This window comes from Sus scrofa, chromosome 2 (genome assembly GCF_054392235.1).
Source record: "Sus scrofa isolate SSC_HxYL_T2T_F1_AM1 chromosome 2, Sscrofa_HxYL_maternal_Yorkshire_Landrace_v2.0, whole genome shotgun sequence".
Classification (NCBI taxonomy): Eukaryota; Metazoa; Chordata; class Mammalia; order Artiodactyla; family Suidae; genus Sus; species Sus scrofa.
In genome coordinates, this window is record NC_139384.1 from 13928585 (window position 1) to 14000673 (window position 72089).

General features: G+C 43.7%; 1 protein-coding gene and 1 long non-coding RNA gene across 2 annotated transcripts in view; both read right to left on the bottom strand.

The window, feature by feature from the left end:
* The window catches only part of LRRC55 (leucine rich repeat containing 55), an 11520-nt gene extending 9587 nt beyond the window's left edge, over positions 1–1933 (bottom strand). The window contains exons 1-2 of the mRNA XM_021082018.2: positions 1572–1933; positions 1–635 (exon numbers count right to left, since the gene is read on the bottom strand). The exon at positions 1–635 is cut by the window's left edge and continues 907 nt beyond it. The gene's annotated coding sequence lies outside the window, so the exon portion shown is untranslated. The remainder of the gene's footprint in view (positions 636–1571) is intronic.
* A 21044-nt stretch (positions 1934–22977) lies between these two features.
* Positions 22978–58474, bottom strand: LOC146405112 (uncharacterized). The gene is made up of 5 exons (XR_014836965.1): positions 58396–58474; positions 54477–54581; positions 30338–30521; positions 28353–28457; positions 22978–26638 (listed from the first exon to the last, which is right to left on the bottom strand). It is a non-coding gene; the product is annotated as an uncharacterized LOC146405112 (long non-coding RNA).
* Between the last annotated feature and the right edge of the window lie 13615 nt (positions 58475–72089).

A 72089-nucleotide genomic window follows, 5' to 3' on the forward strand; every position in this document is an offset into this window, starting at 1 on the left:
GGTCTCCCAGGGATGACCAGAGAAGATGATCAAAACTTGAGAAAGGAAGGGGGCGAGGATGGGGCAGGACCAGCTGCCAGCAGATTGGGGAAGGGTCCCTGCAGGTCTTCTGTGCCCCTCTCGCTCATGACTGCTGGCTCCTCTTCTCTGAACTATATCTGAGAGGTGGGAGGGGAAGTGGAAGGTGCCTTTTAAAGGTCCTGGCACATCTGAAAACCCCTAGTCCCTGTCCCAAGTCTGGGACTGATTAGCAGGCCAGGGCTGTGTCTGAGTCTCCTGCACTCAAGGTCTCAGAGGCCATTTCTCTGGTGGCTCAGTGGGCTCTGGTCCAAGAGGGTCCTTTGTAGGTGTTTGGGGAAGGGAGCCCGGTGGGGGAGGGGGTCTCCATGGGCCTCTGAAAACCTCAATCCTCAGCCTCAGTGTATACTGAAATCCCCAGGGAGGCTTCTTTCCCCAGGGAGGAGAGGACCCCAGGAGAGCCCTGCTGTTGGCTGATGCGGCTGGAAAAAGCCATGTGTCCCTGAAGTGCAGGATGCAGGATGAGGGTCAGCTAGGAGAGCTCAGGTGACTGGTTTCCGGAGCCCACATCTCTCCCGCGGCTGGACTCTGTGTTCAGCAGGCGGAAGCAGAATTCCCTGTGTCAACAAGGAGCGCACTCAGGCAGAGAAAGCCACTGCCCCCTCTTCCCTGCTGTCCTCTCTCCTCGGTTCCTTGACGCCTCTCCCCCTTCCGCTTTGACACCAACCACAAAGTTCTCTGCCTACTGCCTCTCCAGTGTGGGCAACAGACTCCATCCTCACGTTGCTGTCTCTCACTAACCTTCCCACCCCGACCCACAGCCATCCTCTGCCTGGGTGTCTGTCCTGGGCTGGATGCATTTGCTGCTTCTCCTAGCCCCACCCCCACGCCTCAGCACCAAACACCCCACCTTTGAATAACTCTCTAAGAAAAAATGCACACACGCTCTGGCCGTTTGCACACCCCTTTTCCTCACTCCTAGCAGTCCCATCTCCCTCTCTCACATACATGCACACACACACACACACACACACTCTCTCTCTCTTTCTCACACACCCGTACATTGTTCTTCTGCGACTCCCCCATATTTCGCCCTGCCCTGCTCTCACACATCCCCGGTTTTCTCTCCTGCTTCCTTCTACACATGCACTCCTGCAGAGCCCCCTTGCAGGACTGCCCCCACCATCTTTCACCCCTGGTGCACACCCGTAATCCCAGCATCCTTTTCCACAAACATTCCACTCTCCCCTCTGGCCCCGGCTGGAGCCCACACCCACACTTGGTCAGGCAGAGAGGCTGAGCGTCATGACACACCCAGTGTCTCAGCCCGCCATCCGCCCCACATCCTCTGTGGCCCCTCGCTCCTCTGGTGCCCACTTGCTGTCCTCTCTTGTCCTCCCCTCACCCCCTCGTCGGAACTGCCTCTCTTCTTACTGCTTCCAGCCTCAATCCCGCCCACTGGGAAATCACCCCAGCTTCTCTTAACCAGACTCATTTTTCTGAGCCCCAAGGTCTTCCCCTGCTCTCCCACAGACCCTCAGCAGCCCACTTACTCTGTTCCAAGGACACAGCCATCCATCGGCAGCAGACGCGGGTCTCCCTCCCTCATCCTGGAATTCCCCGCTTGCTGCTTCAGGAGAACAGATTGCCTCCCAGGCTCGTCCCCTCCCCCGGCCTCTCCTCCTCCATGGCTCCTGGATCCCGGGGCAGCATCCTCTGTGGTTCCCCGTCCTGTGGTCCCTGTGCCTTTTCCCTTCTTCTACTCAAAAGGGGAATCGGAGAGAGGATGCTTAGAAGAAAGTTCACAGAATCCCATTGCTTCTTCCTGAAACTCAGCTGGTGCTGAGGCTGCTGGGGTATGTGGCTTCCGCCAGGTCCTCTCCTCCCTCCCTCTTGCTTCCCTCTCTCCCCCTCCTCTCTCCCTTTTTCGCTCCCTTTTTTTCCTCGAGGGCCAGGTACTGACGTATCACTGTCTCTTAGCAACTGCCTCCACATCTCTGAGCAACAGGAGAGCTGGCTATGGACCCCACCAAGATGAGAGAGAAGAGAACGAAGCAGTCACAGAATCCATACCTGTGGGATCCTAGTGATGGGCAGAGGAGAAGGGGCGACGGGGGTAGACAGGGCAGGACAGGGGCAGGGGGAGATGAGTGGGCAGGGAAAGCGGGCAAAAGAGCCCAGTGGGAGAGACTGGAGTAGGGGCAAAGGCATGGATCTGGAATCTGAGAAAGAGGAAGGGGAGCTTAAGGGCATCACTCCCAGAAGGGAGGGCTGAGAATGGAGCAAGGGACAGAGTGGGGAGTTGGGGAGAAACTGGGGGAGACAGTAAAGATATGAATGAGGATGGAAAGAAAAAAAAAAGAAGTACATGAGACAAGTTTACTCACTCGATGGGATATATCTATATAGCATGTTTCCCTGGATCTCAGTGTATTTTGGTTACTAGGTGCCAGGTAACTGCACTGGCTCAGGGCTCGTCAGGGATAGTTACAGGAAGGTAGGACTTTTCTAGGTTCTTTAATGGTCCCTAAGTCCTGACCCTATGAACTCTGAGAGCCTTGAGAAGTAAAGGATCAACTGCCACTTCCAGGTGGGGTACCTGGAGCTGTGGACACAGATCTGTCTCTAGGGGAGTGAAAGTTGCCAGAAAAACTGTGGTCTGCATTTTATATTTTACTTATTTTCAGAGGGTGTATTATTTTTGTTATGCTTACCAGTTAAGTTATTCTTTTTACTATGCCATATAAAATATTTAATGGTTAAAAAAAAAAAAGAAAGAAAAACTGTGGTCTGTCCCCTTTCCCCAGACCCAGGGACTCTGCAGTTCTGTTTCTGTCTCTCCAAATCCTCTGCTCCCTCCCACCCCAGACTGACTTCAGCTGAATGAGGGTGAAGTCTTTGCACCATCTTTTTTCTTGTGGCCTGTGGAACAAGTCTCTTGCTGCCTTGCATTTAAAAAAACCAGCTTGTAACGAACCCAATTAGTATCCATCAGCATGCAGGTTCCATCCCTGGCCTTACTCCATGGATTAAGGATCTGGCATTTGCTGTGAGCTGTGGTGTAGGCTGCAGATGCAGCTCAGATCTGGCATTGCTGTGGTTGTGGCATAGGTTGGCAGCTATAGCTCCAATTAGACCCCTAGCCTGGGAACTTCCATAGGCCATCATTGCAGCCCCCAAACCAGCTTGAGGATAACCAAAGCACTTTTCTGTACACCTGAAACTCACACAACATTGTAAATCAACTACACTTCAATTAACAAAACAAAACTAAAAAAACTTAGAGCTTAAAAAAAAAACCCCAAACAAATAAAAAACAGCCTGACTGGTTGGTTTGGTCAAAGGGCCGGCTCATTTCTTCTCTTCGTAATTGGTTATTGTGCACTCACTGTATGTTGGGTGCTTGGTTACATGGTGGGCATATAGTCACTGGTAAGGTGGATGTAGACTCAGCCCTTATAAGGGCTAACTCATATATTAATAAATACATAGCTAATGTCAGTTCTGTGTGTTCACGTGGTGGATCTGGGTCTGTTTGAGTAATATTTGAGATCTTTGGGGGAAACGGAAATGGGGCAATAGAAAACAAGCGTCACGCTGTACAGATCCCGGGCCTTTACAGGGTTCTCAAAATCGCAATCTTCTCTAAACATGCTTCTTTTTCCTGTATGGCCGTTGATGGTCTGCTTCCTTTCCTGCTGTCCTCTCTCATAACAAGGTCATCTTGACTCTTTCATGTCATACGGTGTCTACGGCAGGGGAGCAAGGTAGCCACTTCATATTTATGGACTGAGTTGGCGGAGGTAACATCCAATTTGTATTGCCCTCCCTCCCTAAAGAAGGAAACGGTCATTCAACTCATTTTTTTTTTTTTCCTTTTTATGCCACTCCTGTGTCATAGGAAAGTTCCCTGGCCAGGGGTCACATTGGAGCTGCAGCTGCCGACCTACGCCACTGCCACAGCAACTCTGGATCCTAAACCCCTTGAGTGAGGCCAGGGATCGAACCTGCATCCTCACCAAGACAACATCAGGTCCTTAACCCACTGAGCCACCATGGGAACTCCTGTTCGACTCATTTATGAGCTTAGAAATAAAATCTTAATCCTAACATACAAAACACAGCAACACATTGAAACAAATGACCCATTATAAACAAGTAAAGCAAAGGTACTGTAATCCTTGATTAACACGGACTGAAAAATGGTAGAAAACAATTATCTTGATGAAGGCTAATAAGAAAGGTAAGCAGTACATTTTAATATTTAATGTTGATTAGAGGCACATTAAAACAAATAAAAAAGAATTGAGGGTTTCTTCCTTTACATAATATGTTTAGAATTAGAATGAATAATATGACTGAAGGAAAATATTTGTGACAGCTTCCTTAAAAAATAGGACCTAGGTAAGAATGCCTCATCACTTGAAACTACCATTTTCTGACCTATAAAATCAGAACAATACGAATGGCACCTAATTCATGGGGTTGTTTTAGGTTACCTGAGGTACCATTACTAGAGTACTTAGAACAGAATACAGCAAGCACTGCAGATGCGTCTGTTTAATGAACAAATGAAATGGAGTAAAATAAAACAAACGGCAGAGTACAAAATTGCTAAAGCAGTTATGCAGCAGGGAAAACACACGGTGCAAAAATGGGAAATGAAGAAAGGACAAGATCATATTTGCAGATGATTTCAATGTATTCTTGTGCAAGATAAATCCCAAAACCTTTGGGAAAATCCCAACTCAAAAACATCTTGCGTGTGTCTTCTGTAAAAGTAAAGTTAAATAGGGGTAGTTATCTTTTAAATGATTTTTTTTTAACATAATCATTCTCTAATTTAAGTATTTAACCTTGTTTCTCAAACTGGTGCCTCATGGTACACTGGGCGCTGTGAGAAAAATGTTTGTTCTCAAATGAGTTTGAGAAACATTGAATTAAACAAAATGAAACAGATTTATTTATTGCAAGATTTCACAGAGGCTTTAGTGTGCAAAATGTTCATGGCCACCCACCAAAGGAAAGGGCTGAGGAAGAGCGAAGGAGGTATATAATATCCGGCATTGCCCTTGTGCTGGGTGGCTGGCTACTCCCCCAGGCAAAAGGACTTTCTCCTACGTGGTGGCAGCCTTGCCGTGGGAGGGATTTGATTTTGAACCCCAGTGGAATGATAAATTATTATGTATTATGGCCTTCTGGGGTCTCCTGCAAGTTACTGAACCCATGACTGTTCAATCACGAATGTCAAGGATTTACCTCTACAGGGAAAACACACAGAAATTAATCTACAAGTTGTAGATATAAGGGAATGGAACAATCACTTTCATTATTATTATGACTTCTTGACACACATGGTAAATTCATTGTCATAATAACAGAAAACCTTTATCTACATGAGAATTAATTTAATCTGCCACATAAGAAATTTGTTCAGGGAAAATTGTGAAACCGTGGTAGAATGAAGATACAGGGAGAAATGGGAAGCTCATCTCTCCAGCTGCTGCAAAATCTTTCAACAATAAGAAAGATAACTCTGCTTTCTACGTGATAATACTTGAACGAAGTATTTAGCAGAATCTGGTGAACTGGTAGCAAAAGCCATCTGGCGGGGGTGGGGGGAAAGGGCAAGAAAACACAGATGATGTTAATAAAGAAGATAATGATAATGGGAAATGCTTACAAGTAATGACAACGCATTTACCTAACAAAAAATTTTAAATAGATTATCAACTGAAAGTAATTCAATGGCTTCACTCAATAGTTGTGCTTTGGAAAATGACCCTGGGATAGCCTACTTTGAGAAAGTGCTTCTCACTATTAGAAAACAGAAAATAGAAGATATAAAGCAAAATCACCATGTTGAAAGTAATCACAGACTAAAAACTCTTACTGAGATTTTAGCACCATATTTCATTCTTATACATTGAAAAAACTTCAAATGGTCCAAAGAATAAAAACAGAGAAACAAGAACAAAATACAAATTGAGAAGAGAACAGAGTAGCCCCTTTATCCTTGCTGCGGAGAGAAGCTAACTTTCTGTGTGTTGAAGAAATGGAGAATGTCATCAGAGACAGGATGGCTTTTACGCATACAACATTGACAGACAACAAGGTTTCACTGAGCAAACAATGCTAAAACAAAATCAGAGAGAAAGAAAGGAAAGAAACTCAATGGAGAAACAGACTTTCAACATAAGTGATTTGAAATAATCCATGCAATGTATATTTTTTCATGCAAAGTATGTTAAGAAATGCTACAAATATCATCCTTACAAATTGACATAATGCATAAATCTCTGATGCAAATTCAGAAAATAAAACATTATATATATTAATTATAGCTCAGTAAAAAACAAAACAAAAGAACCGCCAAACATTGTATGGGCAAGATTTTAGGATGGTTCCTGTGGTAGGCAGAAAAACAACCCCTCCCAAATATTTTTATTTTTATGAAGTTTGCGAACATTTTACCTTATATAGCAAAAGGAACTTTGGATGTGATTAAAGTAAGATTCTTGAGATGAGAAGATTAGCCTGGGTCACTCAGGAGTGTCCAATGTAGCATAAGGATCCTGAAAAGGGAGAGAGGGAACAGAGTCAGAGGAGGAGAAGTGAGGATGGAAGCAGATGTTGCAGATGGTACCTGCTGGCTTTGTGGTTGGAGGAAGGGGCCATGAGTCAAGGGATGTAGGCAGCCTCTAGAAGCTAGGAAAAAGCAAAGAAAGAGATTCTTTCCTAGAGCCTCCAGATGGAATGTAGCCCTGGTGACTGATTGTAGGCTTGTGACCTCCAGACTAGTAAGATAATAATCGTATGTGGTTTTAAGCCACTACGTTTGTGGTAATTTGTTACAGCAGAAATAGGTAATTAACACAGTCCTTGAGAGTCCCATCCCCCGGTGTAGATGCCTCATATAATCTCCTCGCCGTGAGTTCCAGCAACATTTGTGGATATGATGTGAAATTGCTCCTGTGATGATCCCAACAGTCAGCTGACTTTGTGTTAATCAAAAGGGAAACTGTCCAGTTTGGCAATACCTAATCAGGCAAGCCCTCAACATGGCATGGGACCTTCCTGAAAGGTATCTGAGGGAGATTGCTAGCTCTAAAAATGAGGAAGAGAGCATATGGAAAGAACCTAAGAGTCCTCTAGTTGCTGAGATTGATCCCTGACCAACAGCCAGCAAGAAAATGGGAACCTCAGTTCTACAACAGCAAGGACCTGAATTCCCCCAATGAGTCTGGAAGATGACTCACAGCTTCAGATGACAACACAGCTGGCCAACACCTTAACTTCCGCCTCGTAAAATAATACCTTGGGTAGCAAGCCCAGTTATGCTGTGCCAGAACTTCTGACCTATGGAGCTATGAGCTAATCATCATTTAAGTCACTAAGAGTGTGGTCATTTGTTATGCAGCATAGAAGACTAGTACAAAGCGTGGGAAAAGGCACAGTTTCGCTAGCAGTTAAATGCATGAAAATCCCCATTTTGCGACAGTAACAATAAATACGTCTGCAGAACTCCGTGAGCTGAATATGGGGGAGCATCTGTACACATCCTGCAGGCACTGGGCATTGGCTCAGGCCCACTCAGGAAATTGCTGATCTCTTTGACCTGGCAATTAGCAAGAAATTAGTTCATACAGAAATATTCATAGCAGGAATATTTATGGTAATGAAAAAAATGGAAATAATATGAATGCTTAGCAACGGAGGGTGCTAAGCAAACATTATATTAATACAAAAGAAATACCATGGAGAGCATCATTAATTGTAGTCTCCTGATGGGCAATACTGCTGCCTGGAAAGCGTGTAGAATCATGTTAACTGAATAAAGCAGAGGATTAGCTAACTCATAATTCCTCTGCCGCTTACTAGCTGTGTGTGTGCTTAGGCTAGTTAACTAGCCTTACAGTGCTCAATTTTCTCGTCTCTAAAATGGGTGTGATTTTAGTTTGTACCCAAAGATTTGAAAGAGGCAATACATGTAGAACCTAACACAGCTCCTTTCCTTTCTAAAAGCTCCCTGAATCAGCTGTTACCACCACTATCTGTATCATTATACAAAAGTGGATTGGATGCCTTCTGTGCTTCACTTTTTAAAATCTCTTGATTCGACCTGGGAGGCGATATTCCATGGTGGGAAGCTATGAGACATAGTGGTTACAGCAAGGGCTGTGGAATACTAATAACAATAAATCCAACTTAGAATTATTATGAGAATTAAATGACCTACGAAAAATGGATCAGAGTGCCTGGCACACAGTCAGCTCTCAACAAACTATAACTATTCTTCTTCTTCTTCTTATTATTATTATTTTAGGAGAGGGTTGATGGAGGTGAGCATGGAACCACATCTCAAATCACAGCACTTGTTCTTAGGCAATAACCCCAGCCCAGCCTTTTAACTTGTGACCTGTTCACCATTGCTTCCTGTTTCTTGGTTCCTGGATCCCTGGTCTGGTTTTTAAGCCCTTTCGATGTTTGCTTCCTGCCCCTGCCTCGGTGATCCTCCACATCATCCCTTTGGACTGGTTGTTAACATCCTGCATTGTTCCTGGCAACTTCAGAGGGGGTGTGTGTGTGTGTGTGCGTGCGCACGCGCGCACACGCATATTTCTGTGGATGTGTGTGTGGAGGGACAGGGAACAGAGAGGGTGGATGTGCATACTTTGGGGACATAAACAGCAAAATCTCAAATTGCATGCCTTAAGGTAAGGTGCATTCATCTACAATGTGATTGGCAATTGGCTCCTGCTCTCTGCCCCACTCCCCAGCCCACACCCCCACCTCGAGGGGAGGGAAGTGGGGAGAGAAGGCAAGTAGAGGTGGGGAATGAAGGGTGGGTGGAAAGTAGCTTCTTTTATCACCCAGTATCCTGTTGGCCAGATCTTAACTGGAGCCACTGCCGCTGTCCTGCAAGTCCCAGGCGGGTATGAGGCTCAGAATTGTTCCCGCTGATATACAACCTAAGTTGTCAAGTGTTTATCAAGTGTGTTTCTGCGAATAGTTAAATTTATTAAAATTAGGAATTGCAACTCTCTGCTTTGTCTTTATTATTTTAAAATTTTATTTTAAAGTATAGTTGATTTACAATGTTGTGTCATTTCTGCTGTACAGCAAAGTGACCCAGTCATGTATGCATGCACACACACACACACATTCTTTTTCTCATATTATCGTCCATCATGTTCTATCACAAGAGTTATAGTTCCCTGTGTTATACAGTAGGATATGTTCCCTTTCTTATCTTCCATCATGGTCTATCCCAAGAGACTGGATAGACTTCCCTGTGCTATACAGCAGGATCTCATTGCTTATTCATTCTAAATGCAATAGTTTGCATTGACTAACCCCAAACTCCTAGTCCATCCTCTCTGCTTTTTTTTTTACTCACTTCTCTCAGGAGCTCTCAATGTACTGATATCTTCACCTGTCTTGTCTCCATTGCTAAACTGTGGGAAATTTGTGGGCAAGGACAGAGCCATGTTTATATTTTTTCACGACCGTCTAGTACATAATAAGCATGGGAACTTTGTAAGACTTTGTGGCATGAATGAGTGAATGCACTCTTAAGCGTCAGATGAGCTGCACATGTTGCTGGGCACCCTTGGCTGGAAGCAGTTAAAGCTGGTTGAGGCAGGCTTGTGCTGAGTAAATGTCTATCTAGGAAGATGACCCTTCTGGCCGTAACTGCAAGAGAGGCTTCTGGAGGCTGATAGAGGACATAGAAGTGGTTGTAAAGGGGTAAAATAACAGATCGGACTTTACACTCAATTTCCAGCAGAGTAGGAGGTGGAGACAGCAAATGTTGTCACTTTGAGATCCCATTGAGAGAGGTCACATTTACTATGGTGGGAGAGGGGTTGGGGACCAGAGGAAAGGGACTGACCATTTCCTTGGTTGGCCAGAGTTGACCAGCACAGGGAGAAAAAGGAACATACATATATTGAATAGCTAGACTATCCTATTTCACAGACAGAGTGACTAAAATTCAGCCAGTTATTTAACATATATTTATTGAGCACCTACTCTATTCCAGACCCTGTTCTAGGAACTGGAGTGCAGCCAGGTTTGATGTGCGGGCGATGTGCACCTGTATAGAACAAGGGGCCAGCATCTTCTCTGGCTGGTCAGTGTCCATGATGGCTGGGGGTACATGCGTTGACTGTCCCTGGTTGAACAAAACAAAGCCCCTGGTCCTTTGGTGCCCACTTTAAGGTTGGAGCAGACAGACGACGAACACATACACAAACAAAATAGGGCAGGGGGTGATAAGTGTGGTGAAGGAAAACAAATTGGAGGACCAGGGGTAGAGGTTAGTAATCTGCCTTTTATTTCAGATCTAAAAGGGCAGAACCTGGGCTTGAAGGATTCTAATCCATCAAGGTCAAGGCTGACCGCTTGGCCTCTCTATCCACATGGCCTGTGAGGAAGGGGCTGTGGAAGCAGGCAGCTACACACACCTATAGTCCTTCCTAAAGGACTTAGAAAGAGAGAACTTCTGGGAATGTAAATTAGTACGACCACCATGGAAAACGGTATGGAGGTACCTCAGAAAACTAAATATAGAGCTACCACAGGACCTCGCAATACCACTCCTGGGCATATATCTGGACAAAACGTTCCTTGTAAAAGTTATGTTCATTGCAGCACTATTCACAATAGCCAAGACATGGAAACAACCTAAATGTCCGTTGACAGATGAATGGATTAAGAAGATGTGGTATATATACATATGGAATACTACTCAGCCATAAGAAAGAACAAAATACCATTTGCAGCAATATGATGGAACTAGAGACTCATACTAAGTGAAGTAAATCAGAAAGACAAACACCATATGATGTCACTTAAATCTGGAATCTAATATATGGCACAAATGAAACTTTCCACAGAAAAGAAACTCATGGACTTGGAGAACAGACTTGTGGTTACCAAGGGGGAGGGGGAAGGAGTGGGATGGATTGGGAGTCTGGGATTAATGCATTCTATTGCATCTGAAGTGGATAGGCAATGAGACACTGCTATGTAGCACAGGGAACTATACCCAGTCACTTGTGATGGAATATGATGGAGGATAATGTGAAAAAAAGAATATATGTGTGTGTGTGTGTGTGTGTGTGTGTGTGTGTGTGTATGATTGGGTCACTTTGCTGTACAGTGGAAACTGACAGAACACTGTAAATCAACTATAATAGAGAAAATAAAAATCATAAAAAAATTAAAAAAAGAGAGACTGTCTCCAAAGTTGGCCATCAAATATTTATGGAGCTCCTACTATGTACCAAGCACCATGCCAAGCACTGGAATACAGCAGCGAAGAAAACAGGTGAGGGAGTTCCCATTGTGGCTCAGCAGAAAGGAACCTGACTAGTATTCATGGATGCGGGTTTGATCCCTGGCCATGCTTAGTGGGTTAAGGATCTGGTGTTGCTGTGGTGTAGGCTGCAGACACGGCTCAGATCCCATGTTGCTGTGACTATGGCGTAGGCTGGCAGCTGTAGCTCCAATTTGACCCCTAGCCTGGGAACTTCCATGTGCTGCAGGTGCAACCCTACAAAAAGGATAAAAAAAAGGAAACAGGTAAGGTTTCCCCTGCTTGGGGAAGGGGGGAGGTGCAGGGGAAAAAACATGCAGCCGTAAAAAAGAATGAAATAGTGCCATTTGCAGCAATGTGGATGGACCTAAAGATGATCAAACCACGTGAAGTAAGTCAAAGACAAATCCATACCATGTCGCTTCTTTGTGGAATCTAATAAAATGATGCAAATGAACTTCTATACAAAAGAGAAACAGACCCACAGACATAGAAAACAAACTCATGGTTACCAAAGAGGATAGGGGGGGAAGGGATAAATTAGGAATTTGGGATTGACCTATAAACACACACACACACACACACACACACACACACACACACACACACAAATAGGTAACCCACAAGCACCTACTTATAGGACAGGGAACTACATTTAATATTTTGTAGCGACCTATAAGGGAAAAGAATCTGAAAAAATGTATGTATGTATAACTAAATCGCTTTGCTGTACACCCAAAATTAACACACTATAAATGAACTATGTACTTCAATAAAAATCTTAAATAATTGTAAAGATACCAAGTGCTTCAAAGGGAGGATACAGAATGGTCCAGGGAGGTAAAAGCAGAGCTTCCTCTTCTCATGGGGTTGCAGAATGGGGGTGGGAAGGGTGGGAAGACCTCCATGCATTAGCTAGCAGATTTACCCAGTCCCCTTCCTGTGCCCTGTGAATGGTATTATTCATAAGCTCATTAACTTTGGCTATTTTTCCGAGTTACAGATATTAACTTTATTAGAGAATCTTTTTGTGCTTCTACAAACTATTTATTGCTAACATCATGTGGTGTCGTTTTACGCATTAGATGCTTTTGCATCTCTCAGGTGAGATAACTAACTTCGTTCTATGAAATATAGATTTTAATGAACTGAAAGGCAATAAGGAGGAAGACATTACTTCTCCCAAGTTCTCTGAATATAATCAAGAGGGCAGTAAGGTGTATGCAGTGGGCTTATAAAAACAAATTTGCAGTAATGACTGATCAACATATCCAGTTCTTTACAGCTTATTTGATATAGCCTTTGATGGCACTGCTGTAGTCACTGCCTATAGGAAATGCTCTACTTAGAAATTTCCTTGGATTCTTGCTTGAAATTCAACCCCTCTTTCTTCTCTAGCTCTGTAGAGAAATGTAAAAATATGGTTAAGAGTAGTTCCTGTAGTGGCTCAGCGGGTTAAGGACTTGACAAGTATCCATGAGGATGCGAGTTCTATCCCTGGCCTTGCTCAGTAAGTTAAGGATCCAGCATTGCCATGAGCTGTGGTGTAGGTCTCAGATGTGGCTTGGATCTGGCGTTGCTGTGGCTGTGGCATAGGCTGGCAGCTACGGCTCCAGTTGGACCCCTAGCCTGGGAACTTCCATATGCCATGGGTGTGGCCCTGAAAAGACAAAAAAAAAATATGGTTAATATAAACTCATTGACTTTGAAGAGCCTCACCTCTGCCTGTCTGGTTCCCTACATATTCCTTCCTTTGTCAGTGCCTGTTGGGGCTGGGTGTCTCCAAGATCTTTTCCATTTGTGATTCTGATACTGTCCAGATGCTCTGAGAGGGTGGGGACTCCACAGCCAGGCCATGGAGCAGCTCCTATTAACCAGCAGCCAAATCTGAGTCATCCCTCTGACCCGTTCATTCAGGGCAGATGACTTCTTCCAGGCACCCTTTAGAAATCGGGGAAGAGGATGGTGGGACGGAGGCCAGATCCGGCCCTGGGATTCTCTGGAAAAGGGGAGCTGCAGTGCTGAAGGAAGAAGAGGTGAGAGGCAAGCATGATGAAAAGATGCCTGTTTATAGGATGATTATGGGTAAGTCTTGCTAAGCAAAGTCTCACCTGGAGTTACAAGGAGGTCATGGCCAACTTTGTGACCTACGACCTCGCTCCATCTTACCTGTCCACCTGGATAAAAGTGCACCATCTACCTCTTGTTTCAGGCATAGAAAAAAAAGTGCTGTATTCAGAAGTATTTATTCTTGCCTGTGTTAGTGAGGACACAAGGGCTGATTTCTTTCTTTTTTTTTCCTCACCATTTTTGCTCTCACCCAGGGGATGCTGGATTAAAGCAGAAGACCTCAGTCAGAGCTGCAGCTCTGTTACTCCCCACTTCTCTGGCCCTGGGGACAGCAATGCATCACTGAAATTTACTGGCCACTTACATTGTACCAGGAGCTTAGTTAAGAGCTTTGCATGGATGGGCTTATCCTGTTCTTACGGCAGCCTTATGAGGGAGGTGTTTCCTTTCCTTTCCTTTTTTTTTTCTTTTTCCAAATCACAATTTTACAGATTAAAAACCCTTGATGTCCAGATAAATTAGGGAATTTGCCGAAGGTAACAGAGTTAGTGGGTAGAACAGCTCATGCCCATCACTCATGAAACACTCAGTTCATGTTCAATGCTTTCCAAATGCCATCTTTTAAAATCCCTGAAATATACTTTTTTGAGTGAAAGTTTTGTCTGGATACATGCCCAGGAGTGGGGTTGCTGGATAATATAGTAGTTCTCTATTTAGTTTTCTGAGGAACCTCCATACTGTTTTCCATAGTGGTTGCACCAATTTCCATTCCCACCAACAGTGAAAGAGAGGGTTCCCTTTTCTCCGCACCCCCTCCAGCATTTGTTATTTGTTGACTTGTTAATGATGGCCAGTTTGACCAGTGTGAGGTGGTATCTCACTGTAGTTTTGATTTGCGTCTCTCTAACAATTAGTGACGTTGAGCATTTTTTCTGTACAGAAGAAATTGACACAACGCTGCAAATTGACTATACCTTAATACAAATTAAAAAAATAAAGAGAACCAAAACATTAGAAATGGAAAGTATGTTCAGCATGGTAATGACCATGGCAAACAGGAACACCCAAACTAAAAAAACAACATTTAATGGATTGACTTTTCTGAAATGTTGACTGGATTTCGTTAATGAACACTTGAGGCACACATACACAAACCCCTAAAACAACCTGAAACAGAAGTATGATAGCTCCATCTTCTCTACATAGGGAAACTGAGGAGTAAAGAAGGAAATGAAAGAAACGGCCCAAAGTCCCACAGCGCGTAAGTGGCGGAGAAAGAACTTCAGCCTGGTCATTCTCCTTCCCAAGTCCAAGTCTCCACTGTCCTTCCGAGCCCCCTTCTCTGGGAAGTGGGGATGTTAATTCTCTTGGTTCCCACACAGGATTCAAAACAGAACATCCCTGTAGAGTGGAGCAGAGGCTCAATTTTTTGGTGAATGGCTCTGAGGGGAACTGCCTTCCAGGCCCCCCTCCCCCCTCTTGGGTCTGCCCCCAGGGGCGGTTCCTGGAGGAGACAAGAGGCCCAAGGATGCAGGGACCAGGAAAGGTCGGGCAGCCACAGTGTCCCTGTGCCTGTCATGATGTTCTTCTCAAAACATGTTGGGTTTTCTTAACTATTCCAGTGGAGTTGGCCTTAGGGAAACACGCACTGAACAAAGAAGCCACTGGTGGCTCCTGCTTGGTTAAGGGGAAGGGATCGTGGAGTCTACTTGGGACAGAGAAGGAATGATGCTGGTGTGGCTTCCTCATGTGGAAGCTGGTAGAGTGGGTGAAGTTCAAGGTCCAGGGCCAGCAACCCTGGGCCAAGATCCCAGGACTGTTGCCTCACCAGCTGCATGAGGGCGGGTTGGTCTCCTGAGCTCTAGGAGCCTCAGTATGCCTCTGTAGAAATGCAAAAATGTGCTTCCTCACTCAGTGAATTGCTAAGAGCATTTCATAAGTAACTGAGTGCTTTATACACATGACGCTCATTTTCCCTCCTTTGGGTGCTAGATGAGACCCGCTGGGTCTCCCACTTGACAGATTCCTAGATCTGGCCCCAGGATCTTAGGAATGTGCCCTGGGGTGTTAAGCCCTTACAGATTGCAGGAGCAGAGAGAGGAAATCCATACAATTGGCCTTACTCCATCCCCATGAAAGCAACCCAGTAGCTGTTTACTTATCAAATCACTAACCTCTCCAGCATCCCTATGGGCCTGGCCCTGGGCTTTGCACTACCAGTGGGAGAGAAAAACCACTGGTCTTGCCTGATGGGAGTGAAGGGTTTCAGATGAAGAGACAAGATGAACACCAACCCAGAATAATGAGACATGACATTTAATTTATCACTAAGCTGGATGGTTCTGAAAAGAGAAATTGATGGAGAGATGAGAGTCATCAGAGAAGGCCTCCTGGCAGAAGCAGGGCTTGGGATGGGCTGAGAGGCACAGGGAAAGTAGTAGTGGCTACAGTGACTGTCTTCCTTCACCCCAGGTTGTGCAGACAGGATGCATCCCATTGCTACAAAGAACAGAGGACTGACTGTCCCAGGCACAGAGCCAAAACCTCTATGTCATTAAGACCTCCCAACACTTAAAGGTTGATGCCAACAAAACCCCATTTTTCAGATGAGAAAACAGGCTGGTGAAGTCAATGGCCCAGGTCACACAGCTAGTCAGTGGCAGAGCTGGATTCTAACACTGGTCTGTGCAGTACATCCAGAGCCTGTGACCTTGACCACAAAGATGTACATGGAGGGCATTCATGCACTCTTGGCTGTCCACCCAGTCGGAGAAGGTGGGGCCCATGGAAAGAGGAGCATGGATCTGTTAGGAGCAGGAAAGAAGGAATTTCTTTCCTACCTAACTTTTCTCTCTCTCTCTCTCCAGGAAAGACACTTGGGGCCCAGGTGTTTCTGTCCAGGGCGGAGGGGTGGGGTGCCTAATCAGTCCAGAGAGTGAAAAGGGACCACATCACAGTGAAGATGTGAGGATGGAGGCTGCGGGCTGGCTCAGACTCTCAGTCCAGAGCATTGTGTGATCCTCAATACAGCACTTGAGGATGTGGAAGAGGGGCTGTAGCAGGAATTTACACCTGTGGCCATAGCACGGTCCTTTCTGGAGGAATGGGGCGGGGGGCATTAAGGTCAAGCTCAGCTGGCCCCATGAAGTGGAAGGAGGCTGACCCCAAGAATGAGAATCAGAAGACCTCCCAATCTTGGGCAACACAGGTGAAGCAGTCCTAAATTAAGGAATCAGGCAATGCCCAATCCTCCCTCAAATTTGCTGTGGGACTTTGGGAAAACTCATATTCTCTTCCTGGGCTTCAGTTCCTTCATCTAATAATATGGGGCATTTGGACCAAATGAGTTCTGAGTAGACTGGGTGAACTTAGAGTTCTAATAAGGACAATGACTAAGCATTTACTACCATCTGAGGTTTACTGAGTCATGGTTGTTCTGCAAGGGGTTGATTCCCTTTTGGCCTGGCTTCTTGGTTCTCAAGTCTCAGGTCTCAGACCCTATATCAATAAGGAGCTGGAGAGAAGGTGGGGGTCTCCTTACTACCCTGACATGGGGTAGGGCCCGGGTGAGGGAGCAGCCATGGCTTGCATCCCAGAATAGCTGCAGCCCTGCTGGCATCTGCCATCCTGGCTGCAAACTCCCATTCCATTGGCTGCACCCCATCCTTGCTGTCTGGCAGGTGCTGCTTTCCAGGTTTTTGTGGCACCCACTAAGCCACCCTCCCAGTGTGCTGCAGCCTGCTGGCTTCTTCCTCCAAGTGGTTGGGATCACAACAGCAACTCTCTCTGGTTTCCCCATCCTGCCTCACTTCATCTCCTGAAGGTTGAGGACAGAGGGGTAGTTAGGACAGTGGAAAGAGGCCTAGAGTTGGTTTGAGGGTCTTGAGTTCTTGCCGCTGATTTGCCATGTGTCTGGGCACAAAAACATCTCTTTTGCTTTCAGTATAAGGGGAAAATAAGGATAATCACGCTATATTTTCCCCCTGCACTTCGCCGCGGTGGCCATACCAGTGCTTCATCGCTGGGGTCCTGTTACAAGCAGCATGCCTGTGTCCCCACCCTCCAATTTACCTGTTAAAATCCTCACACCCGCCCCCCTCCATGTGATGGCATTTTGAGGTGGGACTTTGGGAAGTAACTAGGTCCTGAGGGTGGAGTCCTCATGAATGGGATTAGAGCTCTTATTAGAAGAGCCCAGAGAGCAGGCTAGTCCTCTTTCTGCTCTGTGGGGATACAGTGAGAAGTTGGCAGTCTGTAAGATAGAAGGAGGCTCTTACTGGAACCCGACCCTGCAGGCATCTTGATCTTGGGCCTCCAGCCTCCAGAACGATGAGAAATAATTTCTGCTCTTTATAAGTCACCCAGTCTATGCTATCAGTCGCCACTTCCCCAGGGTACTGAGGGGAGCCCCACCCTCTCTCAAAATGACCGAGACAGGTCCCTTCTGCTTGGCCAGTGCCCACATCATGCTGGTTGTTCAGTATTTTGAATATCACTCTGGGGGTAATGATACCTGGGTGATTGTACAGAACTGGTGTGAAGGTTCAATGGAGTAAATAAGATGACGGCAAGTGCTTTGGGCACTGTGAAGCCATCACCACAGGTTTGATCCACCTGTCTGCCCAGTGGGTGTCTGTCTCCCCTTCCAGGGGAGCAATTACGCCTTGATATTTACTCGCTCATCTTTTTTTTTTTTTTTTTTTTGTCTTTTTGTCATTTCTTGGGCCGCTCCCACAGCATATGGAGGTTCCCAGGCTAGGGGTCGAATCGGAGCTGTAGCCACTGGCCTACGCCAGAGCCACAGGAAGGAGGGATCCGAGCCGCGTCTGCAACCTACACCACAGCTCACGGCAACGCCGGATCGTTAACCCACTGAGCAAGGGCAGGGACCGAACCCGCAACCTCATGGTTCCTAGTCGGATTCGTTAACCACTGCGCCACCATGGGAACTCCACTCGCTCATCTTTAACCACGTGGTCTGCCAGTGACTCAGGACTGGCCAGGTGAGCTTTTCTTCCTCTCGTTACAGTGACAGGTTGGGGGAGGAAGCAAACCAAAGAGACCTTGTTATAGCCAACCCTGGGGCCAGACCCAGACTGACCACCAGGAACACACATGATGTCTCAGAGGTAAAGGCTTAGGGATAGGCATATGACCTAAACTGGGCCAATCCGACTATTTCTCTGAGATGATTTTCATTGGGATGAGTGAAAGATCTCTTCTCCTTTCAGTTATGAGCTCAAAGAATGTGACTCATGATGGTCCCCACATAGAGAAAGAAAAGAATAGAGCTGGGTAGAACAAACACATATAAGGGATGGAGAGGAGAGAGTCTTGGTGGCATCAAGTTCTGGCTCTCTCTGGTCCTGGTACCCTGGTTCCTACAGTTCCCCCTTAAATCAGAGTAAGATAAGGAGTGGCAAACCCTGGGGGACACTTTCATGGTTGATCAGGGAAGGCTTTTCTAATGAGATTAAATGTGCTCTCCTGAGTAAAGTAAGGAAGTAGGTCTTGTAAATACACAAGAAGAAAAGACTTCCAGGCAGAGCAGTAGCAAGTGCAAAGGTCCTGAGGCAGGAAAATGCTTGGTATATTCAAGGAAGAGTAAGTAAGCCAAGCATGGCTGGAGCTGAGTGGGAAAGTAATAACTTATCCTAGGCTTATCTCTGGGGTATCTCAGCTGTGGAGTTACTCTCTGCCTGGATGAAGGTTGGTGTTGGGACCTGAGCCACAACTTCAAGAGCTTTGGTGTAAGTAGCTGCTGGGAGCTAGTCAAGAGGCCAGTGCCGAGGGAGGCCTTCTCTGGCTCTGTAATTCTATATCGGTCAACATCCAAGGGATAGGACCTTCCTCCCAGCTTCCTCTAATAACTCGCCCAAGACCTGTCATAAACCTTTCTTTCTACAAGGATCCAGAGAAGGGAGTTCCCTGTGGTAGCAGAGACAGAAAAGCTTCAATGGGAAGGATTTCTTTCATTAGAATTGCTGAGGTGCGACATTCCATGAACACATGCCAATTTGTCCCGGTGTGTTTGTTCCCTTCTTCATTCATTTAACAAGAATTTATTGAGTGTCTGATATCTGGCAAGGTATACAGAAAGGCACTGAATCTACAAAGATGAATCAGACATGGTTTCTGCTTTCAAGGATCTCGGTCTTCGTTTTCGTGGGTGTGGAGGAGGCAGCCTTGTAAACAGATAATTAGAGAGAAACATGGCAGGTGCTGAATCTGAGGTAGGAGTGTGGTGCTGCTGAGGAATCCCTGAGGAGGGAGGGATGGTTTTATTTAGAAAGTCAGCGTGGCCTGTATGGAGGAGGTAACCTCTCAGCTGGACATTTCGGATGGAGGGAAGTTGGGCCAGTGGAGAGCTCTCCCAGAAAAGCCTTTGAGAGGGACAGCATGTGTGAAGAGTATGCGGTCATGGGAGAGGGGGGGTTAGGAAATGGCAAAAATTCCGAGCAGTGGGTTTGGGGCTTGGAAATTGGTGGACAAGGAAGAGGGGGTGGTTGAGGTCAGTTCAGTCGGCACTGGGTATTTAGACTTTGTTCTGTTGATTTGGAGAACTAGTGCAGACTTTTAAGTAAGGGAGTAATGTAAATAGATTAGATCATTGAATATGATATGATATGATATGATACAATGTAATGATAATAATGAGTGACCGTCTGAAGAGTAAAGGGTTAGGTGCTTGGGTTGAGACAGGGTCACACACTCAAATGCCAATAAGGCCCGGGCAATGACATCGGAGGAACAAGGAGGTGAGCAGGTCATGTGGCTCCTAGTCTGTCTCAAGAGACCAGGAGCCGCTCAACTCGGTCAGTCACCGCCCCAGTGGGGACTCAGGTCCAGGGCTGCCAGAACGCCTGAGTTTTCTAGAGAAGCTGGAAATCCAGATCCTTATGTAAAGTCTCACCATTTTAAAATGTTGGCAACAAATTTAAACTCTACAAAATGCTGTGTGGGCCAAATCGAACACATCTGTCAGCCTGATCTATCTGTGGGCCACTGGTTTGCAACTTCTGGGTTGAGAAAAGAGTTTTCTTTTTTGGTAAAGGGAGATCAAAATAGCTTTGGATCCAAAGATTCATGCCTGGAATGATCTTCTCTCCTCTTATTCTAGAAAGTTCTTAATCATTGCTTAACACTCAGTTCAATGCTCCCCTGTGACGCTTTCCCCATGACCTGCCCTCCCCCACCAAACACCCCCCAACCACCCTCCTGGAACCCCCAGGCAGTTATCATGTGTTTGTGCTCCATTATATCCTTTATATGCCCAGATACCTGCCCAAAAATGTTGTGGAGCAGGAGAGAAGCCAGAGCTAAAAAGACATTAAGTGTTGGTTAATGGATGGAATCCATACTAGTCGTAGAAGGGGATGAAATTTACCACACATTGCAGGTATCAGCAACTACCTGGATCCAAGAGGAGAGATGAGATACTCAAGAGAACACTGGATTTGGGGGACTGGAGAGAAGGCACTGCACTCTGAGTGTCTGTAGAACTTAATTCTTTTTTTAAAAAATTTTTCATTAGAGTACAATTGATTTACAGTGTTGTATCAATTTCTGCTGTACTTCTTAGTGACCCAGTCATACACACATACCTACCTATGTATCTATATATATACACACATTCTTTTTCTCATACTATTTTCCATCGTGGTCTAGCCCAAGAGACTGGATATAGTTCCCTGTATTAAACAGTAAGACCTCATTGCTTATCCATTCTTTTTTTTTTTTTTTTTTTTTTGCGCTTTTTAGGGTTGTATGTGCGGCATATGGAAGTTTCCAGGCTAGGGGTCAAATCGGAGCTACAGCTTCTGCCTGTGTCACAGCCACAGCCACAGCAATGTGGGATCTGAGCCAGGTCTTCATCTTATGGCACAGCTAACAGCAATGTTGGATCTTTAACCTACTGAGCGGGACCAGGGATCAAATCTGCACCCTCATGGATACTTGTCGGATTTTTTTCTGCTGAGCCACAATGGGGACTCCTCCTTATCTATTCTAAATGCATCTACTAACAGACTCACATAGAGGACAGACTTGTAGTTGCCAAGGGGGAGGGGAGAGGAAGTAGGACTTGATTCTTAAGCAGGTTGAGTTCTACTCTCAAGTTTGTAGTCACTTTAGTCTTTAGGTATCGCTGGTCCTGAGACACTAGGAGACTGACATAGGAGTTTCTCATGAAGGGATGTAGGGTCTTCAAGGCAGCGTGAACATCTGCTGATTTGCTGTCCAATTCCTTTCATTCTTTTCTTGGTTTCTCTAGGCATTTATCCTTCTCCCACTTTTCGTCCACAAGCTTCTTGTTTGAGAATTGAGCATGTGGACTTAGACATGGCTCATGGAAGCTCTCATTCCCTGGACAGAGTGGTCACTGCCAGGATGGTCCTATAACTCCATTAGGTTAGTGAAGTTTATAACTCTCCCTGAATTGTCGAGGGAGAGACATTCTCTCTTTCCTGCTGGATTTGACCTTGGCGGGGGGTGGGTATAAGTTTAAAGCAATTGTCAGCCACTGTGAAGAGCCTAAAATGATAACTAGCACAGAGAAGAGATGAGCTGAGAGATGGAGAGAGATCTGGGTACAGATGGTATCATTCGAGCCCCTGGATCCAACTGTAGCTAAAGCTAGTTCATTCTAGATTTTTTTCATTATTGTGGCCAGTAAATTTTTTCTTCCTGCAATGAGGTCAAGCTAGATTTCCTTTGTTAGATGAAACCAAAAGGGGTCTTTCCACCTCAATAATGGGCATGAAGTATGATCCCTCCCATGAACAGTGGCTTTACAATTTGCAAAGCATTTATTTCTACATCCTTTTTTTTTTTTTTTTGGATTCTTCCAACTCTTCCTGGAGGTTGGTAAAATAGGAATTATTATCCCCATGTCACAAAGAAGACAATCAAGTCTTAACAGGGTTAGGATCTACAGTCACTCAATTAGGAATGTCAGGATGAAACTCCCGTTCTGTGAGTCTGTTCCAGAGCATCTCTGCGCTGATAAGTCATGCTAAATTGAACTCCGATAATGCTGAAGTAAATTACACCAAAGCACCCCCAGGAAATAGCCTCTCAGAGTCATAATTCATGCTGGGTAATTACAAAATAACTTTCTTCTCATTATTTTCCTACTTACATACCTCTAAGGGAAGGGCTGTTGATAAATGTCAGGATTGGGACAATTTAGGTAGTTATTTGGATGACTGGCTGATGCAATATATATATTTTTTTATTATATTGTCTGTCTGCTTTTAACTTCTGCTTGGTAGTCAGCAAATTGGAGACCCTCCCTTTCATGTCCCACAAGAGCCAAATTATTTTGTAAAGAAATTGCTGAGAGCCTTTCTCACGCTGTTCCATCATTCTGGAACCATCTCTCCCCACTCTTTGCACATCCAGCCCTTGCTCATCATAAGGTGTCAGATTCAACACTATAGGCTCAGAGTGGTCTCACTTTATAAAAAGTAAATCCCACCCCCCAACCTTCAATTTTGTCCGTATTTGGCCATGTTGCATTCTTTATAATATTTTCACAATTTCTAACCGTTAAAAATTTCTTTAAATTTTTCTTTCTTTATGTCCAAGGGATACAGGATGTAAGTTTCACTTCTCTATCCCTAGCACCTAATTCAGTGCCTGGCATGCAGCAGGTACTCACTAATTATTTTTTTGATAGATTAAACCAGTGAATGAGTGGCTTCTTCAGTAATATCCAAGTGAAGGTGGCCTGTGAGCCATGGGAAGCTTGGGGCATGGAGGGAGGGCTCTGGGCTGGAGAGTCTACCTTGGTGGTACACTGCAGTGAGCTTGGGGTGGGGTGAAGATGAGTGCCCCCAAAAGATGAACCTTCCAGGGAATACACCATTAGAGGGGAGAAGCGAGATGCCAAGGACCAAGCCCGAAGGCACGGGAAAGGAGTGCAAAGCCACGGCAGCAGGGATGGCCAGCAATCAGAAGAGCAACTGGGCAGAAACCATGTTCCAGTAGCCAGTGCAGGAGGGGGCTCAGGGAGAAGCGGGGGTTAGCGTTCTGTACCTCCACTTGGTACCGCAGCATCTGATTCACACCTGACTTGCTTCTCCAATTATTTTTGCCCTGATTGTTGCAGCTGGCAGGTTTCCAAGTGGCAGTGTGATTTTGTTGGCTGCTTGCAATTCCCACCTCTCCGGGTTAGCAGGCATGAGTCTTTTGACCTTGCTGGAAAAGGTGACACCTCTCAATTTAGCTCTGTTTGCAAATGTCAGCTGAGATGCTGCGTGCTCTCTCCACTGGGACTTTAAAAACATTCACAGGAGCCTGGTGTGTGTGTGTGTGTGTCTGTCTGTCTGTCTGTCTGTCTGTCTCTCTCATACACACACCTCACGATGCTTTATTCCCTACACCCTCTGCTCTCTCAGGAAGCAAGGGCACCTGCCAGACCACCACTTTGCAGTTCACTTATTGGGGGGGGGGCTCTTTACTAGCCATTGATACTGTTGTGATAAAAGAAAAAGGAAGTAATCTGAGGCAGGAGACTTAAATCCAAGGAAATAATTACACGGAGGGAGAAAAAGATCAATCTGTCATTTTCCCAAGGGGTGGTCTCCAGAATTCTAGGAGCTGGGTCATCATAGCCCAGAGAGTGATACACATTCCAGGCCCCTTGTTTTTTCTTGAAGGGACAAGCTTTCTGCAGCCAGCTTTGTGTTCATGCCAGATAGAGATTTTAAAAGCTGCTGGTCTGGAGTGCTTATGATGGGCTCAGCATTGTGTTAAGCTTTTTATCTATGTTCATCTTATTTAATCTTCCCTGGAATCCTATCAGGTCATATTATCATTGGCTCCACTTTGCAGATGACAAAGTTGAAGCTCAGGAAGGTGGTGTGACTCGCTGAAGTTCACACAGAATATGCATGATGGAGTCAGGAAGCAAACTCAGGTGATGGGTTCTCCTATGACCCTACTCTGTTGGTGGAGCCACAGAGCCATGCTGGTGGCCTGATGGGGACTGTCGGTGTCTGTCATTGTGACTGGCTAACTGGGGCCTGGCCTTGTGCCTGGATGTTGGAGACAGCTGACAGCTGGAAAGTAGTGGTCCAAGGGGTCCAAGACTTTCTCCATCACACCCCGCCCTGCTTCTACTTTTCTCCTAACCCACTGGGGGCCTTGCAGGGGGCAGGGAGCTTCCACTGAACAATTTGGCAATTTAGCTCTTGCAGGGGAAAAAGACTCATTCCCCCCAATCATTAAAACAAAATCCCAAACAGAAAAAAAAAAAAAAAATCCCTTTTTTAAGCAGAATTCAGCAATTCTTCCCTGTCTCCCAGGGAGAGCTGGTGCTTTCTGTCTTACTGGCAATTAAGTGGGGGTGGGGGACATCCTCTGTGACTCAGACGAGAAGCTGCCTCCACCCACTGCAGGGTTGCCTGCCTTCCCAGGTCGCATCCCAGCTGCAGCCAGGAAGGGCCATCAATGAACCAGCCAGCAAGCAGCACACACACAGAGAGGAGAGAAAGCCTTCCTCCAGGGCTCTCAGAGAGAAGGAGCAATGAGACCCTATAGAACAGCAGCAACAACAGCAGCAACAAAAAGCTGGGCTCTGGAGGGGCCCCCTGGCGGGGAGTAGGACGAGAGCCTCCCACCTCCACCCCCCACCCCGTGTACTCCATTAAGCTGGTCTGACATCATCGCAAGGATGGGCCAGGGCAGCGAGGCGGGAGTGGGGGTGGTTTCATGGCTCCTGTACCCACACCCCCAACCCTGTGCTTTCTCCTCTGTTAGCATGCTGGGAAGCAGTGGTCCAGAAGGAGGAACCCAGCCTCCAAATGGCACCTAGAAACTGGGTTTCTACTTCTTGCATTGTCCTGCATCCCTCAGCTGTGCTTATTTCCTTGTCAGGGAGCGCGAAGGTGATGCAAGGTCATTGCTAAGGTTATTCCTGGCTCATCTATTTTCTGTCCATGGTGCTTGTCCTGCCCAGTTCCTTCAGGCTGCTAGGACTGCTTGGAGCCACATAAAGGCAGGTCTCAGCCTTCTCCTGGGTCACCCTTTGTACTGGATCCTGAGTGTCTCCTGGTTCTGGTGCCACCTTTCACTCTGCTACTACCCCCATGAACAGCTTTCCCATCATGTATGTTTGGGGTCTTTCCAGGGGGACCTTCAAAGTTTTCTGTTGCGGCTTTTGCAGCTTTCCCCCCCAGACCTTTCTGAGAGTCTGCTGATAACCAACTGCATTTCTCTTCATGTGGAATAATCAAACCCTATTCAAATCCACAGTGTTTCTGTAGTACTCTGTCCTTCTCAGATTTGTAAATATGGACTCAACTTCTACTTTTCCTAATACTTTGCAACCACAACAGTGACAGTTAAGACTAATAGTTACTGAGCACTACCTATGTGCCAGGCTCTGTACATCTTGCCTTATTTAATCCTCATAACTCAAAAAAACTAGGGGCTGTTTTTGTTTGTTTTGTTTTTTTGGATGTAGGGTACGGCAGCTTGATGTGGGATCACAATTTCCAGACCAGGGATTGAACCTGGGCTGCAGTGGTGAAAATGCTGAGCCCAAACCACTAGACCATAGGGGAACTCCCAAATGAGGGGCTATTACACTCTGATTTTATAGATGAGGCACTGGAAACTCAGAGAGGGTGACTAACTTGCCTGAGGTCTCAGTAAGCAGTGGGGCCAGGCGCAAGGTAGGAAATCAATGATTGTTTGCTGAGTGAATAATGCGAATGGCCCTCGGGCCATTCGATGGGCTGGCCAGGTTTTCTGGCCTGGGCATGGGCTCCTGGAGATAGAGTCAGGCAAGCGGAGGAAGGACTTTGCTGCAGCAGGAGTTCTTTGGGTGTTCAGTTAAGGCCAAAGGAATCTTGAGGAGGAACGTTGGAGAGGGTGGAGAGCCCCAGGTGAGGAGAGAAAGGATGACCTTTAAGAGGCTTTCCAACTCTGAGAGTCTGAGGCCACTGGATAATTCTTAGTGAAACCAATAAAACCCTTGGCAAATATGAAGCGCTTCCAGCCCCAGCTCTATGCTGTTATGAACAGGAGCTCCGTGAATGTTTCTTCAGGGGCCAAAAAAAAAAAAAAAAGCCAGCATCAGTAAAAACTCAGGTTCTCTGCAGATGGATAATCAGTATTCCATCATCCAAGAACGATGTTAACCCTTGCAGGTAGTGCTGACCAAACTTCTGGTGAGACTATACATCCTCCACAGGCATAAACTCAATTCTCACAACAAACCTATGACGTCACGAGAAGGGTATTAAGTCAGGCAAAGCTGCAATAATAAATTAATCCTAAGTCCTCAGTAGCTTAACACAATAAAAGTTTGCTTTTTTTTTTTTAAATGAAAGAAGTGGGAAATTGTATTCAAGCCAAATGTGAGGATTATAACCCAGGAAAAGCATTTCAGAAAGCTCTGAGAACTGTTCCTACTTGTTACTTTAAAAAAAAAAAATTATATAATGATTTTAATTTTTTTTCCATTATAGCTGGTTTACTGTGTTCTGTCAATTTTCCATTGTACAGCATGGTGACCCGGTTACACATACATGTATACATTCTTTTTTCTCACATTATCACGCTCCATCATAAGTGATTACACACAGTTCCCAGTGCTACATAGCAGGATCTCATCACTAATCCATTCCAAAGGCAATAGTCTGCATCTATTAACCCCAAGCTCCCAATCCATCTTTTTCAAAGGTTGAAGGAAGTTGGGTCACTTTTTACTTTCCCTTTCTAAAACTGGTGGCCTCTGAGGACTTTGTGATGAGGAGAGAGACAGACAGATGGTAGAACAAGGCAACAGGGTTACAGGCACCCTGAGAATCTAAAGTGACATACTACTCTGTATGCCTGTTGTGATCGTTTAATGAAGAGGCAGCTGTGAAGCACTGTGAACCTTGTGCAAAGGAAATGCTCAGGAAATGTGTGATGACAGCAATGCTGATCTGTAAGACCCCAGAGTTGATAGGAGCCCCACACTGAGCATAGAAGTGGGAGGGGGAACGAAGGTGGAATCTCATGCTGTCTAAGCCCTCCTTGGCTGGGGTCACCCATGTCCCTGTCAGAAGGCTCAGCCTTGTCCAACTTTCAGGGTTAAGCTTGACCAGGGCAGGTATATTGGCAGCCTTAGCCCATCCTCTGCAATGGGTCTGGTATCTGGCAATGCTGTACCAGCCCATGCCATCCCTGTATCCACTTCTTCATAGCTGGCTCAGTCACTGTGGCTAAGCATCTGACACAGCATGTCTGTCTGTCTGTCTGTCTATCTATCTATCATATATCTCCATGTTTATCTACTTACGTATCTATCATCTACCACTTATCCATGTATTTATCATCTATCTACCAATTATCCATCATTATCAATTTCTGTATTTATCATCTATCTATATGTCAATTATCTTCTACCTACTTATGTATCTATCATCTATCAATTATCTATTTATCACTCTATCATACATCTCTCAATTTATCTACTTACATATTTGTTATTTATTATCTATGTATTTACCATGTATCTATCAATTTCTATATTTATCATCTATCTATATATAATTTTCTGTCTACTTACATATTTATCATCTGTCTGTCTGTCTGTCTGTCTATCTATCTTCATCATCATCATCTATGCTGGCTACAACTTTTCTTGAATCCCTGAGAACTTGCCTCCTGCCTAGCCCAGGGGCATGATGTTGGGAGCTGTGTACTTTGGAGAAGTGTCTGTTGCCTCGTAGGCTTTCCGTGAGTACCAGGGACTGCCCATACTGCCTCTGTTCACGTGCTTCCTGTCATCTGACTGTCCTCAAGACAACCAGGCTATGGGTTTCCCCTGCCTTTGTCTTCTCAGGTGTGTCTTCCTTCCCTTCCTCACCTGCCTCATGTCTTAAGCCCAAGTCTTTCTGAACTGAGGATTTGAGAGATGGGAGAAGCGCTAATATTTACTCACAGGGTATTTTGCAGAAGAGTTGCAAGCTCAGTTCTGGAGTCAGATCCATGGCTGTTTTCTTGCTGAGTGACACTGGTTAAATTACTTCTGTGTCGGTTTTCTTATCTGTAAGATAATAATGTTACCTAACTCACAGAATTGTTGAGAAGATGAAGTGAGATAGTCCATCCAAAGTGAATAGAAGAGCAGCCTGCACATAGTAATAATCCATCTTAGGCATAATAATAAAAATACTTCTCATTACTATTCTAACCCAAATCTGTCTGTCTCTAATGCATCTGCTTCCCCAGTCTATGGCACATTACAAAAGTATCCCTTGATGGAAAGCCAATCTGAGCAGATTAGCTTTAATTTTTCTCTTTATTCTGCTAAATTCACAGGGGATACTGAAAAAGGGTATTTTTAGGAGGCATTACTGAGAAGCGTAGCAGGTGGCCAGATGGTAATGACAGGAAACATGGTCCCTTCTATCCGCAAGAACAACAGAGTGGCACTCAGGTGTGTAATGAGATAAACGACATTTCTAGAGATATCACACTAGGTCCAGGTGGAAGAGAGGGCACGGTGGAAGCTTGCCAGAGAGCATCAAGTCTGGGAAACAGCACAACAGAGCATTGTATCCAGGGCCATTCCCTCGGTGGTCCTTTCCCTGTCTTGGTGCTGACACCTGGGAATTTACCACCGTCCCCCTCTTTCCAGGCTCTCCTCCAAAGGGTGCCAGCTAGGTTCTATCCTGATGGTGTTTTCCTGTGAACTGTCCTCCTAACAAGGTCAACTCCTTGTTTACTGAATCACAGGCATTGCCAGAAAATCAAATTATGCCACTGGTGATACTATCTCTGGGGGAGAGAAATGCCCTTGGTTCCAGAGCTTTTCTCTGGGATTTCAGTCTTCTGTTCTTATTTGATTTGATTTGACTTTTAGTTCTTGAGAGGGTGAGGTGGGGCTAGTGGGTGTGTCTCCATGTCTCGGCCACTTGGAATCCATAGCTTCCTGCTAGCTGGTTTTCCCGGTCTTTGTGGTACTGCAGCCTGCCATCATGAGATGTGTGGGGTCTGACTCGAAAATGATTCTCAGTGCTCCCCTTCTTTTCCTAATGAAGCTCAAGGAAAACCACTTACTTCTTTCTCCACTTGTAGGAAAAGGCAAGGATGGGCTTGTGTCTGACCCCAGCCAAACTCCTTCCCCGGGACTTTATATATTTAGTCTTTGACTGTGGGCGTGGAGATGGTTGGGGAACCTGTCACTGGAGACTGATCCAGATAACTCATGGGCAACTCGAAGCTGGGGTTCCTGCGGTCCACCCTCTTCCTTGGGGCCACTCTCTGCTTTGAATCATTTATGCTAGAGGTTGTAAGCTTGATGCCTTCATGATAAGTACCTGGAATATGTGAGGTGGTGGGTGAAAGACCCAAGAGAAGGGTTGGGTCTGGGGGTACAGGCCTTTCCTAACAATGCATTGTATATCCTGGTACATCCTGAGTGTAGCTCCCCATCTAAGATTCCTAGTGTTCTTGTACCTGTTTGAAAAACCTGGTAAATACCAACATTCTGTCATCTAGCCTATCTCCCCTAGAATGCTTCTTGTTCCCCAAAGAGGTTTCTCAAACCTTTGTCAGACTACAGGTCTTAACCATTGGGGATTAGAAAACTAAGTCTCCCCAGCAGAGGAAGCAGAGGCCTTTGAGGGTGGTGCTCTGAGCTGAGGTCAGAGCCGTGCTCGGGTACCCGGCCCTGGTCCTCCCTGGCCAGCTCTGTGAGGGACACCAAGCTGCGCTCAGCAGATAGCCTGGGAATTGGTACAAGGGCCACCTTTAACTGAGGCCAGGAAGACACTGAGTGACATGTGAGGAGACAAACAATGCTGGCTGTTAAGAAGGACGTCTATGTCTCACCCATGTAACAACATGAGCACCAGTCTTCTGCGGCTGACACAGGGGCCCTATGGCGCTGCACACGTGACATTTTCTATCTTGTAGCCATACCCTTCTCAGAAATGCATGTTCCATCTTGTGGCCAAGAGGGCTGATTCAGTTCCCAGCACCAAGTGGATTGTTCCAGGAAGCAGGAATGGAGAGAGGGCAAAGCCTGCTTCTTCCCTTTAAGGGCCTGACCATGGCTTCTGCTCACATCACATTGGCCTCAATCCAGGCAGTTGGCCACAGTTAGCTGCAAGGAAGATTGGGAAAGATGGATTTTAGCTGGGTGGCCCTGTGCCACTGCTTATAGAGGGAGAGGAGAGTGGATGCTGGGGAGATAACCAGCAGGTCCACTCCAACACTCATAGGCACAGATACAGTCAATGCCACCCTCTCCTAGCCTCTCATTGGGGTAAGGTGTCTAGGGTCGCCATGCAGAGGGAGGTTAAATGACTTGTCCAAGTTTCCACAGGAAGCTCTCATGGGAGATCTTCAGGCACTAGGCAGGCAGGCAGAAAAGATATTTTTTTGGGGGCAAGGACTCTAGAGTGTTCTTCCTGTATTCCCATGTGCCTACTTTTTCCGTCAAACTTCTTCTGTGTCCTCTGATTCTTCTTCTCTTCAACCAAACTTGAACTCAGACACTGTAATCTCCTTTTAACAAAGGTTGCCTTAAGCAGAGGTTGATATTTTTAAGCGTGAACCCCAGAAGAAGCCAACCATTGCTCCTCTCTACCCCTCCTGAGGAAGGCGTGGCATCTAATCTTCCTATTCAGACTTCCTGTCCTTGTTTTTCCAGGCTACACCTAGGTGGACCAAGGGTGGACATCCCAGATCCCTCCCAAGAGGAGGAGAAACACTGAAACTAAATTAGTTGATGATGGGACTTGAAACAAGAAGTCGCGTAGAACTGGGGTCAGAGTTCCTGCCATGACAAATCAAAATTGTATGTGAGCCAAAGGTTTGGGGGCACAGAGGAGCCATAAGTAACTCCCCAAACTGGTCTGCTCCAGGCTGATGGGGAAGAGGTTCAGGGAAAAGGGAGAGAGAGGGAGGGAGACACAAGGTGGGTGATGACTGATCTCTCATGTTCCTGTACCATCTCATGTGTCCAAACTCTCCTTTATTGCCTGTTGTGTGTTTTTTTTGGGGGGTCACTTTTGTGTAATAGTTGGGGGTATACACTATGGACTCAGAGAGCTCTGAGTTCCACAGCTGTGCCTCCAAGACTGTGACTATGGGCCAGGAACTGAGCCAAGTCACACCTCATCTACAAATAGGGATTCCTTGAGTATCTATCTCATAGGGCAACTCGAGGATAATGCAAGTGACAAGAGCATAAGTCAGCTTGTAAACCAACCAAACTTCCTTTTCTCCTTCCTCCCTCCCTTCCTCCCCCCCTTCCTTCCTTCTTCCCTCCCTCCCTTCCTTTCTTCCCTCTTTTCCTTTCTTCTTTCCTTCTTTGCACCCAAAGATTCAGGATAAAGGGTAAGGCATGAGATACCTGGCCAGTCACGTTCCTACAGCTCCCTTTGGCTCTGTCCTCCTTTGAGGGAGGAGCTCTTTTCATGAATGAATTTGGGGGTGGTTGGCCTAAGTAGATCCTTCCAGAGCCCAGAGCCCACTTCCCTTCCTTTTATGGTTGAGGAAACTGAGGCCCTAGAGGCTCAGCCTCCAGTCCAGGCAGATGCTGTGAGCAGGGGCAGTGCTCCTCCTCTAGCACAGGCCCTGGCCCTGCCGGAGGATGGATTGGCCCCTCCCTCTTCTTCCTTCTCCTCCATTGGGGAAGAGCTGGGCACAGTGGGCCTGAAGAGCCTTCCAGAAGCCTGTACCAATGAATTCGTATTCCTCCTCACATGATGAGTTGGGACCTTCTGACCTCAATATGTAAAGAGATGCTAAACAGGCAAATCAGCAGCACTCTGGTTCTTAAAAATAGCTCAGCAATGCTGCTCCTGCCTCCTGCTCTCATCCCAGCAACTGAGCTTCTGCTCCTGGGCTTCCTTCCTCTAATCGTCTCCTTCCTGCGCTCTGGGCCTGCCTTAGCTGTCTTCCCCACCCTGCCTTCCCTGGTTTGTTCTCCTTCTTTTCCCTCCCGTCTGCTCAGCCTCCCTTTCCAGGTTTCCTTCCCCACATCTTGCCTTTCCTGCCTTCCTGACCCTGGTGTGGACAGACAGACAGGGCAAGGCCCCTTACCACCCACGGGCTACCTGAAGCCACAAGAGGCTGACGTTATTATGATTTGTTTCTTCTTTTAGAAATCTGTGTAGTACATACTTAGGGGGAAATGCACTCTGCCTCGTATCTCCATTTGTACATTTACACTTGAAAAATTTCTGAAAATCTACATCCCAAATACCAATAGTGCATAATTCTACACAGGGAGCTAGATTAAAGTTGTTCTTAAAAAATGTACCCTCCCCCCACCTTTAACAACATCAATACAAAATACACTGTTGTGCAGTTCCTGTTGTGGCTCAGTGGGTTTATGACCCGATCAGTATCCATGAAGTTATGGGTTCAATCCCTGGCCTCGCACAGTGGGTTAAGGATCTGGCACTGCCACAAGCTGCGGTGTAGGTCACAGATGTGGCTTAGATCCTGCTTTGCTGTGGCTGTGGTGTAGGCCAGCAGCTGCAGCTCTGATTTGACCCATAGCCTGGGAACTTGCGGCCCTAAAAAGCAAGCAAACAAACAAACAAAACACTGTTGTGTGTCATCCGGCCTTCCATGATTCTGAGGAATTCCAAAGTTCTCTGGGTCCTTGGTGCCTGCACAGAAGGTATGGAGGCGCCGAGGAGGTTCCAGGCGTGGCTCCCTGGGTTCATACTTCCAGGATTCAAGTCGCAGTTCTGCCTGTCAGTGGTATGACCTTGGACAAGTAACCCAGCCTCTCCATAACAGAATCTAGGATTCTGCTGGGAGGAATCTCGAGTTAATACAGGTGTCTGGTTCAGAGAAATCAGTTATGACGATCAGCCAATACTATCTTTCCAAAGTCCTGAAAAGGTGGTCCCAAGGCCTGACTGACCGTTAGTGAGCTAGTGGGTGTGGGACCATGGGGAAAGGCCCCAGACCGAGGGCAGCAGGTGATAGGTGGGGTGGCTCAGTGGGTAAGCACGGGCTCTTTGGGTCTGGACAGACCTGCCCTTGAGTCCCGGCTCTGTCTTCTTGTAGCTGCGTGACCCAGATCCTGTCAGAGGACACTGAGAGGCCTTAGAACTTTTGCCTGTAAACTTCAGATGCAAAAGCACTGACTTTGTAGTTCAGGGTGTGTCTCCCTTGGGATAATAAACACAGAGGGCTTAGCACACGGCTTAGTTGGCAGATATTATTATTATTAATAGGCATTTAGCAACATATGGTTTGCTTCAGTTGGATGACTTTCTACAAAAGATGAATTGCATAGATTGGTGTTTCTCAATCTTTTTTTCCTTATTGCTCTTTCAGGAATATTTTTGGACATTTTTCACCCTAATTGCCTCCTTCCACGAATTTTATGACCACAAATATACTGCACAGCTGTTTGCGTACGGTGTATGTGTATCTGTGTGTTGTACATAAAAAAGATAAGCTGGTTCTTGTTCATTTTATTTTCCAAGAACCAATTTTCGCTCCTTTGGGGGTAAGAATGTATGGCCTAGAGTGGTGGTTCTCAAAGGGGGAGGGGAGTTTTGCCCCGTGGGAAACATCTGACAACATTTGGAGACATTTTTCATTGTCCCAGTGGAGAGGAGGGCTTGATGCTAATGGCATCTAGTGAGCAGAGGCCAAGGGTCCAGCTAAACGTCCTGCATCACCCAGGAAGCCTCCGCATCCCCCCACATAGAATTCTCCAGGGTAAAATGTCAATAGTGAAGAGGTTAAGAGAACTTGCTTCAGGGTGTTTCCTCCTTATCTAAGATGGCTCAGACAGTGTTTGTGTCCCAGTGATCAGACAAGGTGGGGTGGGAAGCCTCCCCATCCCCCCACATAGAATTATCTCGCATAAAATGTCAATATCGAAGAGGTTAAGAGAACTTGCTGTAGGGTGTTTCTTCCTTATCTAAGACCGCTCAGATAGGGTTTGTGTCCCAGTGATCAGACAAGGTGGGAGATGTGTGTGTGTGTGCATATACGCACACGCACACATGGGGGGGGGGTGTCAAGGCAGCCTCTTTGAGGCCCTGAGCAAGGCCAGATGTGAGGCAGATCCTGTGTCATGGGTGTGATCACCATCTAGGAGTCTTAAGTGTCATTGCTCTGGTCATTCTTTTAAAAAATACTGTAATTCATGAATATTATAAATCAACTATACTCCAATATAAAGCAAAACATTAAATTAAAAAGGAAAAAATTACTGTAATTTACAGAGTCTTGTGTTAGGCAAAGTGGCAGTGGAGTGGGGCTACAGTCCTTTCTTGTTAAAATCCGTATGCCTTTTCCCCTTTATTTTTTATTTCTTTTTAAAATTGAAATATAGTTGATATACAATATTGTGTTAGTTTCAGGTGTACAGCAAAGTGATTCAGTTGTACATATATATTTATATGTCCATATTCTTAAAAAAATTCTTTTCCATTATAGTTTATTACAAGGTATTGAATATAGTTCCCTGATCTATACAGTAGGAACTGGATGTTTATGGAGTCTTTTTTTTTTTTTTTTTTTTTTTTAATGGCCATACCTGTGGTATATAGAAGTTACCAGGCCAGGGATTGAATCCAAGCATAACTATGGCAACACCAGATCCTTTAACCCACTGCACTGGGCCAAGGATCCTACTCCTACCTCTGCAGTGCCCTGGGCCACTGCAGCTGGGTGCTTAACCCACTGTACCCCAGCGGGAACTCCTATGGAGTCTTTTCTTGATGGAGACCATGGTCCTGTTAAGGGCATGATGAATTATTACTATTATTATTATTTTGTCTTTTATCTTTTTAGGTCCACACCCCTGGCATATGGAGGTTCTCAGGCTAGGGGTCTCATCTGAGCTACAGCTGCTGGCCTACACCACAGCTACAGCAATGCCAGATCTGAGCCGCATCTGCGACCTACACCACAGCTCAGGGCAACGCTGGATCCTTAACCCACTTAGGGAGGCCAGGGGTCGAACCCGCAACCTCATGGTTCCTAGTGAGATTCGTTTCCGCTGTGCCACAACAGGAACTCCAAGGGCAAGATGAATTCTTATGTAATAATTATGACCAATAACTTTCACTGCCCATGAACCATGTGTTAGGGATTGTGTTAAGTGCTTTACATGGAGTAAGAAATGATACATTCACAACATTCCCAGGAGACAGGCACTCTGACCACTTTCATCCCCACTTTACAGATAAGGAAACTGAGGCTTAAAGTATTTAGGTAAACTGTTCGAAGTTGCATGACTAGGAAGTAGGGCATCCAGGACTCCAGTGCCCACAAGCTAGACATTGAATTAACACTGCTTCACAACTCTGATGAAAGGTGGGTTCTTCTACGTGTCAGAAGAGGTGGTGTCATAGTGCTGTTGGAGTTCAGTGATGACTCCCAGCAGGAGAAATCATGGATGCCTTCCTGGAGATGGTGGCACCCAACTGGCCTGCAAAGATTAGCGGGATTTGGCCTATGGAGATAGGGCTGGGGGACAGACACTCAGGCAGATGGGACAGCTTGAACAAAGGCATAGAAGTAGGGAAATGCCAGAATGATCTTTCTGAGGAGCCACTGGGCCCCATGGGAAATAATGTTGCCAATACACTTTGCTCAGTTCCCAATTCTGCAGTCAAAATCCATCCATCGCCAAAGAGGGCCTGCTGGCATTTGTAAAAGAGCTTTTGATGTGACTGGTAGTCACAGGTTCCTGTGGAGTGCTTCTAAATAGGAGTTTCTTTCTTTCTTCCTTCCTTCCTTTCTTTCTCTTTCTTTCTTTTTTTCTTTCTTTCTTTCTCTTTCTTTCTTTCTTTCTTTCTTTCTCATTCTTTCTTTCTTTCTATCTTTCTTTCTTTCTTTCTTTCTTTCTTTCTTTCTTTCTTTCTTTCTTTCTCTTTCTTTCTTTCTCTCCCTCTCTCTTTCTCTCTTTCTCTCTTTCTTTCTTTCTTTTTCTTTCTTTCCTTCCTTCCTTCTTTCTCTCTTTCTTTTTCTTTCTTTCTTTCTCTTTCTTTCTTTCTTTCTCATTCTTTCTTTCTTTCTATCTTTCTTTCTTTCTATCTATCTTTCTTTCTATCTTTCTATCTTTCTTTCTTTCTTTCTTTCTCTCCCTCTCTCTTTCTCTCTCTCTTTCTCTCTTTCTTTCTTTCTTTTTCTTTCTTTCCTTCCTTCCTTCTTTCTCTCTTTCTTTTTCTTTCTTTCTTTCTTTCTCTTTAAGTTTTATTGAAGTACAGTTGATTTACAAGTTAAACAGGGGTTTCTTAACTTTAACCTCTTTAACATCTCGAGTCAGGTGAGTTCTGCAGTAGAGGGCCATCGCGTGACTTAGAAGAGGTTTGGCTGCACCCTTGCCTTCTAACCACCCCTCCTTGAGTTGAGAAACCAAAAATGTCTCCTGATATCGCCAAGTGTTCCTTGGGAGGTCAGTCACCCAGGTTAAGAACTACTCTCCTATATGTAGGTGGCAGGGGGTTAGTGGGGCACACAGGCTGAGAAAACCTGTATTCGCATACCAGCCACATAGGGCTGTGTGATTCTGGGCAAGGCCTGCACCTCTCTGGACTTTCATTTCCTTGTCTGAAAGGTGAGGCGGCTGGTGGCAACAGGTGGTCCCTCAGGGCCCTTCTCTCCAGCAGCCCGAGATTGGCCTCAGAAGTACAATCATTTGTAAATCAACTATAATAAATTTTTTAAAAAAATTAAAAAATAAAAATATTAACAAGTGAAGAATAAGACTTATGCATTGTAACTACCAACATTATTGAAAGAAATAAAAGAACATTAAAAAAAAAAAAAAAAAGAAGCAGCAGGATCAGCTGCTCCAGCTGCCTGTTACTGCTTCATTATGCGGTGCAAGGACACTCACACCCCCTGTGAGCCTGCTGTCCCGCCCAGGGAATGGTGGCAGCAGTTGGCTCTCTGCTGGGCTCAGGGCCAGGCTGCCACTGCCTCCCAGACCAGGCCTGTGAAGGGCCCTGGGTGTTGCTTTCCACAGCAACACCCGGGTGACATCCTTAATTACAGTCAGGAAGAGTCAGGCTCAGGAGGTGGAGACGAGGTGTTCCTGGGTGTGAGAAAGTGATTAACACCAGAACACTGGCCAAGTGGGGCAGCTGAAGTCATTTCCTGAGGTCCTGGTGAAGTTGGATCCTCCCATTTCCAGAGAAGAAACTCAGTTCTCGCCTATTCCTTTTGTCCTGGGAGCTGAGCAGATGTCCCAGGGGAGGGCAAGGCTTCCTCTGGCTTCGGAATTTGGAGTCACGTAGAAGACGGCAGTGGCGGTGCTGAGAGGTCCCTCCCACGTTACTGGGAGCTGTTTGCTGTGTGGGAGGGTGGTGGTAGGATCCCCTGCAGGCCAACTGGTGGTAGACTTTGTGACCTTGGGTGTGTTGGTCAACCACTCTGGGTCTCAGTTCCCTCATCTATAGCACATCAACAATCACAGCGGGCTGCTAGGAGTCCTGGGGGCGTACAGGAGTTATACAGTTACCGGCGTTAATACAGATACCTCCAGATGGTGCAGAGGTGAAGAACAGAATTCCCGAAACGTGTCCATCATGTGTCATGAACTGTCCTTGGCCCCCAGTGATCCCTGGAGGGATGATGACGATGATGATGATGATGATTTAGCTGCATCTGAGGCATGTGGAAGTTCCCAGGTCAGGGATCAAACCCGCGCCACAGCAATGACTCAAGCCACAACAGTGACAAGGCCAGATCCTTAACCCATGGAGCCACCCAGGGAACTCCTGGAGGGAGTATCTTAAAGCTCTGTTTTACAGATGAGGCTCAGGGAGGTTGACGCAATTCGCATAAGGTCTCTGGGTTAGCCTTCGGTGGAAAAAATGGTTCAAACTGCAAAGCCCACGTCCTAGTCTGTGTATGAATTCAGGGGTTGTGCTCCCTTTGAGGCGCTCTCCCCCGGCTCTGAGCGCCTGTCACTCACTCCCTCAGCCCGTCTGTCAGAGCCTGAGATGCAAGTCTATGAGCTTCTGCTGTTTACTGTGGGTCTCTATCAAGAAGACAGAAAATAACAGTGCGTGTGGGCGAGGGGATGAGCAGATAAGGGGCAGTGGTGGAGAGAGAGGTATCTGATAAGGGGCTACAGAGCTGAAAGGAAGCAGATATGGATGGGCTGAGGGCAAGATAAGGGGGTGGGGGAGATGAAAGAGGGAAGCCCCCTGGGAGCAGGGTGATGGGGGAGAGGCAAGGGGGCAGATACAGGGCTGGGTGAGGGTGGCCCAGGGGAAATGGGGACGTGGGCATTAAAGGGAGAAGGAGAAGGAGATAAGAAGATGAGAAGGCGATAAGACGATCTCTCGTGGCACGGAGGCAGACACACATAGAGCCCTGTGGCACTGGGGCTCTGGTCCCTGGTGGCCAGGCCTGTCTGCAGTGTCTGCCAGGACCTTTTCCTCTTCATCTGGAAAATAAGCCCATGGCTTTCCCCGGCCATGACCCTCAGTTAGTCTCTGGGGTGCAAGTGTTGTGATGGAGGAGGTAAGGCTCAAAGGAAGCCTGGCCTGGTCCTTCATTCATAAGAGCACTGGACAAACTCCCTCCTGCCTGCTCTGCCCAAAGGAGGGCTCCCTCTCCCCACCCCCAACCCCTCTTTCTCTCTTTTCTAGCTTCATCCATTCAGCACTCACCCTGCTAAATAAGGTGCTTTGAGATGGCCGTACCTACTGTGAAAAAAATCTAATTGTGTACAGTGGCAGGGAATGGACAGGCGGTGGTCACGTTAGATGGGCTGGTCAGAGCCCAGTGTCTGTGAGGAGGTGGCCCTGGAGCTGGGATCCCCTGATAAGAAGGAAGGGGCCGTGAGAAGTGAGGGAGAGCATGCTAGGCAGAGGGAACAGCAGATGCAAAGGCCCTGAGGTATGAGTGTGCTTGGCTTATGTGGGAGAGTGAAATGACACGGTTGGAGAGGCCAGAGTGTGCAGACAGCCAGCTGGAACTTCATGGTGACCTTGGGTGAATGAGTCCCCCTCTCTGGGTTTCAGTCACTGTTATCTGTAACCTGGGAGAATGAGATCTCTAAGGTCTACTGGTCCTACAGTTCCATGGATGTTTGAGCAGTGTCAACAAGGGGCCCCTGGGAGCCCCCAGACCCCCTTTCACCCCTGGTTTTAGCTTGCAGGGCAGCACCAAAGCACATGAGTTTAAATCTCGATGTCGCCATTTAATTTCTGTGCAACTTTGAGAAAGTGGCTTAACTTCCCTGAACTTTCAACTTCCTCATTTGTAAAGTGAATAATCACGGTAGTCACCTCACGGGGTTGTTAAGGTAGAGGAAATGAGATAAATATGTAAAGAATTTAACCCAGCTCCTGATACACAACAAGTTATTATTTTTGGTGCCCAGGACTCAACAAAACTACTCTTGAGGTCAGAACCATCTCTGGAGCAAGAACCCAAATATCCACCCACCGATCAATCTTTCCTACCTGGAAACTGATGTCACAGTGGCACATCCAAGGACATGGGATCTAAATCAGGCCCATCATCTCCCTTGCTCCACGTCCTCAGTCCCATCCTGTTTCTCTTCCCTGTCCCTTATCTTGGTTCATGGCACCACGATGCTCCCTGATGCTCATGCTCAATTTCAGAGTTATCTCCGACTTCTTTTCCCACATCTAATCAATTGCCAAACCCTATCTGGAAGTCTCCCAGTGCCTCATCCATCCTCTCATTTTCATTCCTACTCTTTCCCTTCAGATTCTCCTTATCCCTCACCTAGACTATAGGATAATCTTTGAACGGGCTTCCTGCTTTGTTTCTTCCTCCCAGTCTCCCTGTCTGCCATCCATCACCACCTTTCAAACACGGTGGCCAGAGTGACCCTTGTGCATAATTCCAGTGCTTACAAGCCCTCTGTGTCACCCTATCTGATCCAGGACACAGGATAAAGTCTGTGGCCCCAGCCTGCCTTCCATCTCTCAGAATTTGATCCTACCCTACTTTTCCAGGGTCTTCTATCATGCTCCCCTAACACACGCTAAACCTTCATAACACTTGTCTGCTCAACCTTCCATGAGCGTGGCTGACTTCAGGAAAACCTCACTTTAAATTTTTCCTCTCTGCCTAGAATCTACCCACACTCCAGTGATGCTTGTTCAGGTCTGTCCACACCTAGAACTTGGATTCACAGCCCTGTACTCCATGTTGCCTTCCTAGATGTCTATTCAAACGGTTGGATCCTCTCTCTTTTTTTTCCCCACATATTTTTATATTATTGTTTTAAAAAAGTAGTTACCTTTTTTCACGAAAAAAGTTTTTTTTTTTTTTTTTGGTATGCAGAAGTTCCAAGGCTAGGGGTCAAACCCTTGCCACAGCAGTGGCCCAAGCCACAGCATTTGATAATGCTGGATCCTTAACCCACTGAGCTAGGGAATTCCTCTTGAGATCTTATGTATCCATTCTTTTCCTCTACTAGACTTGTGAATTCCTGGAATATGGGAACTCTTGTCTCAGTCGTCTTCATATTGTTGACTAGCCTTAGTAAATACTTGAAGAAGTCTGGTAAGTTTCTCGACTCTAACATAGCCAAGACAGGAGATCCTGGATTCCATGACCCCCACCTCTATCTCACTGCCCTGAGAAATTCTATCCTGTCCCTAGTCATCTTCTTTTTTTGGAGACAACACCATCACCTACCCCTCTGTCCTAGATCCAAATCCAGGAGTCTTGTCCTTGCTTCCTCTCTGTCTCTTCCCCATCCTACACCCAGGCCATCACCAAATTAGCTCTACCTGTACCTCCAAAATCTTTCTCATATGTGTCCACTTTTCTCCATCTCACCTGCCATCACTCTGTTTCAAGCACTGCCACTCTTCTTTCCTGAACTGTGACCGTGACTCCCAGGTCCTCTCCCTGCCACTCTTCTTGCTGCCCTGTGTTCCAATATTCTCTTTGAAGCAAGAGTGTTCTTTGAAAATGTACATCACATTATATCACTAACTGACTTGAAACCCTCCAATCATCTCCTATCACCCAGAATGGCATGTAGATGTCTTACTCTGGTTAAGAGACCCGTACATCCTTTCTCTCTAATCACACATCGTACTACTCTCCCTGGTGTCAAGATCATATCATCAGCCATAGTGACCTTTTCTCTAACATACCAAGCTGTTCCTGCCCCAGGGCCTTTGCACTGTTACCTCTACCTGCCCTGCCATTCTCCTTGACCTTCATGTGGCTGTCGCTTCTTGTAATTTAGATTTTACCTTAAATATCTCTTCCTTAATCTGAGTTATACATCCACTCATTCTCCTTATTGCTCTACTTTAAATCTCTGCATTGTGCTTATCACTATCTGATTACTAGTATTACTATTTTTACTCTGGTTGTGTCTAATTTCAACCAGTTCATAGAAATAACTCTACAAGATTAGGGACTTTGTCTTGTTTTTACTGTATTCCTAGTACCTAGGATAGGTTCTTTCCGTTTCTTCATAGTTTATTGGTCAGCACATGTTTGGTCACCAGTTGTGCCAAATTCGTTTTCTATTGTGGCTAAAGTCATGGTATTGGCAAGCCTTCATTCCTTTCAGTAGATGCTAGGGAAAAGAAGTCCATTTCCTGTCTTTTTCAATTTCTGGATGGCAATGGCATTTTTTTGGCTCATGGCTTACTTCCTTCAACTTCATAGTCAGCATGGAGGGTCAAGTCCTCAACACATGTCATCTCTCTGACCCAGTTGGAAAATATTCTTTACTTTTACGGAGTCATGTAATTAGATTGAACCCACCCAGATAATCCAAGATAATGGCTCCATCTCAGGAGCCTTTATCATTGGAAAAATCCCTTTTGTTAGGTAAGGGACTTTCGCAGGTCCCGGGATTAGGATATAGACATCTTTGTGGGACTGGGGGCATTATTTGGTCTGTTGAACCCCTCACGTCAGTAAGGCTTCCACACTCTGTGCCTGTGCGGGTTGGGGAACTTATCAAAGTTCAAGTGGTTTTCAAGTCTATCCTGGCTTTGACCCTCAGCTGTATCATCCTGCATCTTCTCTGCATGTGTGCCCAGTCTCCTGATCAGCCAGGGATATGCAGAGGGTTTGTCAAGCCTCTTTAGGGTTGTCTTATTTCCTAAATCACCTTGTTAAGTTTCTGATTAGTCCTCTGGTCTGTTCCTTGACTCGACCAGGACTACCATCTCAGGGTCGTGGAACCATTGGTCTTCCCCACTAATCTGTCACCACAATTGCTAGTTTTATTGACCAGGCTGGTGGGTATGGGTTTTTGGCCTTCTACTCTACACCAAGTGGGCTGGCTCTGGCAGCCAAGCTGCTGGGATGTGGGGGAGGGTGAAAACAGCCTCAAGCAGGAACACCACAAACTCCTACCATTTTAACACAAAGTTTAGAAGTTTTTCATGAATTCTGTATGGCTTTGGTTGATTTCCAGTTTCCAGAAATAGTTGTTTAGACAATTCTGTTTTTAGTATTATAGTTGCTTTTTGAAGGGGAGAGAAATTGCTGACCTCATTATCTGCCACACCAGAAGCCCCATCTTCTGCCTAATTAGAGGGTTTAGTCCTTTTACATTTAGAGTAATGAGCCATATATATATATATATATAATATATATATAGGCCGCCCCCGGGGCATGCAGAAGGTCACAGGCCAGGGATCAAACCTACACCAGAGCAGCGATCTGAGCCTCTGCAGTGACAATGCTAGATCCTTAACACAAGCCACAAGAGAACCCTGATATGGTTGGTTTTAAGTCTGCCTTCTTGATATTTGTTTTCTATTTGTCCTATCAGTGTATTTTCCCTCTCTTCCTCCTTTCCTAACCTTTATGGGTTAACCATCTATTTTTTAGCATTCTATTTTAACTTTTGGTTTTATATTTTAAATATAAAACCAAAAATTATATTGGCTTTAAAAATATAACTACGTATTTTTTGGGCATTGCTCTAGGCAATACGAGTAGTCTAAATTTATCAAATGTACCTTGAATTAATATTGCATTGACTCATGTAGAAGGTAAAAACCTTATAGCAGTATAACACCACTTACCTCAACCGATCTTCTGTGCTAGAACTGACATATACATTTAATACACATATGCAATTTACTACACAGTAAAATGTTATTATTTTTTCCTTCTAGGCCCAAATTTCCATCTGGTGTCATTTTTCTTAAGCCTAAAATACAAGAACCTTCTTTAGCATTTCTTATAGTCAAGTCGACTGTCAATGAATTCTCCCACATTATGTTCACCTAAAAATATCTTTTTTTTTCACTCTACTTTTTGAAGGGTATTTGTACTTGGATATGCAGTTTGGGCTCATTTATTTTTCTTTAGTATTTTAAAGTCATGTTCCCTTGTCTTTTTGCTTCTTTTGTTTACTATGAGCAGTCAATTGATATTTGCATTGTTGTTCCTTATTTTTCCTTTGGTTTTGTTCAAGATTTTCCTTTTGAAAATCTTGATTTTTGGTAGTTGACTATAATGTGTCTAAGTATGGTCTTCTTTGTACAGATCCTATCTGTGGATTGCTGAATTACTTGGATCTCTAAGTTAATTAAAAAAAATCGAATTTGGGAAAATACTGGTCATTATGTTTTCAAACTTTTTTTCCTGTCCGTTTTCTCTCTCTTTCTCCTCATGGGACTCCAATTATATCGGTCTACTTAATATCATCACACAGGTCCCTGGGATTCAGTATATTAAAAAGAATTTTTTTCTCTATTCCAGTGAGTTTTAAGTTTCAGGTATTACACTGTACTCTTCTGTCCTACAATGTCTAGTTTTAATATTTTTCATTCTTCCACTGTGATTCCTAGCTTTTGATTCATTATGACTATTTCCCCCCGTAAGTCCTTGGACATATTTATAATAGCTGCTTTCAAGTGCTTGTCTGCCTATAGAAAACAAACCTATGGTTACAAAAGGAGGGGAGGGATAAACTAGAATTTGGGATTAGCAGATACACACTAGTATAAATAGAATAGATAAAAAAACAAGGACCTACTCTATAGCAGAGGGAACTATATTCAATATGTTATAATAACCTATAATGGAAAATAACCTGAAAAAAGTATATACACAACTGAATCACTTTGCTGTACACATGAAATGGTATAAATCTATTATTTCAAATTAGAAAAAACAAAGTGCTTGTCTGCTAATTTCAACATCAGGGTCATTTTAGGGTCCACTTTAATCGATTTTTTTGGTTCACATGTGGAGTAGTTTTTAATTGTACACTTATGTATCACATACATTATATCATGTCTGTTATGTCATTTTCTCTTATGGGTGTTGATTTTTGTTCTGAAAGGTAGTTAAATTACTAGTGAATCTCTTTGGTCCTGCCAGTCTTGATTTTATTCTTTTACAGAGTGGGTCTATGTCATTTTTGAACTTAACTCTAAGGCATGATCCTTATTCCTAAGACCTGTTCTTTGAGTTTGCTTTTTCAGGTCTTAACTGAATGCCAAGGTTTCGGCAAGTTTCCTCTGCTTTGGCAGTCCCACTCAGCTCTGAGCCTGTCATCAGACAATCCTTCCTCAGCTTTGTAGAGTCTTTCCCATGTGTACACAGCCCAGCCTGCCAGTGAAGAGCCCTCTCTGAGTCCCCACAAAACATCTGATCTACTCCCTCTGCACAGCTACTTGACCCTACAAATTTCAGATGCTTTTACTGCCCAGAAATCCTATATATGCCTTATTAGCATGGTGAGAGTTGGGCTCCACCTCAAAGCACCAAAGTGTGTGTTGTTTGAGAGCTGGGTGATTGTGGGCTCAACTTTCAAGGATTATAGTCCTGTGTTGCCTATTATACAATGCGTGATGACATTCGACGCATATATTTTGCTCAACTTTATCATTGTTTTAAGCAGGGGAACAAGGCGGAAATTTCCATTCTGTCTTTAAATTAAAACTAATTTAATTTTTATAGAAAGGCTGAAGTTCCTTTAATAATATCCAGGTGGCCTAGGGCCTAGAAATATTTACTGAATGAATTAACCAACTTCAAAAAGTAAAAATATCATAGAATTTAAATTGCAAAGAAAAAGCATTTCTTCCTTTATCACCCTACTTCTTTTCCTTTGCTTTATCTACTGTTAGTATTTCTTGGATATTCCTCCAGAGTTTTTCTATGCATGTAAGATTATAAGCATGTATATAAATGCTGTTGTGTTTTCCCTCCTAAATAAATGAGGTCATTGAACTATGCTGTGGTTTGCCTTTAATTTTTTAAAAAGTATATATCTTGAATACATTCCCATGCTAACACATATAGACTTTTCCATTCATTTTAAAAGCTATGTAGTTTTCTGTAGCATAGATATGCCATAATTTAATTAGTTCCCAGTTGATCTACCCCTTTATCTTAAGGCTTCTCAAGATTAGAAAACCAAAGCTCCCCTGACAAGCAGGGATATCCTCGGCCATTCCTCTGATTGAATTTAACCTCTTTACTGTACATGCATTGAGTAAGTGCTGTAAGCAGTGCTCACATTCGGGTTACTCTATGGAAACATGAAGATAGTGTTCTGCAAACATGTACAAATGATTGCCATGTAAGGTAGCTGGTGGCAGGTGGCAGAGAGGAGCAGAGAGTGTTCTGGGAGGTACTGCGGGGAGACGGGGAAAGAGAGAGAGACAGGCAGACAGACGGAGGGAGGAAGAGGGAGAGAAAACAAGAGGTGATTTCTGGCTTGGGGTGGTGGTGGTCAGGGAAGGCTTCATATTGTTGGTGACATTAGAATTAGATCAGAAATAGAGGCAGGGTCTTTTGAAAAAGGCTGCTTCAGCTGAACAGCGTGGACACAGGCACAGACATGGGCCTGGACAGGGAAGAGAAGTTGATCTGAGCATCTACAAGGAGATTAAAATGGGAAAGAAACTGGGAAAGTTGGTTAGGACCAGGGGGCAGTGGTATTAAGTGCCAGTCCCAGGAAATGAGCAGGGACGAAGAACTTTCATGGGATTTCAACGTGTTAAGGGTTTGTTGTAGGATTCAGAGGACTGCATTGGTAAGTTAGGAGTACTTGCTAGAGGAACGTCTCTCATATTAAGAGCAAATTTCAGCAGATTTGTTGTCAAAAGTCCCTTCCCTTTCCTCCCGCTGTTGTTATCTGGGTCCATTTCCCACCTTAGTTTGTCTCAGGTCCCTGGTCTGAGGTGTCTGGGCTGAGGTGGACCGTGGGCCCACACTGCCTCCCTGTGCTGGGTTTGTGCATAGCACTCAGCACAACCGCTTCCTCAAGGTGGAAGGGGATGGAGAGCTGAGGGTGTCAGTCACCACCCATCCATCACTCACTCACTCATCACCATCACTCTCTCAGTTTTTCAGCTGCGAGACTGATTTCATTGGCAAGGACATCAGGACGAGCCCTTAGGTTTCTTTTCACACAGAGTCATACTATGGGGAGGGGACCTGTCCCTACCAGCCTCCTGGGCTCTAGGCAAGGAGCTCCTGTTGGCATCCTGACCCCGAGGCATGGTGCACCTTAATACGTACTTAATTTTTGGGAGTGATATTTTTTCTATCTTCTTCATATTCCTTTATGATTACAATGAGAACTTCCAAATTCATTTCTGGGTTCTTGGGAGGACTTCCTATGAGAAGAACAGGACAACAAAGATAGGTTTTGTCCTAACAAAACCATCCCTAGCACATAGGGGTAGCTTTCTCTAACAGTCGTAATTCCCTCACTGCTTGAAGGATAAAGTTCAAAGTCTTCAACTGGACTTTAGGGCCCATTGAAATCTAGCTGTACCTTCCTTTCTAAAGCCTCAACTCTTGACACTTCCCCTCCATGCATCTCATGTTTCAATCAGAAAGCATCCCAAATTTCTGCACATGTTCCCTCTGCCTGGAATACTCCTTGTCCAATCTTTATTCTGGCCTATATCATCCTTCTAGGGAGCTCTATATTCCCCCCAGGCTCAGATAAAATATCAAAGACATCACCTTCATGAGTCTTTCCTGAGCCTGAAGTCAGTCACCTTCCCTGGATTTTTAATCATCTGTGCATATCTCATCTCAGTCTCCTTGATGCCTAATAACAGCAGCCTAGCACAGTGTAAGGCACCCAGGGAATATCTGGGGGTGAAACATAAATGGTCCCAGGTCCGTGATTTGGGAGGTCGCTAAGATGATGGGTGGAGGCAGAAGGTTAGAGAGAAGGAAGCAGAACAGGAGCAGGTGCATGAAGGGCACTTAATTCTGAATGTGCACCCCACAAACACTGGGGAAGAGTGGACACTGCTTTACCTCTTGTTGTCACAGTGGGTTTCCCTCCAGTTCCAGGGGCTCCTTGTCGATATCCTCCTGAGTCCACACTTACGTCTTCACTAATTCTACCTCCCTCCCTCCCTTGACTTGGGATTGGCTTTGGGAGCCAAGCACCCTAGATCACACTGAGCCCCTGAGTACTTTCTCACTGAGGCCCAAAGATTAGGTTCAAATCCAGGACCCACAATTTATTTCTTGGTGTGGTGTCTTGGGCAGACTCCTTTACCTCTTAGAACCTCTGTTTCCTTGACTGTAAAATCAATATGGTGATATTGATTTTTTCTGTGTGCCTCAGAAGGCGGGTGTGAAATATCATACTCGATAATGGATATGAAATTGCTTCCTGGAAATACTGTAGTTAGTTATTATTATAATGGTAATTGATAAAATAAATACATGGAATATGCTATTCCCTGCATTCTTCCCTGAAAGCTGAGGCCAAAAGAATGGCAGGAACTAGAGATGGACAAGTATCACATTAGGTAACAGATTGAATCAATCTGAGGAAATGAAGCAAATCTTTAAAGTTTTTCAATCCATTCTTAAGAGGAAACAGAGTGAACTAGACTCTGAATCTGTGGGTCTCCTGTATCGCATGCCACCCTAGAGGCAGTGTGGCCTAATGGTTAAGAGTATAAGGCTGGGTGTCAAACAACCTGGGCTCAAATCCCATCTCTGCCAACTGGGTAGAATTACATAAACAATAGCTTAGTCAGTTTGTGACTCAATCTTTTGGGGAAAATGGGAATGATTTTAATAATGCTACTTAGACGTTTGGCTTGTTGCAACTAGATGCCGGGACCCCTGCAAAGCACTCTGTAAAGTGGCTGGTGTACAGTAAATGTCAGGTTTGATCATTTCCTCTGTTCGCTTCCTGCTCGTGGGGGTTGATGGTTTTGCTTTTGCTCTCACCTTGAATAAAGCAATGAGGCTCAATCACGACCAGGCAGAGGACAAGGAAAAAATATCTAATGAAGCCAGTCACTGAGGATGAAAGGATCTTAGCAACTCTTGTCCAATTCCCTCACTTAAAAAAATAGTAAAACTGAAGCCTAGGGAGGAAATATTTTCTCCAAGATTACATAAGAAATTCAATGTATTGACTTTTTTCTCATGACTGTTATATTCCAAGCATTATCTGCACTCTGTGGATAAGTGGATCAATAAGAAATAGTTTTGCCTTTGCACAATGTTTCCCAAAGTGTGTTAACATGCAGAATAAAATTATCATGGTCAGAATTTAACCCAGAACATGCTGGATTAAATAAAATGAAACAGGCCTTTCTTTTTGCTTTTGCTTTGTGCTTTGCTCATCCCCAAGAGGGAGCTTTCCTTAGGCAGTGTATGACAGACTTCTTTTTTTTTCCTTTTGAGTTCATCTCATGAGATTTGTGCTCTGTGGTACACCTATGGAAAATGTGACCTTAGCTAGAAGTTCACAGAGTACTGGGCAGGGATATATGAATTTAGATTTATGGGAAGTTCATGGGTGATGAGGCAGAGACGGGATGCAGACTAGTGTTCAGGGGGACCTACCTTCAGGGCAGAGAGCCCCCTTCCCTCTGCCTTGTGCCTTTTAGTTTTTTCTTTCCAGGGCCACACCTGCAGCATACGAAAGTTTCCAGGCTAGGGGTCGAATCAGAGCTACTGCTACTGGCCTATGCCATAGCCATAGCAACACAGGATCCAAGCTGTGTCTGAGACCTACACCACAGCTCATAGCAACACTGGGTCCCTGACCCACTGAGTGAGGCCAGGGATCGAACCTGCATCCTCATGGATACTAATTGGATTTGCTTCCGCTGACCCACAATGGGAACTTCTGCCTTGTGCTTTTATGTAGATGAACTCTCCCTTCCAAAGAACACTTGAGAACAACCTCAATCAGTGCCCAAGAGCACATACTTTAGGGCTAGCAATCTTGCAACCAAGGTGCTGAAGGAAGAAAGAGCAAGAAGACCACCAGGTTGAGGCAATGACAAGGGCAGGATAATGATGCCAGCTACCACTGACATGATACCTGCCATGGACCCAGCCTCCTTTGACTTGTTACATTACCCTCATTGACATATTCAATTCTCATATCAACCCTTTGAGGAACGTACTATTAACACCCCATTTTATAAACAAGGAAACCGGCATAGGTGGTTCAATGACTTGCTCAAGGTCATCTAGCAAGTGAGTAGAGGGACCTGAAGTTTGAATCTCAGCAATTGGCTCAAGTCTGGGCTTGGTACTTAGATAGGGATAGGGGTTGCTTTGGCTGCCATATGTATCTCTCCTTGTTTGCATTCTATGCATAGATAGAGGACTAGTTATCTAGGAAGATGATTCTGTTAGAGTTTTATATGCTGTGCGGTCACAAGTTTTGGGGTGGAGGGATTCCACTTGGTATGGGCAGTCATTCTTGGTGGCATCTACCTTTCTCCATTCTAAGGATTTGCTCAGATGCCACCTTCCCCATGTTTACGGCCTTCTCTGTGTTCAGTACTTTGTTGACACTTACCTGGGCCCTTCCTGTGTGCATCTGTTTCCAAGTAATTGGCACAGATCTACGGAAGTCCCTTAGACAAGTCATGGTTGCTTATGCCCAGATTGCCCTCCTCAGAGCTTTGCTCTGTCATTACTGTTAAATGAATAAATGAGTGAATTCAGAACCATTGAAGAGCACTTAAAAACCTCCCCAAAAAGTGGGGGGGGGGAGGTGAGGAACAAGGCTTATGGATGATGTGTGAGGGCGCGGGTGGATGGGAGCCGGGTGCAGAGGTCATAAAGTGTGCATGTTCTATTCTGCTCATATAGTGTTTTTCAAATTTTAAATTAATTGCCATTATATGAAAGTCCAGATTTTTTACTTCTCTGGAAAAAGCAGAAAATCTGAGCATCAAAGTGTGAAACTTTAAGACCCAGTGTATATGTTGCCAGTCCTTGCTGTTTTGTCTACACATTTCTTTACTTGCCCTTTCTCCGCAACCGCTAAAACTGGAAACCCTCGCATGATTTGGACTTAGGACATACCTAATTTCAACCTACGCTGTACCTATTAAATGGTAGTAGAGGCAAAGCATGCACTTTCCCGCTCTGGATTTTGATGGTGGCTGCTCTTTCCAGCACTAAGGCAAGACTATCTTTGGATCAGTTTCAGTGCCTAAAAGAACAAAGATGTGCAAAACCTTGACCTGTCTTGCCAGGCATAAAGCAAAAGGATTGTGGGTTGAGACTCAAGACAGGGGCATTGAAACCAGGAGCTTTTAAAAGGGAAAAATGGCTTTGGGCAAACGAGATTAGGAGGTCTCTGGTTCTGACTCTGCAAACATGCTGTGCCCACTCTCCCTTTCTGTAAATGGGCTGGATGGAGAAGGGAGGAAGGTGAAGGCTGGCAAGAGAAAGTGGAAAGTGGGTAGAGGGAGAAGTGCGGACAGGTCGGAGTGTGGAACAGAAAGTTATATTAAGGTTTCAGAGAAACTCTTGGGCGAGATTGTTTCTGCTCAGCAGATGAAAGAAGATGTGGAACAAACACAGGGAGAACAAAGGCAGTAGAGGAAACCCAGGCGGGCTCAGGAGATAAGTCAGGGGGAGAAGACAAAGGGAGCTAAATTTAAACGGGAGAGAAAAGATGCCTCAGCGGGGCCAGGAGCGTCTATAAATACCTGGAAGGCAATAAGCTGCAGAAAGAAAGGAAGAATTATTCACTGTCTCCCCAGATGTAGGACAGAGACGAGGCCAGAAGGAAGCTGAGATGGCGTCAGGCTGCTGGACCTGGGAGAATAAAGCTGTGTTTGTGCAGTGGTAGGAACTGGGCAGGGAGTGGGGACTCTGGCTCCTGAGTGGCTAGTGGGACCTTCTCCAGGCCTCCTAGGGTGGCCTGGCCTTGGGCCCTTCAGGGACCACCAGCCCCTCGCCCAGCTGCATCTTTGCTGATCTGGGAGAGTCCTGCTGGAGTGAGTCAACGCTCCAGGCACCATTGACTGGTGACCTTCCACGTCACTTCCCTTCTCTAGCTCCTGTTTTCCTCTTTGTAAAACGGGAATAGTTGCTGGTAACCTAACAGGGACAGTCTGGAGATCAAATGAGCCTTTGTGAAAGGGCTTTGGATGCCCTAAAACCTGTGACAGATGGAGGATGTTTGCTCTCCCTGATAACCAATGGCCTTCGTTTTCCCAGCCCCCATGGATAAGCCAGCTGGGACATTGCTAAGGGGTAGGAAGTCTCTCTTTCCCAGTTTCCCTCCCTTTCTCCTCCCATCCACTTGCATTATCCCTTATATTCCTCCTTCCAACACTCCTTGATGCACTGGCATCACTGGCATCTGCAGGCCCTGAAGATATGCCTCAGAGCAAGGAGGGGTCCCTGTCTTTAGAGTTACTGGCTCAATGAACCCACATAACTTTCTCCTTGTGTGGCAGCCACAGCAGAGGCCAGGGCCGCTGACCAAGGAGGAGAGGTGCAGTCCAGGTGGGAATAGCATGCAGCTACTTGCAGAAATGGAAACAGCACAGTACATGTTAGGGAATAGCAAACACGTTGGTGAGGCCGTGCCATGAGCTGCGTCCTGCAGAGTGGTTTGGGATGAGGCTGGAGGGGGACCCAGGGCTGTGTCATGCAGGCTCTTTCAGGCTGGGCCAAGGAAGGACATATGTCCTGTTGGAAGAGCGGACTTACTGCAGTGTTTGGAGCAGGGAGTGTCAAGATGGCCTTTCTATTTTAGAAAGCTCTCTCTGTACTCAAGTGTGGGTGATGGGCTTAGGCTGGTGGTCTCAGCAGAAGCCTACCATACTCCTGATAGGCATTTGCCAGGGGCGACTTGAGAAACCCAAGTCACAAGAACTCATGGAGAGAGGGAGAGGGTTAATCTTAGGGCTGAGCTGAGACTGATGGGTGAAAGTGCTAATTAGCTCAGGGCAGATGTCCAGGAAACTGCTGCGATTATGCTTCCTTGCTTAAGCTAAAGATAATATGTCACTTGTGTCCCTTATTCCTCCTTGGAGGAAACACCACCCTGGGGCCCAGTTTCCGTAACTGAGGAACAGGGCCAAGTACCTCCTCCTCTTGTCTTTCTCTCCTGCCTGTTCGCATTTCTGCTCAAGAAACAAAGGGAATGGGCTGGGTGGAAAAATGCCAGCATTAAAACTTCCCAAGTAGAGAACTTCATAGCAGAAGAAGGCCCTAAGGGTCACGTGTGGAGGACACACCCAGTTCCCACACTCTAACTTGAGAACAGTCCTTCTGCCTTGCTGCACGCATCCCACGCATGCTGAAATGGACTCTAGCAGCGATGTTTTTATTGCACATTCTTGCTGCTCCTGTCATAGCTGATTGGACAAGGGGTGGGCACTTGACTCAGGAAAACCAACCCAGACGTGAGGCTGGTCCAATTAGACCATCTCCAAAAAATCCAGAACGGGTTCCAAAGAGAATTGTTTAGTTTGCTGTGAGTCTTTTGCTTCTTGGGCAACGCGGAAATGAGTTCTGGGAGGGCCATGTTGGGTCATTATGGAACATGTGTGAGCAGGACAGAGAAAGTTTACTTGCAGGGAGAATGCATTAGAAACACACTGAAGGACCATGTAATGAAAAGAGAGTGAAAAAGAGAGGGAGAGAAAGTCAAGCAAGGGAGAGAAAGAAAAGAAGGAGGGAGAGAGAAAGAAGGAGAACTTACTTTGGCTCTTGAATGACTGTGTCTTTGGTGTTCCTGCCCTTGGCTTCTGTAAGATGCTTCTATATTCTTCCAGTAAACTTTCATTTGAGCTAGTTTGGACAAGTTCTTTGAAACCAAACAATTTGACAACTAGTGTTGTTCCTCCACAATCAAGAAAAGTTGCAACAAAAAATTTCCAGACCTCTTATTTTTTGGGGTGAAACTGTGAAAGATTCCATTGTGAGCCTTCTTTTTTTTAATCCTTTCAGTATCCCATACCCTTCTGGCTAGGAAGTCGTTCTTGAGGTCCAGTCTAAATGTCTCTTGTTACATTTCAAAGATAATTACTTTCAGTCTACAAAAGATCATTTTTTCCTTATATTCTCCCCTCTTTTCCTTTTAGTAGCTTGTGCATAGTAGATATTTATATATATTTTTCCTAATGAATAGAGAAAAATGCTTTAACCATCCCCAAAGTTTAGCTGAACCAAAGAGAGAGAGAGAGAGCGAGAGAGAGGGAATAAGATACCTTTGGACTATTGAAAAAATATCAACATTTTGTTTGGAGAATGGCGCAATCTCCTAAGAAAATGTGACAGAAATTAGCTGGGATTTATTATATTGGTTGGAGAATCCAAAGTGTAACATGAGACTTGCTGCTTATTAGCCCTTCCTCATAATTTTGCATCAATTTATGATTTAGAAGAGGGGAAGAGATGCTGAAAAGGTATAAAGTGCTAATGGAAGCCTGCTGTAGTCAAGGATGTTCTTCTCTTGGCCCCCAAGGACTTTCCAGCTAGCTGAAACATTTTTGGTTTTTCAGGTTTCTGATAGAGAGGGGGTCAGAGCGAGGGTCAGACATGTGTCCCAGATGACTCCATCTCAGAGTGGCTTTCACCAAGTGACAACATCTTAAACACCTGTTAAGTGGGACTGAAGATCACCAGTACCTCACAGGGTTGTGTTGAGCTGTTTGGAAACTTCTCGGTAATGTGTTAACTGTTATTAGTCTTGGGAACACAGCTTCTAGGAGTCATGGGGCTGGGGGGGATGGTGGAGTGCATCTACTTGGATGCCTGCAGAGGCAACAACAGAAAACTTGGATTGGCTTCAATATAAAGAATTTAAAAAAAAATCTGCCATCCCTGGAAGGGCTGAAGTGCTATGTGAGACAGTAAAAGAGCTATGGTCACCCACCTCTCCTCTTGGCCACTTTAGGAATTATCTGCCTTGCGGCTGGCTTCCAGCTAAGTCCCAAATAGCTGCAGATACTTCAGGCATCCCCTCCAGACACACACATTTCTAGAAGAACAAAGGACCACGTCTATGGCATCTCTCCGTGAGGAGTTAGAAAACTCTTCCTGGAAGCCCCCAGGAGACTTCTCCCCATGCCTTCTGGCCTGCGTTTGGTCATATGCCTAACCACTTCCTTAGCTAATCATTGGCAGCAGGAATAAACTGAACACAATTGCTTACTCACTGTGCCTAGGAACTGAGAGTAAGGTCACCTTTCTCTCTGCCATGTGGGATAAAGGTTGATTTGGAAAAAAGTGGGATTTTGGGGGAAAAAAAAAGAAAAGAAAGCCCAAGAGAATGGATATTGGATAGTAACCTCACTAATCTTCATTTCATTACCTGTGGAAGGGGAAAGCAGTATCTTTTTCATGATTCAAATGAGATATGAGCTGTCTTATATCTTCATATACAGACCCTCCTGCAAAAAGAAATCATTTTTCTCCTTTTCCAAGCTTTGGGTTTCTGTAATGTAAGAGTTATTATAGCCTGTGTGGGAGCTGAACTTAATGCCGTGGGGGTCAATCAATTCTAAAGCAATTGGAGAGGAGGGAGCTGAGTGTCTCTTACTGGAAAAAAGGCGACTGTCTTTTACTGACCTTTTTTTGCTCAAGAAATTTTCCTATAGTAGATGATGGTGGAATTGCCTGACTGCTGGTTGTTGAAATACAGGAAGGTCTCTCCAAAGGTAGGGCTGAGTAGTGGAGAAAGAAGCAGCTCAATCTAAAGAAATGTAGTGGTAACAGAATGGGGCTTAGAGGCTATGCCTAGTCCATGACTGTTTTGTTGGGGATATGTATTACAATACAAATATTTTGGGGAGTCAGTACTAAAAAAATCATACTATTTCACATAAAGCTCTGGATTTCCTATTCTTTCCAAAAAAAAAAAAAATCCCAAAACTGGACCCTGTTCTATGGCAACAATTAGCTGGACCTAGAGTGATGCTCCCTTCCAGCGAGAGATGTGTCAGTTTGTCACAGCTCCTTTCACCGAATGTGATCAGGTACCCCTCACATTTCACTTTTTACCCTAGTGGACATTTTTGTTTGCAATCATGAAATAATGGAACTAGCATTGCACCGGGAGCAGAAGACTTGAATACTAGTTCTGATGCCAAGATGCTAGAGTGGTGTTGGGCGAGTCTCTTAAGCTCACTTGACCTTGGTTAATTCATACACGAAAGGGAATATGGTCTTACCATGCAAAGATGTTTGGAACAGCTGATTCATGCACCAATCTATGCATTCAGCTAATGTTTATTGAGTATATACATGGTGGAGAAGCAGTGCAGGTGTAAATCTTATTATTCAATGGAGGAAACAGGTGACTACATAAGGGGGAGAAACAGATGGTGCCCCGAGGACACACTGCAAGAACATTTTGCCCAGTCTAGGGTCCAAGGAAAACTTTCAGGAAAAAGTGAGGTTTAAATTGAGACCTGAAGGATGAGCAGCTGTGGGCAAGGGAAAGAGAAGGGTGTCTTAGGCAGTAAGAACAGCACGTAAAAAGGCTGGAAGCAATAGAGATCAAGGCATGTTTGAGAAACTTAAAGGAATGTAATAGAGCCAGAAAAGAATGGACAATGGAAAAAAAAAAAAAGAAGAAGCAGAGTTAGAGAGATGAGCCAAAGCCAGATTCTGAGGGAATCTGATGCCCAGAAGTGCTCTGGCCAGTTTCAGTGTAGGGCTTTTAGTTTTGAGACTTGTCTGCTTCTCCAGCTATTCAAGAAGGAGAAACAGCAAGTGGATTGGTGGACAGATCCCAAGTATCAGGAGAGAGACAGAAAGCCTGAGAGTAGACAAAGAAAACAATTATTAGCTAGCTAATGATGGATCACTGTTGAGTCTGATGCCACTAACTCATCACCGAAATGCATTTATAGCTAGCAAATAGAACACACAACGAAAAGCTACTTGTAATAAATCATATTTTAATAGCAGACCAAAAGACTGCTTGGCTCAGCTCCTTTTGTCTTTTATCTTGACAACTTCACTATGTGCTGTCAATTAACTGAACTGCTGGCACAAGACGTCTGAAAAATTAATCAGCTTCCAAATGGGTTTCCCAGAAAACCCATTCTTATCAAACTTGTAATGGGAACTGCAGAAATGTTGCCTGGGTAACACCGAAACATGAAGATAGGAACAGAAAGAAATCAGTACCTAGGGCTCTTTTAAAAGTTGATCGCACTTAAATTCCTGAAAGTCTACGTATAACACAAGGATTATTTAAATAGCATCCACAATTAATTGATATTTCTAGGTAACTGAGGACAAAATTCTCTTACTCCGAACACATACTTCAGTTCTTTGGATCCTTTGGGGGTGAAGGATCAGAACCAGTCTCACTGTTGGAACTGCCAGCGGGGGTGGAAATAGAAAAACCTCTCCTTCTGGGTGGTTATCAACGTAAAGAATTCCCACTACTCCCTCTGTCCATTGCTGTGGGGAAAACAAGCATGCTTACTTCTTCTGCCATCCACTTTAGAGTCCTCGGCTCCACTCCAGTTCCAGGGCTTGTTTTAAATTGGAGCAGAGTATGAGGCAGGTCTTCCCACATAGTCTAAAAATTCCTCTTTAAAAGGATTATCTATATTCTGGCACAGAAACTCATATAAAAAGAGCAACCCTCTCTATTCCTCTATTTCCCTTCATCTGAGATCTGGGCCAACCAGATTAATTATAAATGGTCCAGAGCGACAGACAGGGCTTGGCTGGGTGAATTCTCTACATGAGGCGACTAGAGAGACCCATAAAAATCCTCAGACTAATGTCTCTCTACGTAGTTCTCGCTGAGGTTACATATCCCACCATTAGAGATGCTTTCTTAAAAAGCTTATTTTGAGAGGAGTGGTATGTTAGAACCAAATTAATTTGCTCTGCAAACACTTATTGAACCTCTACAATGTACTGCATTAGATGACAGGTTTAAGGAATGAATAATAATGATTACAGTAAGAATCACTATTTATTGAGCATTTACCAAGGGACAGGTACTGTGCTAGGTGCTGTACATATGGTAGTTTATTTAATTCTTTCAAAGAATTAAATAAATTAATACTTACCTAAGAGGTGAGTATTATTGCCTTTATTATGAAGATGAGAACACTGAGGTTTAGAAAGGTTAATTATCTTGCCCAAAGTCAAAATCACCCAAGTAGCGTGTGTTGGAAGTGGATGTGAACCCAGCTGTCTGACTCCAAAGCCAAAGGCCTCCACCAACATGCTGTCCTTGGGGGTTGGGGGTGGGGGGAGGAGGGGAAAACAGGTAAACTAGTAACCATAGAAGAAGAGATTCCTGCCCACAAACAGTGGTATGAACAATGGCCAGGGGGCTCCAAAGCGGGAGCTGAACTAGATCTTGGAGTGGAGGTGATATCTGAGCAGGACTCAATGGGAACTCAAAGGGAGGCAGTAAAAATACTCCAGGTGGAGGAAGCTAGAGTGTGTGTAAAGGATGAGAAGGTGGCATGCTTGGGAACAGCCAAGAGTTCCAAGTGGCTGGAGGAGGTGAGATGGGAGAAGGGTGGGACGGAGAGTGGAAAGACACATTCGAATAAAATGGTGAAGTATTTCAAATGCTATCCCAGGGAATCTGGATTTCATTCTATAGATGGGTGGTCCCAGCTTTATCACACCAGATGACCTTTTAAATTATGATTTATAATTAAGTACAACTCCTTTCCTGTCCTAAAATGAAACAACAGAACCTACCTACACATACCCTTTTCAAGCAAAAAAATTAATATAACATTCTAACTCTAAAGTTAACAAAAAGCGAAAGTAACGAAAAAATAAATATTTAACATTTAAATACTTACTCATAGCTGCTATAGAAGGCACAATAAAACAGTCAGATGCTTGCTTCTGTGTTGTTATCATGAATGCAACAGCTGGGAATACGATTAACATAATTTTCATGACTGGAGACTCAACTACAATCAAAGTGTTGTTTTTGATATGATTTCTCCAAATGGTAAAACTTCTTGGTATAATTCCCAGAAAAACAAAGACCAACATTTCCTCCATTTACACGGCAGGTGCAATCCAGAAAAATTCAGTGTAGGTTAAAGTTGTGAAAAAGTGTTTTGCGTTTATTTGTGTTTATCGTAGACTAGTTAAGTTCTGTGTTCGGGTAACAGTGAACATCTTTTTTTTTTTTTTTTCTTTTTGTCTTCATGGTATCTGGAGGGACATTTGAAAACCACGAGGGACATGGGACTGCTCTTGTGTGAAGCTTTAGGGACCTCTGCCCCCCTAAATGCTGATAGTCTCCCTCCAATCACTGGGACAACTAACAACATTCCTGTAAACTGAAAAAAAATTCCCCAGGGTTCTATACATCCAATCATAAAAAAACAGCTGAAGGGAATAAATTAAGAATACTTAAAAAACAATCAAGGAGCTCCAAGTATAATGGGAAGATGGACAAGTTAAACAACTTGAAGGAAACACTGCGAAGTGCTAACAGAGTGATGGGAGCCGGAGGAGGGAGGCCCCACTTCTGCCTGAGTGGGAAAGGTCTCACAGAGGAGACTGAATGATGACCTGGACTCATTCTTGCATCAAGGTGGGAAGGAAGACCTTAAGGAAAGAGGACGCAGCATGAGCAAAGGCATCAGGTTCTGCCAAGAGAACCTGGCACCATCAGGGTACTGCATGAATGGCCCAGCAAGGATGCTGGGGAAGGATGATAGAGAAAGCTGGAAAGATCGGCAAATCCCCAAAATTAGAGCTCTCTGGAGATACTGTGGTTTATTAGCAGGGAAGTGACATTAGGATGTATGTTTTTATAAAAAGAGTGCTGACCGGAGTGTGGGGAAAACAGTGGTTCTCAACATATGGTCCCTGACCAGCAGCAACAGCATCGCCTGGGGACTTGTTAGAAATACACACCAGACCTTGGGCCCCACCAGACCTGCTGGATCAGAAATGCTGGAGGTAGAGACTAGTAAAATGCATTAGTGAGCTTTTGGTGTTCAGCAGCGTTCTTGGACTCAATATGCTCAGAACTAAACTTTGGAGTAATAGGACCTGGATGCACTCTTTCACCTTCAACAACTTAAACAACTAACGAAACATGGGAAACAACGGTGTTCAGATACTGGACGACTGACAGCACAGGGTAATGATTCCTGAGAAAAGGGAAATCAATGAAGTAACCCCATGCAGTTGTCTCAGCCCAATGCCTGGATAGAATTTCCAGGGCATGACACAAGGAGGGGAAACACATACAGAACTGATGATCTTCTGAGTTGAGGATACAGAGCTAAGAATTCAAGGAGCTCAAGGCAGTGAGGATTCACAGCACGCTACAGAGTAGAGGAGAGGAGAGACCACCCCGCTCCCCCCCACACACGAGAAAGAGAGAGACCTTTGGAAATCTTCAGATGCCTCTTGCATTTTCATCTGAGTAGAGATGAGTGTGTGCATGTGAGGAAACTACTGGAGACCTTGGAACGGCCCATTAAAATAGAGTAGGCACAACAATCTCAGGAGCTCACATAAGACCAGGATTAGTTCACATATCTAGGAGCAGAAGTGGAAAAATCTTGTAAGAGATGAGGCACTGGGTAAAATACGCAAAGGGGTACAGTCTTAGCAGTAGGGTAAAGATAGCCTTAGTCTAAAGACTGTTTTAGTCCCATTTAACAAAACTTAAAAGCAAGCCTTTTTTTTTTTTTTTAAAAAGCAACCCTTGATAGGATTAAACCATTTTTAAGTATGAGCATTTTATTGCACTTTGCTTTATGGTACTTCATAGAAGTTGCTTTTTTTTTTTCTTAAAACAAATTGAAGGTTTATAGAAGTCCTGTGTGGAGCAAGTCTATCCATTTTTCCAACAGTATTTGCTCATGCTATGTCTCTGTGACGTTTTGGTAATTCTCAGAGTATTTTAAACCTTTTAATTGTTATATATTTGTTATGGTGATCTGTGATCAGAGATCTTTAATGTTACCACTGCAAAAAAGATTATGACTTGCTGAGGGGTCAGATGATGTTTAGCATTTTTAGCAATACAGTATTTTATTTATTTATTTATTTAGCTGCGTAACTTAAACATTTTTTTTTTGCCTTTTTAGGGGTGCACCTGTGGCATATGGAGGTTCCCAGGCTAGGGGTTGAATCGGAGCTGTAGCTGCTGGCCTATGCCACAGCCACAGCAATGTCATATCTGAGCTGCGTCTGTGACCTACACCACAGCTCACAGCAATGCCGGATCCTTAACCCACTGAGCAAGGCCAGGGATTGAACCTGCATCCTCATGGATGCTAGTCAGATTCATTTCTGCTGAGCCATAATGGAAACTCCAATACAGTATTTTAAAATTAAGGTATATACATTTAAAAAAAGACATGCTATTTCATAACATATATTATAGGACAGACTATAGAATCATGTAAGCAAACATAACTTTGATATGTTCTGGGAAACCAAAATTTTGTGAGACTTGTTTTATTGTGATATTTGCTTTATTATGACGGTCTGGAACCAAACCTGATATATCTCTAAGCTATTCCTGTAATATATTTGCTTCCCCAGACAAAGCTCAAGAATACTTAAAAAGAATATAAAAATATCTAGTGTCTAAAAAGCTAAAGTTTACAAAGCCTAGCATCAAATCAACATTACCAGTTGTGCAAAAGGAAAAAAGGAGGAAAATATGATCCATAACAAGGAGAAGAACACATCAATATAAGTAGACTTGGAAATGATAAAATTGTTAGACAAGGACATGTAGCAGTTACCAGAACTATATATCATATATTTGAGAAAATAAAGGAAGCAATAGCATGTTAACGTCTTTTTTTTTTTTTTTTTGTAAAACCCTAAGACAAGTTTTAAAGAAGAAAATATGCTGTCTGACATGAAAAATTCAGGTATGTTACTAAAGGCAGGTTAGCAATGAAGAAGAAAATTTTAAACTTGAAAACATTGTAATAGAAAATATCCAAAGTGTACCAAAACAGATGTAGAGACCAATGGAATGGAATAGAGAACCCATAAATAAACCCAGACACCTATGGTCAATTAATCTTTGACAAAGGAGGCAGGAACATAAAAATGGGAAAAAGACAGTCTTTTCAGCAAGCATTGCTGGGAAATTAGAACAGCTGCATGCAAAGCAATGAAACTAGAATACACCCTCACACCATGCACAAAAATAAACTCAAAATGGCTGAAAGACTTAAATAGAAGGCAAGAAACCATCAAACTCCTGGAAGAAAACATAGGCAAAACATTCTCTTGACATCAACCTTATGAATATGTTCTCAGGTCAGTCTTCCAAAGCAACACAAATAAGAGCAAAAATAAACCAATGGGACCTAATCAAACTGACAAGCTTTTGCACAGCAAAGGAAACCAAAAAGAAAACAAAAAGACAACTTACAGAATGGGAGAAAATAGTTTCAAATAATGCGACTGACAAGGGCTTAATCTCTAAAATATACAAGCAACTTATACAATTCAATGGCAAAAAAGCCAACAAAACCCAAATGAAAAATGGGCAAAAGATCTGAACAGACATTTTTCCAAGGAAGATGTACAGATGGCCAACAAGCACATAAAAAAATGCTCAACATCACTGATTATTAGAGAAATGCAAATCAAAACTACCACAAGATACCACCTCACACCAGTCAGAATGGCCATCATTAATAAGTCCACAAATAACAAATGCTGGAGGAGGTGTGCAGAAAAGGGAACCCTCCTGCACTGTTGGTGGGAATGTAAGCTGGTGCAACCACTCTGGAGAACAGTATGGAGGTACCTTAGAAATCTATACATAGAACAACCATATGACCCAGCAACCCCACTCTTCAGCATATATCTAGACAAAACTTTCCTTGAAAAAGACACATGCACCTGCATGTTCACTGCAGCACTATTCACAATAGCCAAGACATGGAAACAACTCAAATATCCTTTGACAGATGATTGGATTAGGAAGATGTGGTATATGTACACAATGGAATACTACTCAGCCATAAAAAAAGAACAAAATAATGCCATTTGCAGCAACATGGATGGAACTAGAGACTCATACTGAGTGAAGTAAGTCAGAAAGAGAAAGACAAATACCATATGATATCCCTTATATCTGGAATCTAATATATGGCACAAATGAACCTTTCCACAGAAGAGAAAATCATGGACTTGGGGAAGAGACTTGTGGTTGTCAAGGGCGAGGGGGAGGGAGTGAGGTGGATTAGGATCTTGGCATTAATAGATGCAAACTATTGCCTTTGGAACGGATAAGCAATGAGATCCTGCTGTGTAGCACTGGGAACTATGTCTAGTAACTTATGATGGAGCATGATAATGGGAGAAAATAGAATGTGTACATGTATGTGCAGCTGGGTCTCCATGCTGTACAGTAGAAAAAAAAATTGTATTGGGGAAATAACAATTAAAAAAAAGAGAAAATATCCAAAGTGAAACATAACAGAGAAAAGTGCCTGAAAACAAATCAATAAACTATCAGTGAGCTTAGGGACAATTTTAATCAGCTTAACATATGTATAGTTAGTTGCAGTTATCCCCCCCAAAAGAAGATAAAGGAGACAAAAAAATGATTGGATGAAATAATGGCTGAAAAAAATTCCAAATTTGATGAAAACTATAAACCTCCCGACACAAAAAGCTCAACAAACTCTAAAGAAAATAAACATTAAAGAAAACAACATCAAGGCATATCATGATCAAATTGTTCAAAGCCCATAATAAAGAAAAATCCTTGAAAGAAACTAGAGATAAAAAAGGACACATCATATACAGAGAAATAAAGATAAGAATTACAGCCTTATTAAAAACAATGCAAACTAAGCAAAGCCTCCTTGCCTGCCCGCTTGCATCTCTCACAAGTGTCCTATCTTAATAAATTTATTTCTTGCCTATCAAAAAAAACCCCACAAACTAGCAGACATGGAATAATATCTTAACATACTGAAAGAAAAAAAAATTTCACTTAAGAGTTCTAAACACAGTGAAAACATATTTAAAAAACTGAGACAAGGAGTTCTCATTGTGGTGCAGTGGAAATGAATCTGACTAGGAACCATGAGGTTGCAGGTTTGATCCCTGGCCTTGCTTAGTGATTAAGGATCCGGTGTTGCCATGAGCTGTAGTGTAGGTTGCAGACATGGCTTGAATCTGCTGTGGCTGTGGCTGGCAGTGTAGCTCTGATTGGACCCCTAGCCTGGGAACCTCCATTTGCCGTGAGTGCAGCCCTGAAAACCAAAAAAAAAAAAAAAAAACAAAAAACTGAGACAAAATAAAACCACTAAAAAAATACATGGTTGAAAGAATTCATCACCACCAGATCTATAATACAAGAAATGTTTAAGAAATTCTTTCAGACAGAATTAAAGTGATTCAAGTTGAAATATGGATTTGCACAAAGTAATAAAGAACATCGGACATGGAATATCTTAATATTAGGTTGGACTCTGATACTCCTCGAATCTGCTCTATTCATAGTCTTTTCCAACCTAATTGTTGTTATTCCATCCCTCTAATGATCACCAAGCCAGCTGGGAAATTTCAAAGTTATTCAGTTACTCATTTGACCAGCCCAGCACATATTTATTGAGTGTCTACTAAGTGCCAGGCATGGTTCTATGCCCTGGAGATAATAAGATAGACAAATGCACTTAAAGATTTTACATTACAGTTGGAGAAGGAAGACAATAAACAAGTAAAAAGAGGAAAGGTAACTTACAATTAGAAAGAAGGCTGATGAGAGAGTGAGAGGGAGGGATAAGACATGACTGGCACCAATCATGTAGGTTGTAGTAGTGATGTTTAGGTCATTACTGTATATGCCTGTTTCCTCCCTTGAGGTCTTCTGTTTAGGCATTCATACATGGTGGTCAATAGGATATTGATGGGAAAGATCACCAATCCTTAAAAGCTAGTTCAAGGGGCAGGTAAAGTCCCATTAACTTTTTGTCCTATTAGTTTTCTACCCTTAACTACCAACTAAGATATTTGAATTGACTGTAACTGTTAATGGAAACTGGCAGCTTTCTTTCAGGATCGCAATTTTGAATTCCTCCCAAATGAACAGTGCTAGCAAACAACTAGTGATTATTAGGTGCCTGATGTGACAGGAGTTTGATGTCTTAATTTAGTTCCCAGTGGGAGGATACATGTCACACAAGCTGCCTGGTACCACAAAGGGAAAAGTGAGCTGTATATAGAGGCTATAGGTGAGAGTCTGGGAGAAGGGCACAGCCTTGGCAGAAGAGAAGGGCCTGTATAATATTCTGGACATTAAAGGAAAAGAGTTAAAGGAAAAGTAGATGCTTATAAAGTTAAAGAGCATCAGCCCCTTATTGCAGAGTATAAGCTCAAACTCTCTGGTTCTAAGAAGTAATATTTATAAAGGATTGCTTGAAAGGTAATCCACTTGACTTAAAAAATAGAGTTTATGTATTTTTATTTTTATTTTTTGCCATGCCCATGGCATGCAGAAGTTCCCAGGCCAGGGACTGAACTTGAGCCTCAGCAATAACCTGAGCCATAGCAGTGATAACACTGAGTCCTTAATCACTAGGCCACCAGGGAACTCCCCCCAAATATAGTTTAGACATTAATTTTTAGCTTTCCCTAGATTATAAGAGATTCAAACCATATTTTTCTGGTCTGAGAGAATTTTTTTTTTTTTTTAAGGGAGCAATGGTGCTTTAATGAAACGTCTTTCAAATCTGTGAACACGTTAGCTGTGAAGTAAATGCTTTTATTCTTTCCACAGAACAGATTTCCAAACAATGATCACAATGTTTAGGTTAATAAGAGGCTGGACAGATGAGGAGCCAAAGAATGTTATAAAACAACAATCCCATCAACTATTATATCAAATGCAAATTTACTGAGACATCAAGAGACTACATGTTTATAGTTACATGGCTACAAACAAGACATTATTACAGTAATCAAGTCCATAAAACTAGAAAACAAGCCATATAACAAAAATGCCTTTCCTAAGCTATTAAATGAGCACAACACAATAGACAAACCAATTTTCTACTTGAAGCAGCTTATAGCACCAACATGTTGGCAGGACCAGTAGAGGGGGCGGGTAGGCCGTTGGACGGAACAGAAGGATCTCAGCCATTATCTACTTTAAGCCCCTTGTTTTACAGATGGTGAAATGGAGGCCCAGAGGGATGACATGCCTTGTCCAAAGTCACACAGCACAGGGACACAGGATTGGCTAGACAATGATGACCCAGGCCACCCAGCTCTAGGTAAGTGCTCTATGTTCACATACAGATAATTCTATTTGATTCAATGTATTTTTTTCCCCTATTAACAGCTCTACCATAAAAGAAGTCAATACAAGTTATAAACACTCTGGTATTATATTTATTGAGAAAGGACTGACATGTACTGTGATTCACTTCTTGGGTCTATATACATCTTATCAAAATAGGGAGTAACCACTCAGATGACACGATCTTAGCTGCAAATTGGTCAAGAAGAAGGCATCTGAAGGGCAAGTGTGGCACATCCTTCACGACTTCAGTTAACCTATGCCTCCAAATTACTAAATCATGGGTGTGATTTTTTTTTTCCTGATGGTTTAAGATGAGTAAAGTACAAAAATAGTGCAAATAAAGAGCAAATCAGGTCTTTTCTTTAAAGGGTACACATGGCCCTTTTCATTTTGGTACGGGAAGGACAGGTTAGACACCTGATTCTTTTTAGGAAAAAAAGTAACTACAACCTCTAGTTTGTGAACCACCTCATATAGAAAGGGTTTCTCTATTTTTTTTTTAAAGTGTTTCTGTAAAATACTTTGGAGTCATGGAATGCTGCTTAGCGTATCTTGCTATGGGCCTGAGGCCTCAAATGGACAGCATTATGATGAGCTAATGAAGATGTCAGAAGAGAAAAAGATCACTTTTAACCAAAGCAGCATTAAAGACTAAGGATAGTGAACATGTTTCAATAGCTTCATAGCTATGAAGCCAAGAAGCTGCATGTACAAAAGTGATTACATGTGTTATTACAGTGGTAGTGGGAAAAAAATAACACATCCTGGACGTGTACATCAGCATCAAAAACCAGCTGCTGCAGAACAGTTTAACTGTGGCTTCATGAGTAGAATAAAGCCTGATAAATAAAAGTGACTTCTGTGTATCATATATATATGTGTGTATATATATATATATATATTATATTTTTTTCACATAGACGTCTAGTTATAAGTAAATCAACATTTAACTCCAATTTTTTCCCCCTTGGCTACAGCATCAAAGGATTTCATTTCACTTTGCTTGAACGTGACCTATACCTGGTTAGGAAGTTACATGCTGCTCGTGCTCAGAGCCTTTACTCTATCTGGCCAGCAAAAATAAAAGTGAACTCTCCTGGGACCTCAAGTCCACTCCTTAGCACTACAAGCATACTAACAAATATATAGCAAAACATACTTATTTTCTGTTAGGTAAAAGAACGTGTTTTAGGACTAAAGGATAAACTATGCTTGCTACCAAACATGTGTGCATACCAGTATAATAAAAGCAATTTCATGACAATATTTTGTAACTGAGAGAATTTTTTTTACTGTCTTGTGCCCTTGGTTTTCTCTCAGGAACATAGTAAAAAAAAAAAAAAAAAAAAAAAAAAAAGAAAAAAAAAAAAGCCTCAAGGCTCACAATATTCTATTTGCTGAAGGTTTTTTTTTTTTTAAGGACACTGTCCATGACATTAATCAGTGCCATCACAAGAAGAATTCCCTTATGGGCTTAGTGCCAGGAGAAGTTTTGATTGTTCTGAAAATCTGATTTTTTTTTTTTTTTTTTGGTCAACATTGAGAATCATGTGAGTGGTTTCTTCTTTTTGCTTTGGCTACCAGGAAACATGATGCCAAATTCATGGTTCACTTAGTAACTGTATAGAATCTTAAGTGACCTTATTCTAATAATATAATTCCTCACTCTTTGCTCTCAGAATTGAAATTTTTAAACCTACATTTTCTTTGGTCTAGATTATTATTTATATTCAGACATACACACACTTCTAACATTACATGGTATGATGAAGGGAGTATGAATAAGTGAAAAAACTTAAACTCTCAATTGTTCACATCTTTCTGAGAGTGTCCAAGATGTTGGAGTAGAAGGACCCTATTTTTACCTTCTCTCACAAGTACATCAAAATCACAACAAACTGCAGAACAATGATTGTTAAAAAAGACTGAAACCTACCAAAAAAGATCCTCTACAACTAAAGACCGAGATGGAACTACAATGAGACTAGTAGGAGGGGGAGACTTGTGATACATAATCAGATCCTATAATATTCCAGGTGGGTGACCCACAAACTACAGAATAATTATATTACAGAGGTTCTCCCACAGGAATGAGAGTTCTGAGCCCCATGTCTGGCCCCCAGCCCAGGGGTCCAACACAATGAAAAGGAGTCCCCAGAACATCTGGCTTTGAAGGCCAGCAGAGCTGATTGCAGGAGCTCCATGGGATTGAAGGAAATAAAGACTTCACTCTTAAAAGGTGCAATAGAATCTCATGCACAGTGGAATGAGATGGAAAAGCAGTAACTTGATAGGAGTCTGAGCCAGACCTCTCTGCTGGTCTTGGAGGTTCTCCTGGGGATGTGGTGAGAGGCTGTGGCTCATGCTGGGGCCATAGACATTGGTGACAAACACATTCAGGGAGCATTTATCTGCATGAGCTCTCCTGGAGGGTGACATTTTGGCACCAAGACCTGGCTCCACCCAACAGCCTATAGGCTTCAGTGCTGGGATGCCTCAGGTAAAACAGCAAACCGCATGGTGACAGAGCTCCACCCATGAGCATACAGGTTGCCTAAAGATTTCCTGAGCTCACAGTCACCTCTAGATACACCCCTAGACACAGTCCTGCCCACCAGAAGACCCACACCCACCTCTACCTGCCAGTAGGCAGGCACTGCGCCCTCCCACCCTAGGAAGCCTGCACAAGCCTCTAGACCAGGCTCATCCATCCAGAAGCAAGAAAACTATAGTCCTGCAGCCTGCAGACCAAGTCCACAAATGCAGGCCAGATACTACCATGGGACAAACTGGCCCCTGACCTTTGGATGACAGGAGGGAAGTGTCCTTTTGGGATGCATAGGATGTCTTATACAGAGAGCCACTTTTCCAAGGTCAAGAAATGCAAAACCAACCTACCACATACATAAAAATACAAATAGCAATTTAGACAAAATGAGGCAACAGAGGAATATATTTCAGATGAGGAAACAAGATAAAACTCCCCCCAGAAAACTAAGTGATATGGACATAGGCAATCCACCTGGGAAAGAGCTCAGAGTAATGCCTATAAAGATGATCAAAGAACTCAGGATTAGAATGGATGCACAGAGTGAAAACATACTAGTTTTTAATAAAGAATTAGAAAGTATAAACAACCAAACAGAATTAAATAATACAATAAGTGAAATGAAAAACACTCTAGAAGGAATCAATAGTAGACTAAATGAGGGAAAATAATGCATCAGTGAGATAGAAAGACAAAGTAGTAGAAATCACTGCCACCCAGCAGAAAAAAGAATGAAAAGAAATGAGGACAGTTTAAGAGCTCTCTGGGACAACATCAAGCATGCTAATATTCACATTGTAGGGTCCAAGAAGGAGAGGAGAGAGAGAAAGGGCCTGGGAAAATATTTAAAGTGATAATAGCTGAAAACTTCCCCAACCAGAGGAAGGAAACAGTCACCCAAGTCCAGGAAACACAGATAGCCCTATATAGGATCAAGCCACAGAGGGCTACACCATGACACATTGTAGTCAAAAGGAAAGAAATTAAAGATAGAGAATATTAAAAACAACTAAGGAAAAGCAACAAATAATGTACAAGGGAACTCCCATAAGGTTATCAGCTGATTTTTCAGACCAAAAACTGCAGGCCAGGATGGAGTGCCATGATATATTTAAAATGATGAAAAGGAAAAACCTACAGAACTTAGCAAAATTATTCTAGATTTTTGTTCTATGATCCAATGTATTTGCTCCCTTTGTTGGCATTTTCCCACTCATAAATTTCATGTTCTGAGGTTCTATATCATCACTTGATGCAGAGATACAAGTTTAATGGTAGGAAAAGCCAGGAGCTCTGGTGCTTGCTGGAAGAGGCCTTTTATGTATACACTGTTCTACTTTTTTTTTTTTTTGCTGGCTGCGCCCATGGCCTATGAAAGTTCCTGGGCCAGGGATCAAACCTGCACTGCAGCAGCAACCCAAGCCACTGCACTGACAATGCTGGATCCTTAACCTGCTGCTCCACAAGGGAATCCTACCCTGTTCTGCTTTTAAAACCACATTCTGCCTGCACCATTAGTCATTTTTATTAATCTTCATAGTAGCATCCAAAATAAATTGTAGAACATTTATTGAGAACAAATTATGTGTCAGGCATTATGTTAAGAATTGTAACATGCATTTGAATTTATTCTTCACTGAATCTCTGAGACAGAAATGTTATATAGAACAAGGCCAAGACTCTCATGCCAGACATATGGTTTGCTAAATTTGTGTGGAGACTGGAAAAATTATAGATTTAAGTTCTAATATTGATAAAGAACTTAGTACTTCATATTCAATGCAAATTGAGACTAAAATAAAATTTCTTGGGAATGTCAAAGATAGTGAACTTTCTTTGGGCTTAGGCCTTCGGACTTCATGTTCCATTGGAAAGAAAAGAATAAAATTAAAGATTATATAAATTGCCGGAAGTAAATCTGAAATGATGATCTCAAGAAGGCAAAATACATTAGAGCTTTTACGTATTTTTTTCATCTCAGAAGAATCCTCTTTATGACATGTAAGTTAATTTCCCAACTCAGGCTTTTAAAGAATTTTAGAGACAGAAGTGCATTATCTCCATAAATAGAGGATTGCCTTTAACCAACCGAATGCTACTCAGCTAGTTTCCGGTGGAGCCAGAATTCGACATCAGCTCTTTTCTCTAACAATGAAGCCCTCATTTCTCCATCTTGTCTAGGAAGCTAATGTGATAGGCCTTTTAAAATGCGTTATTGAAGTCCCAAGGCACTACTTTGTGTTTCACTTTTTTCTTAGTTAACATGAGGTCATACAGACATTTCCAAAATCAGCTCAGTCTGCGAGTTCACCATTGTCTCCCTTTATGAAGTATTCCATCCAGTTAATCGACCACTGTTTGTTTAGCCGGTCCCCTATTGTTGGCCATTTGGGTTCTTTCCAATTGCTAATTATTATAAATGGGCTTTGAAAACTGGTAAGTGCTAGACAGATGCAAAGCTTGAACATTATTCTTTTGTTATCACACTCCCAGGATGCAGGCGTTTTCTGTCTTCCTGACCTTCTTCTTCCTAATGGCATTTTTATAAAAGCACCAAAGATCTGAAAACATATGCCTTATTAAATCATGCAGGACTGCACTATTAATTTCTTTTTCTCTTCAAGGGTGACAGAGTAGTCCAAATAGGTCGGTATCTATAATCCTTCTCAGAGAGCTAATCAAATGCCACATTTTTTCCTTCCTATCTTTGCTTTGGTTCACTTTCAAGTAAATTCATATCAGTTCTCCAAACCCACCCATAATTTTTTGAAAGTAAGAAGCCAAGAAAAATATAAATTGAGTTAATGTTCAAGAAGCTAAGATATAAAAATATACATATTAAACATAAGGTAGTTTCAAAGATGTTTCATTATATAGAATACATATTTATTGGACAAAAGTTGGAAAATATAAAAAAGTAGATGCAAAGGAAAAAAGAGCTCAACACTCTATTTTTTCAGAGTCCCCATTAGTAACATTTTGGTGTATTCCACTTTAGTTTTCTCTTTCTTTGTAGATTCTTTTCTTTACAGAGCTATTTTGAAAATTTTTAAAAGTTTGATTCATTGCTCATCCATTCTAAATGTAATAGTTTGTATCTACCAACCCCAAACTCCCTGTCCATCCCACTCCTTCCCCACTCCTCCCTGGCAACCACAATTCTGTTCTCTATGTCTGTGAGGTCCTACTGTACAGCACAGGGAATTATATCCAATCTCTTGGGATAAAATATGATGGAGGACAATGTGAGAAAAAGAATTTTATATATATATATATATACATATATATATATATATATGTATGACTAAGTCACTATGCTATTTAGCAGAAATTGACACAACACATTTCTCTAATAATTAGTGATGCCGAGCATTTTTTTCTGTGCCTGTTGGCCATCTATAAATCTTTGGATCTTCTGCTCATTGTTCAGGTCTTTTGCTCATTTTTCAATTGGGTTGGTTTTTTTGTTGTTGAGTTGTATAAGTTGTTTCTATATTTTAGAGATTAAGCCCTTGTGGGTTGCATTGTTTGAAGTTATTTTCTCCTCAACATCACTAATTATTAGAGAAATGCAAATCAAAACTGCTTTGAGGTACCACCTCACACCAGTCAGAATGGCCATCATTTGTAAGTCTACAAATAACAAATGTTGGAGAGCTAGTAAACCATACAGCTGTGATTCA